The 59,580-nt window shown below is 42.9% G+C and overlaps 2 protein-coding genes across 6 annotated transcripts; one reads left to right on the top strand and one right to left on the bottom strand.

Annotated features, from left to right (window-relative positions):
* The first annotated feature begins 2,893 nt into the window (after positions 1-2,893).
* On the top strand, positions 2,894-37,404 carry EIF4ENIF1 (eukaryotic translation initiation factor 4E nuclear import factor 1). 5 transcript variants are annotated; one of them, XM_079763347.1, is made up of 19 exons: positions 2,894-2,916; positions 4,037-4,159; positions 12,240-12,313; positions 14,714-14,841; positions 17,199-17,485; positions 17,763-17,964; positions 20,018-20,193; positions 22,462-22,597; positions 22,807-22,986; positions 23,712-23,944; positions 26,038-26,109; positions 26,544-26,724; positions 27,435-27,514; positions 27,836-27,981; positions 30,572-30,656; positions 32,070-32,202; positions 33,419-33,760; positions 34,032-34,196; positions 34,996-37,404. In XM_079763347.1, the coding sequence occupies exons 2-19, from the start codon at positions 4,064-4,066 to the stop codon at positions 35,235-35,237; spliced, it is 2,958 nt and encodes a 985-aa protein (XP_079619473.1). In that variant the 5' UTR covers positions 2,894-2,916; positions 4,037-4,063; the 3' UTR covers positions 35,238-37,404. The 5 variants fall into 5 exon arrangements, with proteins under 5 accessions (XP_079619473.1, XP_079619474.1, XP_079619475.1 ...); XM_079763348.1 differs by having other exon boundaries at positions 2,895-2,916; positions 27,839-27,981; XM_079763349.1 differs by lacking the exon at positions 2,894-2,916 and adding an exon at positions 2,984-3,121.
* Positions 37,405-37,742: 338 nt separating this feature from the next.
* DRG1 (developmentally regulated GTP binding protein 1) lies at positions 37,743-47,216 on the bottom strand. Its single transcript, XM_079763352.1, has 9 exons — positions 47,076-47,216; positions 45,735-45,858; positions 44,913-45,088; positions 43,505-43,574; positions 41,862-42,031; positions 41,013-41,143; positions 39,475-39,642; positions 39,097-39,219; positions 37,743-37,989 (listed from the first exon to the last, which is right to left on the bottom strand). Exons 1-9 carry the CDS (start codon positions 47,115-47,117, stop codon positions 37,890-37,892), a joined length of 1,104 nt encoding a protein of 367 aa, XP_079619478.1. The 5' UTR covers positions 47,118-47,216; the 3' UTR covers positions 37,743-37,889.
* Between the last annotated feature and the right edge of the window lie 12,364 nt (positions 47,217-59,580).

The raw sequence follows: 59,580 nt of genomic DNA, 5'->3' as shown, positions 1-59,580 counted from the left end.
TTTTGCAAGCACAGGTACATGTGGTTTACAGATGCCCCCCTTCAGTAAATTATTACCTTTATTTCTAGGTAATAATTGTCTTCTTTCACAAGCACAAATTGAGACTCAGAGAGAGGTAAGTTGAGACCAAGGTTCCACAAGACATTCAAGAGCCTAGTAGTGGAAGAGTACATCCTAACTAGGATAAGCCAGAGGGCCTAGGAAATTAGCTCCAGGCCAAGCCAATATCACGATAAGATAATAAATTGCCTTGAGATTTAACGTGTGACTTGTGGCAATTTTAAAATAGGCTCACACCTTCTTTTAGCACTCCTCCCATATAAAGGTGGAGTCCGAGTCCCCTCCCCTGGAACAGGGGCCAGTCCTGGTGACTCCTGGCTGAAGAACACAATGTGGCACCGCAGACACTGCGTGATCTTGAGGCTAGGTTCGAAAAGAAAATTCCGCAACTCTCTGACGCTTCTGTTCTCTCTGGATACTTGCCCTCGGAATCCAGCCACCATCTTGCCACAGAGAAAGGCCATGTGTCAGTGTTTCAGCCAATTCCGATGGTCCCAGCTGACTGCCACCGTCAACCATCAAACATGTGAGCCACTAGGTCAGTGGTCGGCAAACTCCTTAGTCAACAGAGGCAAATATCAACAGGACAACGATTGAAATTTCTTTTGAGAGCCAAATTTTTTAAACTTAAACTTCTTCTAACGCCACTTCTTCAAAATAGACTCACCCAGGCCACGGTATTTTGTGGAAGAGCCACACTCAAGGGGCCAAAGAGCCGCATGTGGCTCTCGAGCCGCAGTTTGCCGACCATGGCACTAGGTGATCCTAGCCCCCAGCCTTCCACCACCACAGCTGATTCTCAATGGAGCAGAGACCAGCTGTCCCAGATAAAACCGCCCAAATTGCAGATTGGAGTGCAAAATACATGTGGAGTGAAGCCACTGATTTGGGGTAGTTCATTACACAGCAATAGATAACAGGAACAGTGTTTTTAATATGTCTAATTCCCATTACACGCTTAAAAAGGAGATACTACTCGGCAGTGTCGCTCAGTGGTTGAGCATTGACCCAAGAGGGAGGGAGGGGAAGAGAGAAAAACATCTATGTGAGACACATTGATTGGTTGCCTGGCACATGCACCCCAACAGGGGCGGGGATCTAACCTGCAACTTAGGTACCTGCTCTTGACCCCTTGACTGGAACCAACCCAGACCTTTGGTTCGCTGCCAATGCTCTAACCCAGTGGTCGGCAAACTGCGGCTCGCAAGCCACATGCGGCTCTTTGGCCCCTTGAGATTTTAGCAAAGGCCAGCTTAGGAGGACCCTAATTAAGTTAATAACAATGTACCTACCTATATAGTTTAAGTTTAAAAAATTTGGCTCTCAAAAGAAATTTCAATCATTGTACTGTTGATATTTGGCTCTGTTGACTAATGAGTTTGCAGACCACTGCTCTAACCAATGTACAACACCCGCAAGGACACAGCTTGGTTTTTAAAATAATAATTAAAACGACCACTGTTTGATCACTGTATAGGGTTAAAAAAAAAACCACACACACACACGGCAGCTTTACGGAAGTTGTATGAGGCCTTTTGCCCACCTTATCTTATTTCATCTTGACAACAGCGATGTGAGTGAGTTTTCATCATCCCAATTTTACAGATGAGAAAACCAAGGCCAAGAATAAATAAATGTCCTAATCCTCCACAGCCTGTAGGGTGTGGGTAGAGCTGGGAGGCAAATTCGGCCCATTTGCAAATGCTTCCCTCTGCCTCTTGCTTGCAGGGAAAATACAATTTGTAAGAAACGCATGGTTGTTACAGAGGGAAAGAAAAACGTTTACATCACAATTTTCTCTGTCGCCAAGATTCAGAAGAAGAAAACTTAGTCATCAGTGTCCAGTCCCTTGATTTCACAAGGAAGTTAAGCTCCAAGAAAGTAGGTCCTTAAAAAAACAAAAACCATCCACACCCATGTGTCATTTCACACAAAACCTAGGCGGTCCGACGGGACGGAAACAGGAGCTGGCGATCATCCTGCCGAGCAGGCTCCCAGGTGATCAGCCAAACCTCTTCTGACCGCTCCTCCCCGCACAACCGTTCCTCCCCAGGCTCACGCGGTAGGGAAGCGATATTTGCATTTCTGTGTCCCCTTCAGAGTGTCCGTCCGCACTCGGTACTCAGCGCTTGACGTTCATTTTCACCCAAACACACTCGCACTTCCCCTTCCTGGGCAGACTTCAGGTTATGGGCGGGACAAAACATTTCAATGAATTTGTTAGTCGCCTTTAAGCTCATTCAAAAGCAAGCGTGGCCCGCTTGCCTAGTAATACAACAACAACAACAAGTAATCTCGTGTATTCCTCCGAAATTTTTATAGAGAAACCATTTTAAAAAGAGCGGAACTCAGAGAAGGCAGCTTCGCCCCAGATCACAGCACTAGAAAGAGCCGGGGTTCGAGCCCACACCCCGAAGGCTCAAAACCCCCAGGCTCGCCGGACTCGGATTCCCACCGCCTAAGCCCCACGGTTCTCCGCGGGCGACAACAGGGCAAACGCAGCGCCCCAGGCCGCGGCCACCGCCCCCCGAGGAGAGCCACCCAGCGGGGGTCGCGGGCTCCCAACGCCGCCCGTCCCGCTGCTCCCCGCCCCGAAGCGCGCGTGGGAACCCGGCGTTCTCCCAGGGGCTGCCCACGACGGCCGCCTGCGCGCACCGGGGAGGGTTGATGCCCCCTCCGGCCCGGCCTCCTCGCCCCCGTCGCCACCTCCGCCCCGCGTCTCCACCTCCTCGCCTCCGAGCGCTCGCGGGAGCCGGCGCCCCGGCAGCGCGCCCCGCCGGCCCCCTTTTCGGCCCGGCACTGCCGCGGCCACCTCACATCCGGGCTCGCGGCGGCGGAGGCGGCGCCGGCGCTCGGGTGCGTGGAGGGAGTTATTAAGAGGGAGGGGGCCGGGGAGGAGGGCGGAGGGCTGGGCCGCGGTTACGGCGGCTGAAGGGAGACAGCCCGGACGGGTGGGGGGGCGAGAGCGAAGGCCGCGTTGAGAAGCGCTGGGACCCGCGCGGGCGGCGGAGAGGGGGAGCCGCGGCCGAGGGGAAGGGCCTCCCGGCGGCGGAGGCACCGAGTAAGAGCCGGGCGGCGGGGGGGGACGGGCGCCGCGCCCCGGGGCCCGCAGAGAAGGGGCGCGGGCGCGCTGCTCCCGGGGTCGCGTGCGTTTAGCGCGAACGCCGGGGCGCGCGCGGGGGGCGGGCGGGGACTCGGAGCCAGCGGGGGCGGCCCGCGGGCGGGCTGGTGGGGCCCGAGCCGCCGGGCCGGACGGCGGCGGGCCTGTGCCGGCTCCAGCTCGGAGCGCCCGGGCTTGGGGGTTCGGTCTCCCCGTTCCCTCCGGCCCGCCTCCTCTCGTGAGTACAGTCCCCGCCCTTCCTCCGAAGGAGGCCGCTGGCCGGGGCCTGCGCGAGAGGCCGGGGGGTTGGGGTCGCGGCCGGGGGAAGCCGAGTTTCGGAGCCGAAGCCGGCGCCCGCCTGACATGGCCACAGGTGCGGCTGGCGGGGCGAGGGGCGCTCGGGCTCCGTCCCCAGTCCCTGGCCCCCGGATAACGAGGGGCAGCTGGCGCCGTCCATTGGCAAGTGACAGGCACTTGACTACAGCCCGACTTCCCGTATCTCCGGCCCCAACCACTGTCCTACCTGCCCCCACTCCGGGAAACTTCCCCGCGACTCCGTGACCCGTCTCCATGAGCAGCAGCCACTGATCTTGGTTCCTTTTTGTAGTGAAGCAGCTGAAAGCCTGACTTGGGCACCTTCCCCTGCTGTTTTCCTTGCCCTTTTGATGTCTAGAGCACTTGATTCACTACAAGAGATAACCAAGTACCAGTGGTGCTATTTACGACGGGGCTCTGGTTTATAGCACAATTGTTGGGCGAAGGTTTGTTTTTTAATGGTAGTCATTTTAAGAGGGAAAAGTTTCAGTTTCTTAAAGAGTCAAGACTTCTGAAAATGTATTGTTCTCAGAGACAGTTTTGTGCTCGTTTATCTTCCAGGTGCAAAGAATTGTAGACCCAGGAGCCATGGATAGGAGAAGTGTGGGTGACATAGAAAATGGAGATGCTTTCCTTGACTTGAAGAAGCAACTGGCCTCCAAATCCCCCCATCGCTATACAAAAGTAGGCTTTGTTACTAATGAAATAGTGTTTCTTTGTAAAGGTGGGGAGGTTGGTAACATTGTGTAGGTATTTCATTAGTGTTATCTGAAGTGGTGGTGTCCTTCTGATTCACTATATGGACTAAATAAATGTTAACTAGAAAGCATTGCTTTGAACTTTTCTCCTGAAAGTGTGAATACCCAGAGTTTAAACTAGAATTTGCTTCTAAGGTGCTTTCAGGTGAAAGGAATGTTGGCTCAGATCCCATATGAATTTGTGGACCAGTCAGTATATGTTGTTGACTTACATGCTATAGAGTAGGAATTGCATCTCTGAGATGGCTCACAAAAGCAGTGTCCTGTGTTTTCATGTTTTCTTAAGAGGCGAACACCCCAAAGGAATGCTCTTGGATGCATTCTAGGTGCTTGGCTAGAGTAACCAGATTTTCAGTTATTTTTTAGTTCCTGTCACAAATTGAATATGGACTCACAGAAGTAAGACTTCAGTTATATTTCCCCTAGCTGAAAAATCAGGATTTTAAACTGCTCATCTAGATATCTGCTTTTGCCAGGGTTGGGAGGGGGGTGCAAAACACGTCAATGTCGTATTCTTATTGAAGCTATTGTTTCCTTCGGGATCTTGTTGGTTACTGAATGTTTCTGAAGAGGTTGACAGGACTGAGTGAGCTGCGAATTCATTTCTGGTTCCCTGCACTGTATTGGGCTGGAGTGTATAAGATGTGCTTGGGACTGCTGACAGGACGGGTTATGTCCTAGTTGGGTCCATATCTATACTTTCTTACTATGGACCCAGTCGAGGACTCTGAGGTGGTTATTGTCCCTGACTTGCTAGGGTACCGATTGGTTAATATTTTAAAGTGAGGCCTTGTTTGTGTACTTTTGTCACTACTCCTACCTACTTGATAAAGTATCGAATGCTGTCAAATAATATTCATTTTTAGCATTTAAAAAGCCTCTAGAGGGAGAAAAATGTGTTCAAGTGTAAAAGAGTTCTTGGTTAATTGCTCTTACTGCAGTCTGTTTGGCATAACAGGGAGAGTTGATAGAAAGCATTTTACTTCATCCAGGTTTGGTCTTCCCTAATGTAGTTCCTCTCAAACCTGAGGGTGCTTGTTGAGTAGTGTTCACAACTTAAATTCATTACCTAAAATGTTGACAGGTGAGTTTTGAATGGAGAAAAGCTTATTAAATGAAGGGAAACTTTTATAAGCTTCTGTGATTTCAACTCTGCCAGAACTTTTTGACTAAAGTTCTGACCGGTAGTCTACTCGTAGAGTACTGACACTTTCACTGGCTGACCTGGGGCTGGCATGTGTATTTCATCTTCATGTTTATCCATCTTGATGGTTAAGTCATTTTTAGAAAGTTGTTATTGGTTTCTCTTGGGGTAGAGCATAGCTACAGTAAAGAATAAAAAGCTCATTATAGCCCATTTTTTATAGTCCAACCTCAATATTCTGTACCTAAAATGGTTAAGAGAAGCATTTAAGTGAATGACAGTGGAGCTTAGATTTAATAGTCTTCTCTACCAAATTTAGTTGAAAATAGGCTTACTTTCCATTCCATTCAAGAGGATTTAGTTAATGTCACTTTCAGGATTGTGTTTAGGCAAAGTTAGGGTAGTGCTTTCTTATATATGTTACTCAACACTAGTAATTTTTTGTGAGACTTGAGGCAAACTAAGCCTTTCTTCTTTTGAAGAAAGCTTAAAGCAATCCTGAGTTCTGAGTACCATAATAAATGGTCTATTAGTTCCACACTGGAATAGTATTTGAGCTCGCCTATTCTTTATCAGCAGACAGAGATGAAACAATTGGAATAAGTAAAGCGTTTAGTAATACTTCTGCCACTTCATGTCCATGTGCTAAGAAGTTTAGAAGCAGTAGAAGGAAACTGTCCTCAGTGATTTTCATAAGTGATGTATTTTGTGAAAACTTTTGTAAACGTGGGAATTTTACTACAAGGTCAAAAAAAATATAAAACACATTGGCCAGATGAGAGGCTTCTTAACCTTTGACCCTTCGTAGTTTAGCATTCGATTGTTTTTATGGGATACCATTAATAGTCTGTTCAGAATTTGAGGGCTTTTTTTCCCCATGAAGGTAAGGGGTCCAAGTGTTTGGCTAAGTGCTTTTAAGGGTAACATACAAGAGTTTCCTTGTGTCCGGGGGTCACCTGTGAACCTTGTAAAGTGTGAATTCTGATGTTAGGTCAGAGGTGGGCTTGAAAAAGGAGTTTTTTAACCAGCTCCCAGGTTAAACCCTGCTGGTGCACTGACCATACTTTGAGTAGCGAGGCTCTAGTATTCCTGGAACAGCCCGAGGCTTGGTGTTGATGTTGTCAGGCAACTCAGATGCATTGTTGCGCCTCCTGGTTCAGTTGGTGTCCATTGTGCTTCCATGAATATCTCAGGAACTAAGTTAGACTCACACTGGGTACTTTCAGACCTACCCCTAAGTCTCAGGGATGATTAATGGGGACGGTTATAAGTGGATTTTTCAAATGCACCTGTTGTCCTGAGGGGTTTGAGCCCTTAATTTATAAATGATAGAGGTCCATTTTGCCAGGTCAGGTTACTAAGATCAAAAGCTGTGTTTCCGTAGTATTTAAATGTGCATTTATAAATTGATTGGGTTATGTTGAGAGACTTTTGGAGGTTATAGAGTGGGTCTCACCTCAAAGTCATGGATTAAAGTGGTTTAGACCAGCAGTCACCAACTGGTGGTCCATGAGGTCCAAAAGGTTGGCGACCGCTGGTTTAGACAGTGGTTCTCACAGCGTGGTCTTTGAACTAGCACTTAGCATCATCTGGTAACTTGTTAGAAATATAAAATCTCAAGTCCCATCCCAAAGGTATTGAGTCAAACTCTAGGGATAAGGCCTAGTCATTAGCATTTAACAAGTCTTTCAGGGAATTCTGACTCTGATGCTAGTTTGAGAACCATTGGTTTAGGACCGTGGTCGGCAAACTCATTAGTCAACAGCCAAATATCAACAGTACAACGATTGAAATTTCTTTTGAGAGCCAAATTTTTTAAACTTAAACTTCTTCTAACGCCACTTCTTCAAAATAGACTCTCCCAGGCCGTGGTATTTTGTGGAAGAGCCACACTCAAGGGGCCAAAGAGCCGCAGTTTGACAACCATGGGTTTAGGAAACAGAGGAGATAGTGATGTGTATTAGTGAAGAAACTTTGGGACCCATTCAGTTTTTCTTACCTTCATCAGAGGTCCTTATTTAACAGTCCTTGAGGTGTAGCGCTTGCTATTCTGTTAGTGATATCGTCTTCTGCTTGAAATAAATAGAAATGCTTTGGACTGTCCCATTATTCAGATCCATGTGTTTTTTCTTCAAGTGAACAGACTGATCTTAGACCACAGAGTGCATACTTAGTGCTATTCCTCCTTTGCTCTTTATCTTCCCACTGACTCCTGCCAGGGGACAGGAAATAAAAACAGAGGACACTCAGAACATTCATCTTGATAGTGACCAGTGTTAAGCATGTTAAATATAAAAAGTAGGTGTTGAATTATCTGAGCTTAATTTCACACCATTTTAGCCATCAGTGTCTGTAAGGGATCTTTAAAGGAGGCCACCCTAATATGTGGCTGATGGGTAATTGGTCACAGTGGTGCAGCCATGTTTATGTCTTTACTTTAAAATCATTAAGAAAGTGAACAACTGAAGTGGACTGATTTGAGTAATCCTTCTAGCCTTCTTGGAGAAAATTAGTTGCAAGACTTGAAGTCAGCAAGCTTCTGAGAAGAAAATAGTAACTGTGATTTAAACCCTAAGTTGAAATCAATAGTCAGATGGTTGGTTTTCTTGTACAAAGGTCTCATTTGATAACGTCAGGGTTGTTCAAGGAATACTAAAGCCTCGCTACTCAAAGTATGGCCATAGGTTTCTCCTAAACTGAAGTGAATAGTAATCTTTAACAGGTGGCGTTTCAGTGGCACACTTAGTTGCAAACTCCTTAAGCTAATGTAAAAATAGGGATGCCTGTGTATATCGGAGAAAGCAGAATTATGGTATGAAAGTCATGATAGCCCTGGCCGGGTAGCTCAGTTGATTACAGTTGTCCTGATACGCCAAGGTTGCAGATTCAATCCCTGGTCAGGACACATACAAGAATCAACCAATGACTGCATAGGTGGGTGAAACAGCAAATTGATACCTGTCTGTCTGTCTGTCTCTCTCTCTCTCTCTTCCTCTCCTATCCCCTCTCTCTCTAAAATAGTAAGAAAGAAAGGAGCCCTGGCTGGTGTGGCTTAGAGCGTCAGACTGTGCACCGAAGAGTCATGGGTTCGATTCCTGGTCATGGGCATGTACCTGGGTTGTGGATTCACTCCCTGTCCCCCACCCTCGGTCAGGGTGCTCCCAGGAGTCAACCAGTCAGTGTGTGTGTGTGTGTGTGTGTGTGTGTGTGTCTGTCTGTCTGTCTGTCTCCCCCCCCCCCTCACCTCCCTCCTACTCTCTCTAAAAAGCAATGGAAAAAATGTCCTCAGGTGAGGATTAACAAAACAAAAAAAGGAAAAATCATTATACAATTTTAATGTTTCAATTGTGCAGAAAACCTAGCTAACTGATAGTTCTTAGAAGGGGCCTGGCTGGCAACAACATAGATACTGTCTTCTAACTGCTCTTTCCTACCTGTTCCAATTCTAAGTCATTTTGAAAATTTAAGATTTGGGGCCTTTGCCCCCATGAGTATCCTCTCCTATTCATGGTGGGCACTTCTTGCTAGATAAGGAACCAGTCATTTTACAATTGGAACCTTTTCTTTTTTAATTTTTTAAAAAATTGATTTTAGAGAGAAGAAGGAAGAGAGAGGGGAAAAAATCAATCGGTTGCCTGCTGCATGTGCCCCCTCCAGGGATATGTGCCCTGACTGGGAATTGAACCCGCCACCTCTCATTGTAGGGGACAACACTCCAGCCGAGCCACTCCAGCCAGGGCCACAATTGGAACCTTTGCCATAGAATTTTAGGAGCAAAGCTTTTGCTTCAGGAAAGGGTGCTATGAGAGGAGGCCCTCTTAGGGGAAGCCTGCCCACCAAGGTGGCCGTTTCCCTTAGGGTTCTCAGTAATTGTTTTGGTTTATTTCATTGCATTGGCCACATCCAGAAAAAAAATACTTTCCCTTTTTTTCATTCCCTCCTTAGCTTCAAATAACTTCTTTCAGTAGAAGAAAGTCTTTGCATTAAGTCAGCCACCATTAGGTGCTTGGGTGAATCCGGGGACTAAATCCTGACTTGCCTATTAGAACTGTTCTGCAGGGTTCCTCTTGAGCAACAAGCCTCATGAATGAGGGATGGGGGGATGTATCCCTGTGCCCCCATGTGGTTAGTTCTCCATTGCCCTGGGTATCATCTATGGATGCCTTTACCCCATTGTGATCTATTTTTAAAAGCTTTCTAATCTTTTAGAAAAGTCATGTAACTTGGTAGAATGAAATATCAGGTCAGTCAACAGTCATCTGAGAGCCTGATGGGCCAAGCCCTGTGCTGGTGGGTGTGTGGAGGGCAGGGACTGGGAGAGGTCAAAGGCAGGCCCAACCCAAATGCTGCTCCAGGAATATTTGCCTTCTTTGGGAAGAGCCAGGCAGGCTCACAGGAGAGGTACTGGGGTCACTTCTAGAGGGTTTTGACCATTAACAAGGAAATAAAACTTTGAGTGTTTTTCTTTGTTGTTTTATAAAATATCTATGTTAATTTTTAATGAGCTTTCTATTCTTATGAGTTGAATTCAGATCACAAAGGTAAAGAATATTTTCCCCTTTTATCATCTGTGACTTGAGTGAAATTCTATGTCACAGTGTCGTCAAAATGCATAGCTGCTTCTCATGGGATTTCTGCGGAAAGAAACTGGATGAGGATTCTAACCACTGTTTTGGGTTATGCTCATATTCATTTGCTTTTACTTTAGTACTGGTCACTAAAAGTAGGTGTCCTTTTTTTTTTTTTAAGGAAGGCTGCTAAAACTAAGAAAATGTGTCTATACTCTCTAGGGTGCAGCTTATTCTTGCCTGGTCAGGTTTTAGTAACCTGTGCAGAAAGTAAGGTCTCAGATGTTAACTCTTCTCTTCTCTTCTCCCGATGATAATTTTAGTGAATTTGTTCATGATCATTAAGTTCCCGTTGGATCTCAGGACTCTACAAAAGGGTAATTTTACACTCCCTCCTGAAATATTCAGAAAAGGAACACTTCCAGTTCATGGTGGGCACTTTCTTTTTCTTTTTCTTTTTTCAAATATATTTTTATTGATTTCAGAGAGGAAGGGAGAGGTAGAGATAGATAGAAACCTCAATGATGAGAGAGAATCACTGATTGGCTGCCTCCTGCACGCGGATGGGGCCCGCAACCTGGGCATGTGCCCTGACCAGGAATCAAACCGTGACCTCCTGGTTCGTAGGTCGAAGCTCAACCACTGAGCCGTGCCGGCCAGGCCATAGTGGGCACTTTTCCAAGTATTTTTCCTTTAGCTAAAGTTGAAGGTTTTCTTTTAAAATATCCCAAAGTGGTAACTTTCCAGGAATAATTGAGGTTAAGGGCTCTTGATGAGATAGCAAGTCCTCTTGAGGAACTGGAGAGCTGTGAGGCCAGGACAAAGAGTCATCTGCCTGTGCTAGCCTACGCCTGGCACCCAGGAAATGTTCAGTGGACAGTTACGAAAAAAGCAAACTTGGTGTTGACTCCTCCCCACTTAAGTGGGGATCCTCTCAGGCTGGGATACCTATGTCTTATGCAGTTAAGACTTTGCTAACAGGTTCCAGCTCTAAGCCCACCAAGAGGGGCACTCTCATGTTTCCCTAAATGCGCAGGTGGAGCTTGGGTCACATTTTGAGAAAGGTCATTGGTTTAAAGGTTAAGCTTCTTAACCTCTTGGGATTTACTGGCAATCTTTTGAAGGTGTAAATGCTCACTGCAGAAATGCACAATTTTGTATATGATTCCTTGAGGCCCTGAAATTGGTTCAAGAAGCCCTGCTCTCAAGAACCATAAGTATAAGTTTATCTAGATGTTTAAGTTATTCCCGTCAGCTTTTACAGTCCAGGAATGGTTTTGTTTTCCCACTTCTCAGCCTATTATTGAAGAAAGTGGTTCTTCATCCTCTATAGACATTCCACTAGAGGTGTACCCTGTCACAAATGGTACTGCTAGCATAGTTAATGCTGGTATGCAACTGGCTCATTGCTCTATCTTGTGCTCCTTATAGGCTTTGTATAGTCAGTCACTTGAGTATTTGTTCACACCTGGAAAATGCCAAGCATATAAAGTCAACAAAGAAAACTGGAATAATGTGGGAGGGGAAGTTAAAACATTTTTACCAACCTGAGTGACTCTTGTGCCTGAGAGTAGTTGGCATTTATCAGTCTATGACTGAGTAATAAATCTGTAAGGAGAGAAATTAAACAAAACATTATCCTCTGGTAACTGAATCTCTCACTTGTATTTACTTAAAAGTGTTTTTATTGAGATATAATTAAAAAATATAAAATTCACCCCTTTTAAGCTACACCACTCAGTGCTTTTTAGTAAATTCACAAAGTTGTGCAGCCTTCACTACTAATTCCAGACCTCAGAAAGTGGAACTGGGAATAAGGGGAGACTACCGTATATGATTTGTAATTTTTCCTCCTATTTTGGGGGTTGTCTTTTTGCTTTCTTAATAGTAATTTGAAACACAAAATTTTCTAAATTTGAAGTCCATAAAAAATCTGTCTCCTTATAAATTGGCACCTGGTGCATTTAAGAGTGGTAACATTAGCAAGAGGTTTCAGGTTAGCCTGATGCTGCCATGCCTTGAGGAGCATTCAGTGTGCGGAATATATTATTAGACAGTGATTTGTGAGAGAATGTGTCTTAGCAAGAAACTGATCACTATTAGATTATTTGCTGGTTTTGCTTGAGCTTCTTGTAAGAACCTTGAACTGACTCCAGTCCTTTGGGGAATAAATCAGGTATAAATAAATAGGAACTGTTTAAAATGCTTAAGGTAAACACTCAATTACTGAAAACAAAAATAGGCAAAAGTGTATGAAATATTATTCAAAATCACCTTTTGATTTCTCTTTGTAGGAGGAGCTCTTGGATATAAAAGAACGCCCTCATTCCAAACAAAGGCCTTCATGCCTCTCTGAAAAATACGACAGGTATGTCGAGGGGGAGGGGAGTACTGCTTTTGGTCAACTTCTTGTTATATCAAACTTGGTACATTTAGAATTGTATTGTTTTGGAGCTTCTTGATAGAATTATGAGTGGGGAGATAGGGGTTTTGACATTGAGCTTCAACACAACATATTACAGATAAACTATGAACATGACTAGCATTTCATTACATTGTCTTCATTATTTTCATTATTAATTAGCTTTGAACCATTAATTCAAAGATTTGAGCTGCAAGGGACTCTAGGACAGTTAAACCAGTTCCCTTTTTACTAATTGGTGATGAAACTAAAACTAGAAAATAACTTGGTCAAAGGCACATGGTCAGAAAGCAGAATTCAGACTTGACTTGCACACAGGAGTCCTCATCAGGGTATTTTCTCTTCCAGTGGCTTTTGCACTGTGCTTTGAGGGGCCTTCGTAAAGGTCTGCCCCAGGTAGGCTGATCAGGAGGACTCTGAGCCTTTCATCTGTGCCCTGCCCCCCTCCCCCAACTCCGTCAAACAAGAGCCATTCAGATAAGCCCTCTCGCATCTTGGGCACCTTCCTAAGAGGCAGAGGCTTTGGTTTGACAAGACTATAGCTAAAAATGTTCTGGAAAGCTCTTACAGTAGCCTCTACATCGCACTTTTAAGGTCACTTCTTAAATGTCAAGGGAGATGGTTCACATTGGTCTACATTTTTTTTTTTAATATATATTTTTTATTGATTTCAGAGAGCAAGGGAGATAGAGAGAAACATCAATGATGAGAGAGAATCACTAATTGGCTACCTCCTGCACGCCCCCCACGGGGCGGGAGGGGGCGGATCGAGCCTGCAACCCAGGCATGTACCCTTGGCCGAAATCGAACCTGGGACCCTTTAGTCCGAAGGCCGACGCTCTATCCACTGAGCCATACCAGCTAGGGCTGGTCTACATTTTTAACATACAAAGCACCCATCTTGGTTGAATAATTAATACATACTCATTTTATTTTTGTATATGGACTGTTCAGAAGGTTGCTAAATCTGGACTCCTCATCTGCTTTACCCTGATGAAGGGGATACTTGAATAATTGCTACTCCACATGGACTTAGGACTTTTTAACCTTTTGCACTCGGATGTCGAGTGTGACTCGACACGGTTAGCATTAGAATAAAGGAATCGAGAAAAAAGCAAGCGAGTGCAAAGGGTTAATAAGTCTCAGATAATCTGTTGTTGTTTTTCATTAAAGCTGTAAAGCTTTTTTTATGCCTCAAATTCAATTTTCTCATTACAGCTGTTTCTTCTTGGCATAAAATAAAGTTATTGTGAGTACACATATTCACTTTTATTCTGAAGTGGAGACATTGTGCCTAGTAATGCTAATGAAAATAAGAGGAAAAAGGTTCTCATTCTGCTGTTTCTCATCTCTGAGAATTAATATTTGTTGGGTTCCTAAACTCTAAGCAATCCTTAAAACCTCACTAAAAGACAGGTCATATTCCCTTTATGGTAAAGAGTTTGATACAGAGAGCTTGACTCACTTATTCAAGAAATGTTCAATTGGTACCTGCCATGTGGTAAATAAACACTGTGTCAGGTGCTGTCGAGTACTTCCTTCGTGGAACATTGGTCTGTGGAAGGGCACAGTCAGATACTCATAAGAGGTTAACATTACCACCAGTACAGGCTGTGAGGACAAGTGCAGAGAGCAGAGCTAGTGTGTAGTGCAGCTGGTCTGATCTGGGGTTGGGGAAGTCCTTTATGCAGAAGATTGAAGGGCATAGCTCAGGCACTTGTCTAAGGTGTCCCTGGTGGTGATGGCAGAGCTAGAATTCGGTCCCAGATCATTGAGCTCCAAAGCTGCTCTGCACACTGTACCACCTGTCACCCCATCATTAGAGGGGGAACAAAATAAAAACCAAACCACACGTTTTAGGCTCTTACTAGGAAGAGCTTATGGGGAAAACTGAGACTATGAATAGAAATTCTGGGAAAATACCCACTCAGCATTCTAGGTACTACTTCTAGTGAGAGGATTTGGGGTTTTTCCTCCCTTGGACTAATCTTTTATAAACTGAGTAATCATATTTATGGAGCCATATTCTTTGTGTCGAACAGGCGTAGTTACTATAGTTCATATGCACCCCAAGGTTTGTGATCTGAATATTTCATTTATGCACAGACCACTAGTTTTCAAGTGACTACTGGTGTTACATGAACAACAACAAAGTATTACTGAATTAATAGTTGCTTTTGTTTTCATCTTAAAATAGATAACCATTTTAAACCATTTTTATGGCAACCATGACGTTTTATATTGGAAAGGGATTTCCACAACTTATTACTTGAGGAAATTCGTAAATGAGACGACATATGTAGTTCATGGTGTGAGTGCTAACTGTCGGTGCCCTTTGACTTGTAGTGATGGTGTCTGGGACCCTGAGAAGTGGCATGCCTCTCTGTACCCAGCTTCAGGGAGGAGCTCCCCAGTGGAAAGTGTGAAAAAAGAGTTGGATACAGACCGGCCTTCCCTGGTGCGCAGGATAGTAGGTGAGCACACCGTCACTCGGAAGTGGGGGGCAGCAATTTTGGAGACAGTGCTGTTTGCTGCTGGCTTCATTCTTAGCTGTGAGAGCTTTGTGCAATGAGGTAATGAAAGTGTCATTATCAGGAAACTGATTTCTAATTGAATTTTTCCTGATTAGCAGAGTAAAATCATAGCCTTCCTGTGTAGCAGCAGTGGCAAGTAGACATAGTAGGCTATGTGCTTTTGAATGAAAAATACTAATGTCATTCATTGACGTAGATAACTGAGTTAGGTATGGCAGGGAGCATAAAGCTGTGCTGAATCTGGTTATGCTTAGTCTCATATATGAGACTAGTCCTCAGGTATAAATCATTTCTGGCAGTTCTTAATTCAAAATGGATTATGATATGAATACAGAGTTTAGATATGGTTTGAGACTGGAGTAAAGTTTGATCTACCCCTTTAAACTAGAAAAGATAATGAAGAGTGAAATGGAAACCTGGCAATATAAAAACTAGTCAAGAAACTTGTTGCAAGAGGAACTCCTTTTGAGAAGAGAAGAAGACCTGTCATAAAACAAATTTGGAACTGAGCAAAGAAAATAGGGATGACGTTAGTTTGAGCTGTGAGACCCTTCTACAAGAATATACCAGTGCAGTAGTGCAGCAATGTCCCCCAAACAAAGAATTCATTCTAACAGAATCATTAAAGCTGTGCCACAGACTTTATTCCAATGATGAAAACTTAGAAGCACCCTAAATGTCCATAGTAGCAATGGGTTGAGTATGTGTGAATATTGCATTGGTTAGTTGTTAAAAACATGTTGGAGATGTGTTTTGCCACAGTTCATTTATCTATTGGTGGATGTTCGGATTGTTTCCAGTTATTAACTATTAAAACTATGAACATTCATGTACAAGTCTCTATGGAAACATATGCTTTCTTGTCTCTTGGGTAAATAGCTTAAAGTAGTATGGCTGGGTCATATGGTAGATGAGGTTAACGCTTTGAGAAACTGCCAGGCTGTTTTTAAAAGTGGTTATACCATTTTACAGCACTGGATGCGAATTTGCTCCACATCCTTGTCAGCACTTGGAATGGTCAGTCTTTTTTTCTTTTTCTTCAAATTATAAGAGAAAGTTTATTTAGAAAGTTACAGAGATAATAGAAGTGAGGCAGCTGGGCTGCAAAAGGTCAGGAAACAAGTTAGAGAGGCCGAAGAAGGGCCCCGGAGCTCAGGAGAGGCAGAGGTGATGTGCCTGGCGGAAGAAGAGCGGAAGGGAAAGGCCTGCGTGCTCTCAGGAGGAGAGCGCCAGTCGTTCTTTTTGAGTGTGCCGTTCTAATAGATGTGAAGTGGCATCATATTATGGTTTAATTTGCACTTCCCTAGTGGCTAATGATGTTGAATATCTTTTCATATTGATGTTTGCCAACCATATATCATCTTTGGAAGTGTCTCTTTAAGCCATTTGTCCATTTTTTAATTGGATTGTTTTTTGAGGGTTTTTTTTAGAATTTTCATATGTACTGGGTACAGACCTTTATGAGCTATATGGTTTGAAATATTTTCTTCCAGTCTGTGCTTGTTTTTCCATTCTTTGACTACTATGCCAGGTTCTCATTTGTTCAGTGTCATTTCATTTTAACATTGAGGAAATGTCATAGCAATTTAACTCTCGTTTATATCAATTAGCCTATGGTAAATTGGTTTTGTTAAACATTGTTTCACTTAAAGTTAAGGAACCTATCAACTATCTTAAGAGAGGAATTATTGTATCTGTCAAAGAGTAGAGGTTTTAAATTATGATCAAGCACACTATCATTTTTTAAAAGGGATTATGCTCTTGGTGTCATGCCTAAGAAAACTTTGCTTAACCCAATGTCACAAAGGTTTTCTCCTGTTTTTTCTTCCAGAAGTTTTATAATTTAAGGTTTTACATTTAGATCTATTACCCATTTTGAATTAATTTTTGTATATGAGACCAGGTGTGGATTCAAGTTCTCTTGTTTGTGTGTGGATATTCAACTGTTCAATACTATTTGTTGAAGAGACACTAACTTTTTAAGTAATTTTTTCAAATGCTGACACCTATAGCTTATTAGTTGACAAAACATTTGCTGATAATTACATTGATAAGGACATAGTCAAAAGGGATTATGGAAACTAATCTGGGAAAATCATTTATGATGAAATACATTTATTGCTACTAGAGATAAAAAAGCAAAAGGCTGCCTTACGTAAATATGTAATGTACAAGTTCCTGGGTAACTGTTAGTGGTGACTTCTCCAGGAGCCCACCACCACCAGTCATGGGCATACCATGGAGGAGGGAACGGCCTTGCTGGTTTGCTTACCTCTTTGTTTCTGGCATCTTTCCAGATCCACGAGAGCGCCTGAAAGAAGATGACTTAGATGTTGTTCTCAGCCCCCAGAGACGAAGCTTTGGAGGGGGTTGCCACGTCACGGCTGCTGTTAGCTCCCGGCGCTCAGGAAGTCCATTGGAGAAAGACAGTGACGGCCTTCGCCTGATTGGAGGACGAAGAATTGGCAGTGGGAGGATAATCTCTGCCAGGAACTTTGAGAAGGACCACCGTCTTAGCGATAAGGACCTGCGGGACTTGAGAGACAGAGACCGAGAGAGGGACTACAAGGACAAGCGTTTCCGGGTTTGTCTTCTAGGTTACTTGGCACCTTGTGTACTGAGGGACTCAGTCGTCACCTCATTTGTACCAGGTTACTTTGAGATCCTGGGTGAACACGGCTCATTCTTAAACCAGATAGGGAGGAATAGAGAGAGCTGGATGGGGCAAAGAGGGGCTTCAAGTCTACATCATAGTGTCTTCATTGCACTGTTGAGTGTTACTTAATTCATCAAGGCCTTGAGTGAGGTAGAAATGCCTTAACTAGAATTGTCTTTTTTATCTGCATTATGTACTTTTCCAGAGGGAGTTTGGGGATAGTAAGCGTGTCTTTGGTGAGCGTAGAAGAAACGATTCCTACACAGAAGAAGAACCAGAATGGTTCTCAGCTGGACCCACAAGTCAGTCTGAAACCATTGAGCTGATTGGCTTTGATGATAAGATACTGGAAGAAGATCACAAGGGGAGAAAAAGAACAAGAAGACGGACAGCCTCTGTGAAGGAAGGTCAGCAAAAACGGGAGGGGAGCTCACTGTTCTCAAACGCGATGTGCTTATAATTGGCTTAATTATGCACTTAGGAATGGGCACCATTTATTAGGAAGTAGCAAGTTCCTAAAGTTGCAGTCTGATTTTGAAACTGCTTCCATACTATCTCCTCAACTTGCTCTGCCTGCAGTGCTGAACAGAAAGTCCTCACCTTATCCTGCTAAGAGCACTGCACACAAAAGGATTCCCAGAGATAAGAAACGTGGTAGATATAATGGGGGTCTCATTTATTGAGCACACTATGTATATTACACAGAGTGGTAACATTTTGTCTATATAATCCTACTTCCAACCATCCTGTGAGGCAGGTGCCTTTATGCCCATCTTGTAAGTGAGCAATTGAAGGCAAAGAGGGTCTTAGTGACTTGTCTGAGGACCCTGAGGAAGAAAGTAGTGAAGCTGGGAGTTGAACAGTTGTATGCTGTTACACTTTTTCCCCTAGGGTGACACAGGAAACTGATAGGTAACTTGGGAGACTTTGTTCTTAGTTACTTTTCCTAGGTCCCTGTAGGCCCCTGACTTTTGAGTTGATCATAAATGGCCAGTTGTGTTTGTCTGCTAGTGCATATTCCTACTCATACAGACTCCCAGTTGTCAGGCCCAGTCTGCTTTCCAGAGAGCTTAAAGCTGTACACAGCCCTGGCTGGTGTGGCTCAGTGGTTAAAAGCATCAGCCCACATACTAAGGTGCCATGGGTTCAATTCCTGGTCAAGGGCATGCACCTGATTTGCAGGATTGACTCCCCCACCCTACTGGAGCACATAAGAGAGGCAACTAATCGATGTGTCTCTCTCACATCCATTTCTCTCTCTGTGTGTGTGTCTCTCTCTCCCTCCCTCCCTGCCACTCTCCCTTAAAAAAAAAACCAATGGAAGAAATATCCTAGGGTGAGGATTAACAACAACAGAAACTTGCATATGGGGCACTCGTGCTGCTTGCAAAAGTTGTTCATCTGTTACGAGATGTCCCCAGCACAACACAGAATTAGAGTTAACAGGATAAAAATTAAAGTTTCTTTTGTAAATGTATGAGTCTTAGTTGGGACAGAACTGCAACAATATCTTAGCTTCCTGAACCCTGACTTAAGTGGTGGTGCAGATGCATGTATAAAGACAGAACCAAATTAATTTGGTTCCATTTTTAAGCAGTAAGAGACATGCAAAGGCCACTGCTTTAAAAAAAAAAAAATCCTGTTAGAAAAATAATCCAGTACACCAGCAATTTTCAAGCTTTTCCATCTCATGGCACAGGAAAAGTAATTACTAAAATTCTGTGGCACATCAAAAAATGTATTTTTTGCTGATCTGACAAAAAATAGGTATGATTTTGATTTACAAAAAAATTAATAATAATGGTAGTAATTGCCTAGCCTTTTTGCTCCAAAGTAACTTTTTAAAAATATCAGGTGCCTACACTTGTGTAGAAGAATTTCTGGGACCAACAATTACCTGATCATATGCTACCTTATTCTGTGACCTGACCAGTAAGATGCAACTCTATTATATGACCTATATATAGGGTGTCCCAAAGAAATGTGTACACACACTTTGAATAATTATAAAGGGAGTATTTTTTAATATACATTTCATTTTCAAAATTGAGCTATCGGCTGTTAAAGTGTGTCTACATTTTTTGGGGACACCCTGTATTTATAGTTCAAGACAGGGCATTCATACTGGAGGGCTATTGTGTTGGCTGTTGTCATTTTTTTACATTTGGCAGTCTAAGGGAGAGGTCAGTGCCCCTGACTAAATAGTCAGGTATTAACAATTCTTGTGGCACACTAGCGGGAAATCACTGTGGGAAACTTGAAGCATGGGCAGAGGAGGAACCACAATTCTCCTTCCATAAGAAGAGAACTGTTTTTCTGCTGAAAATGCTGTGCTGTAACAGGAAGTCTGCTCTTAAAGTCACCTATGGCTCTTCTGCATGTGTGATGATGGCTGAGGCACAGACTAGGTCTATAGCAATTAGCCTGATCAGACTGCTTTTGTCCTGGTTTTGCTTTTAGGCATAGTCGAATGCAACGGAGGAGTGGCCGAAGAGGATGAGGTGGAGGTCATCCTTGCACAGGAGCCTGCTGCAGATCAGGAAGTGCCGAGGGATGCCGTCTTGCCTGAGCAGTCCCCAGGAGAATTTGACTTTAACGAGTTCTTTAACCTTGATAAGGTGCCATGCTTAGCTTCGGTGAGTGTAGCAGCACACTTATGAAATGGAGGGAGCAACTATATGGTTAAATTTGACCTATGTCTTTAACATATGTCCTTTTGAGGTATTGTTTTTGTTAGAGGCCCTGGGGGGTTTTAGGCTTTTATTTATTTTTTGTTTACTTAAATCTTTACCCAAGGGTATGTTTCTGATGAAAAATCAGGTGTCAGCCTTATGGGAGCTCCTTTGTAGGTAACAGTATGCTTTTCTCTTGCTGCCTTTAAGATTCTCTCTGTTGTTAATTTTTGCCGTTTTAATTATGATGTGTCTGGGCGTGGGCCTGTTTGGATTCTTCTTGCTTAGGGTTCTCTGTGCCTCCTGAACTTGTGTGACTTTTTCCTTTACCAGGTTAGGGAAGTTTTCTGCCATTTCTTCAAACACGTTCTCTATCCCTTTCTCCCTTTTTGCCTCTTCTGGCACACTTAGGGGGAGGCACTACCGTTAGAGCATCCCAGCTTGCTCTGTGGTAAAAATGACAGACCAGATAAACTCTCAAGGATTCTTCTCAGGTTTAAAATGCTTTTAGTTTCTTGTAATTGGCATTTCCAGTAAATGTGTATAAAAGTAACTTTGTTTTATGTTTTAGCTATAATAAAATTTAGCTTCTCTAAGTGAAACAAAGTTGGTAGATGGTCAAAATATACAAATGACTTTCTCAACACTTACTGTCATATCTTTAGAAAATGTCCAGATGCTTTATATTCAGGTCCTTTGCTTTTCATGTTCCTTCTGTATATCTTCTGACTTTTTTCCTATACAGTATGATCAGAGGAAATAAAAGGATTAAAATGAAAAGCCATTTTTGCTATTTATAATATAGCAAAACTCTTTTCAACATTAAACTGTTTTTAATAGCTGTAGCTTTTAGTTACTTTTAAAATAATTCCTATTTATCACTAAGGTGATTATATCTTGGATACGATTCCCTATTTTTTACAGTGCCACATCACTCACAATGCTTCTCTTATGCTGTAATTATTGTAAGTGCACGTAAAAATCAGCATTATTTAAATGAGTCTACAAGTGGAATGTGATTGAAACTATGAGTAATACCTCAGAAAATAGAAGTACCACAGATAATGATCAAATTAGTGTCTTGAATTAAAATCCCTTTTCTTAGGTGAAAGGAGTGTTTTGTGGCTTAGTTTGGGTATGTGTTATGAGAAAATTCTTCCAGATAAGAATAAAAGAATAAATCTTAACTTCCACTGCTGAACTTTGGAAACGGGGGGTTCTAGACTTCAGATAAAAGAGTCACTAACTCTGTCATCCATGTACCAGTTTTGGGGGAAATGTGTTTTTTTGTTTATTATTGGTGTAGAAGTAAAAGTTTATGCCTACTTTCAAGGATGTGCCTCGTTTTTGGATTGACATTTGCTTTATCTTTTCTAAATGTTGATGAGAATACTATACTGCATAAAGATCAATTTTGGTATTTAACTGGATTTATTATGGGGTACAGTTGAAAAATTTATTTTTAAAAAATGTTTGTTTTAAGAAGGGTTGGTAATAGAAATTACTATTATGAAATAGTGTTGAAAAAAATATTTCTGATCATAGTGCATCATTTAGTTGGCCTTATTATTAAGCCAGAAACCATGGAAGTTGGATTTAAAACAAAACAAACACCTGAAAACTCCTTGTTAGGTTCAAACAGATATTAGAGATGCGTTAAAAGTTCATCTTTCACATTCTGATATTTCCTAAACTTTGACTTGGAATTGTGATCTATGAGCTCCACTTTTTAGCTTTTGGCTTCTGAAATTACCAGCATTGAACTTTATGATGTTCATTACAACCATGAGACTGTTTGCAGCGAGGATTTTCTGTCATCGGCTGTCCATACATGATATTTAGCTGAAGGCCACTCCTCAGCTTGGCAATGGAATGCTTTACTCTTGGTGCTGATTTTGATTTTGAAACTATGTCCTCCAAGAACACTGAGTAGTTCATGGATTTGTCTAATGAGGCAGAGGATAAAAACGCCATTTCTGTGGCACAGTGGCTTTGCTTTATATGCTTAGAAAATACATGGTTGGTTATGCTCCAGTTTGGGTTACTCAGAAATGACCCAGGAGGGAAAGAAAAATGAAAGATGTTCAGAATCCTAAGTTCTGAAAGTGTTTACCTTCAGGTCAGCCGCTTCAAAGGAAGTATCAAAGTAAGTGACCCTTTCTTAAAATTTGAAACTTCTTGTCCCTTTGACCTAGAAACTATTACCTTAACTCCTTTTGTCTTTCCTTTTAGATGATAGAAGATGTTTTGGGAGAAGGGTCAGTCTCTGCCAGTCGATTCAGTAGGTGGTTCTCTAACCCAAGCCGATCAGGAAGCAGATCCAGCAGTCTTGGTTCAACACCACATGAAGAACTGGAGAGACTTGCAGGTAAAATGGCTTCAGGTTCTGGCCATGGACATAAACTTGAGCTTTCTCTGATACTGTTCATTGTCTTCATTAGTCAGGGGTCCATTAGGGTTAAAGGGTCTCTGGATACTGAAAAAGCCTTCAATTTGTGTCCTTTTAATACTATTTGAAGCTGTTTCTGTGCTTTATTGGGGTTAATTAATTATGAATACATTTACTTGCATTATTAGGTCTGGAGCAAGCCATCCTCTCTCCTGGACAGAATTCGGGGAATTATTTTGCTCCTATACCATTGGAAGATCATGCTGAAAATAAAGTGGATATTTTAGAAATGCTACAGAAAGCCAAAGTGGATTTAAAACCTCTTCTTTCCAGCCTTTCTGCAAATAAAGAAAAACTTAGAGAGAGCTGTAAGTGTTTATTAGAGTCTGCTTTAGGTATCTGAAAAAGCTTGAATGCTCAGTCTTAAGGCAGTTAACGCTATTTCATCAAAAGTCAAATATATGGTGGGTTTTGTTGAACATTCTTAAAAAAAAAAAAATTTTTTTTTTTTTAATCCAACGATACCACCTCTTTGAGAACCTGGTAGTCGGTGGGTCCTGGGACCTCTGTTAACTCTTCCCCCCCAGTCCTCCTCACCTGGAGCCCATTTGTAACACTAGCGAATGCTGTCCTCCTGAGCAGCATTTGGCAGCTCCTCACATCTTTGCCCCAAACTGCCATATTCTTGTGAGGTTATAAGCCTTCAACAGGAAACCTCAGTGATACAATAACCATAGTGCTGGCCGCAATCGTACTGGTGTTGGGCTAGCAGGGATTCCTGCCCCTGGTGACAAGTCTCCAGAAGACCATTACAGAGGTCCTCCGACAGGATGCACAGCAGGGTCTTGTCAAGTCTTACAGCTTATGGCCCCCCGTTTCTAGCACCGAAGCATTTTAGGGTTAGTTTATGCCACCTTTTACTCTGTACACAATTATGGCCTTATTTCACCTGAGCAATAATGACTTTAAGTGTCTTCAACCTATTTTTGGTGTCATTCTTTTTTACTTTCACCTTAACCATGATGGTAGCCAAAGAGAATTCCTACCACATATTCCTTTGCTTGACTTAACCTGGACTTTCTCAACTTTTCAGCACATTCAGGGGTTGTACTTTCCGTGGAAGAAGTAGAAGCAGGGCTCAAGGGCTTGAAGGTGGACCAGCAACTGAAGAATTCCACTCCTTTCATGGCAGAACACTTAGAGGAGACCCTGAGTGCTGTTACCAGCAATCGACAGCTCAAAAAAGATGGAGATATGACTGCATTCAACAAGCTAGTGAACACCATGAAGGCAAGTGGGACTTTGCCTTCTCAGCCCAAAGTCAGCGTAAGTATTTGACACAAACTCCAGCCTTTTCTCCTTTTCCCTCTTTCTGTTCCACTTCCCACAATAAATGGATTTTTAAAAAGGTATTCTGAGTAAGTTGGAAATTTTTTTAGTAGTCATTTGGTCCTTCATGCTTTTGTGTGTGCTTTAATTATCGCTGTGCTATTTGTTACTAGAAAAAGCAGGTTTGTGGTTAATCTACATGCATTGTGGGTGACAGTATAAAGATTGAAAGAGTCATACATAACTTTCTTAAGTCATTGCTAAAAAAAAATGGTGATGCATATCTTTTTGAACTCCAAAGCAAGTTTTTTGTTTATTCAGCTACTTGTTAAAGTAACTTACTGTATATTTATAGTCAGATCTTTTCCACACCTTCTAGTTACTTCCAAATACCCGGGCTTACCTGCTTTCTTGATTAGGCCGTTGGCAGTTATATGAAACATTTTGTCAAACAGGACGGATTTTTTTCAAGACAATTGTGTTTTGTTAATTTACTAATAGAAAAAGTTGTGACTCTAAACTTGTAAAACACCTTTAGGCATGAAGTTGGGTTACAAGGTGACTGAATATCAGTAAATGCAGGTGTGTAGTACATACTGGAAGCTTAGAGGGTGGCTCTCAGCCATGTTCTATGTGTCAGTATTGCTCTCCTTGATGAAAGTGATAAAGGAAGCAGGATAAATCTGAAGAATAAAAACAGAGACATTCCATTTGCTGTGTTAGCAAATTTACCAAATTGAGTGTTGCCTCTTGTTTTCTCCTTGTACATTCTTATCTGGGAACTACAAGTTAGCCTGGCAGCAGTAACTGATTCATTGTACCTTGACCATGTGAAGGGAACTGATTTTTGGTGTTTCTCATATGACCAGCAGTTAGCAATAGAGATTCCCACAGAAATGCCATTGTTCTGGCCTTACTGCTAGGACTGTCCGCCTCGGAAAGGTGGCATCTCAGGGAGGTAGACTTCTTCCTGAGTATCTGACCACACCATGCCAGTTTAGGGGAATACTTCTTGTAAACTGCTTTAGAATTATTTCTGCTCAAAGAATTATTAGACACAAGGGCCAGATGAAAAGATTGCAAACTCTTCTGTTCTCCTTCCTGTTACCTTTGTGTCTTGGTGAGTAAGGAAATGGGAACAGGAAAATTCAACAGTTCACCTGATGCTTTTGAGCATTTTGTTTCAGATATGGATACGATTCTAGGGTTTGATAGTAGCACAGTTGACCCTGAGTTGTTAGAAGAACTATTTCAATGTTCTGAAATATATCTGGTTTCACCCAAGGGAAGGAAACTCAAACACCTATTTAAAGGGATGGATGATATAATTCAAGTTGCTAGGCAAAGAGTAACAGAAATTCAACATAACCTAGAAAGAAAGCAACAAGAAAAATAATGTAATAAGCACACCAGGCATTATCCCACAATATTGCTTAATTTGCATGTTGTTGAGTCATGGTCTACATCTAAAAATCAAGTTTTTAATTACTGTGGCTATATGTGATATATACTATTTCTGATCTGCCTATGTCTGTTTAGCTTCAATCATGTTGTTTCCTTCTCCAAACATGTTGGTTCAATCTAAACTCCATTTCAAATTCAATTGTAGGCTCTGTAGAGTAAACCATATAGTATAAAGTTACCTATTTGTTTTTTGTTAGAAGGGATTAAATGACTTTTTAGGATATCTCTTATTAAAATCATCTGCAGTGAGTCCCAATTCCAAAAACAGACAATAAAACATCTGGATACCTTTGGGCTGTATGTCCTGCCCAAGGACACTGCTGTGGGCCTTGGCGTCTCCACCTAGCGGATGCACTAGAGTTACTACAGGGAGGAAAAGACCTTGTCTGAGGAGGGTCTCTGAGTAGACTCTACATGTACATGGGAAGATTCTTTCTGGTCCCAGATATTTGGGACCTATATGATGAGAGAGTGGAACAGGTTGATTTAAGTTCTTTTCTGTGACTTTGACATTATTCTGCTGTTACATGTTGACTCCTGAAGAGTTTTTAAAGCTTTCTTGTGGTCCCCAATTAATCTTTAAGTGTGTCTGAAGGTTAAAACCAGTTTTCCTTTGACTTTTTTAGCGAAACCTTGACAGCCATTTGATGTCCCCTGCTGAGATTCCAGGCCAGCCTCTCCCTAAGAACATCCTGCAGGTACTTACACAAACTTAATCCGAGGCCTCGGAGTCCTGAACAGTAGTCCTCTGAACTGGTTTTTGTAGTGGTCCAGCTTCGGGCCTTAGAGGATGATCCATGTTGCCTGGCAATTGAGGATATGTCACTGCCCTAACATAGTTGTCACTGTTAGTCTCAATGTGGGATGGGGAGGTAGCTAAAAAAAAATGACAAAGCAAGCCCTTGATTTCCAGTTTGCAGGTTTTATCTAACCTGTATTGATAGCACTAACTTACAGCAATGTTGCTAAATGAACTTTCAGAGAAATGTGTCGCATGTACATGTGACAAGTCCTTCAGTGGAGTATGAGGGAGATTCATCATTGGCTTCTGAAAATCAACCCCTAATCCACAGCCTCTGACTAGGAGGGAGAACTAGTTGTGTTCATGAGGATTTGACTTTCTGCCTTCTAGGAACTTCTGGGTCCGCCAGTTCAGAGACCTGCTTCTTCCAACCTTCTGAGCGGCCTTATGGGGAGCTTGGAGCCTACATCTCTACTAGGCCAAAGAGCACCATCTCCTCCCTTGTCACAGGTGTTTCAAACACGAGCAGCCTCAGCAGACTACCTTCGTCCTCGAATACCATCACCAATTGGTAAATACTCGTGTGTAGATGTCCATCCATATGTCCATGTTATAGTTTGTTTTTTTCTTTTGAGATTGATCTAAATTGGATCCAGCTCTTTGGTCTTTTTCCTTATTTCGGGAATTCAATCCAAAAAAGTTAATTTGACTTCCTGGGTTTTTGTTCTTGATAGAGTATGTCAGAGTACTGGCTCTTTACCAGCCTAATGAAGTTGGTACACAATCATTTGTGAGGTCTATGGCTAATTCAGAATATGAAGGGAAGTGCTTCCAGAAGCTATCTTAGCAAAGTGTTGTGCATAATCTCCAGGTGTTCCTACCACCCTGGACTACTTTAGGCCTCCTGCCAGTCATGTCTTGTGAGGGAGTTTTTTGTAATCTTCCCTCCACAATTAGGGAGCTAGAATGAAGAGCTCCCCATGAGGCCACTCAGTGCACTGGTCTCTGCTTTGGTATCAGCTGACTTGGTAATAATGGGCCAAATCACTGGCTAGTGAAGCTCGGAAAGGACAAAGCTGACAGCTTCGTGGGGAAGGTGGGTACAGCAGCAATTCAGGTCATTACGTGCTGATGTCCACAAAGCCCCTGGGGGGGACACAGAAGAGGGACCGCAGCCCAAGAAGTCAGTACTTCTCAAAAGAGCTGGTGTTCAGGAGCAGCATGTCTTGGTGATAATGCCTCTTTGATGGACACTCACTGATACTATAACTTTTCCAACAGGTTTCACACCAGGATCACAGCAGCTACTCGGAGATCCATTCCAAGGCATGCGCAAGCCCATGAGCCCTGTCACGGCCCAGGTCCAGCGGAGCTCTTTCTCAAATGCAATCTATTGCTTGCTTTTTACCTTTATTATTATTTATGGGGAATTAGATTGCTACAATTCTTGGAGGTGCTTTTTAACTCTAATTCAGGCTCAACTATATAATTCAAGTAAAGGCTAAAAAATTGGCGAACAGCTGAAGTCATATTTAAATAGTTAAAATCCTCTTTGGTGGATAGCACGATTTAGGTTGCAGCATTTAATTTCTTTCAGCTGCTGCTTACAGAGGGTGAAGAGAGACCTTTGTATAAAGTTCAGTGACTCCTCATTCTTCTGATCCTCTGCCACTTCTCTTCAGCAGATGAGCCAGCTAGAACTGCAGCAGGCAGCAGCTTTGGAGGGGCTGGCCCTGCCACATGACCTTGCACTGCAGGCAGCAAACTTCTATCAGCCTGGTTTTGGCAAACCACAGGTGGACAGAACCAGAGATGGATTCAGAAACAGGTAAGTTACTAATCCTACCCTTGTGGGGATTTGCAATTTAATTTTCCTCAGATTAGCAAATTAGTTGCCCACAGTGTAGTTGTAAACACTGATACATTGTACAACACATGGTGAGAATGCCATCTCATCCAGATATGCAGTAAAGGGAGTAATGATTGAAATCTACTGCTGGGCATAGGCTTTTCGTATAATTTTTTTTTATATTCTTGATTTAAAGGATTCATCTTTACGAATGTAGCTTCTTACTTGCAGTTATGCTATAAGATGATGGGAAGTAAAACTACCTAGCTTCCTCCCCCATGGCTTCCTTGTTGAGTTTATCAAACCATCTCTTGATGTAGGTTTGTTGATCAGAGCAGTTAAATGATTACTGACTTCACTCTCCTCCTGTCCTTTCTACTAGTTGCAACAAGTAGTAAAATGGAAGGAATCATAAGTTGGGGAGTGGGGAAGTAGCAATCTTGTTTTTATTAGAAAACAAAAAACTGCATTAAGCAAATGTGTAAGGCAAACTCCTTTTAGCCACTCAGAAGCTCTCTGTGTGCCCCGTCCCTTTTATGCTCCCTTAAGTGTCTGGCCTTTAAGGACGGTTTAGTCCTGCCCATACAGTGCTTGGAAATTAACAAGTATTTATGTTTTGATGTGATTCTTAAAATTTGCCATATCTGTGTCTCAGTGTCTTGCTTCAGCTAGTTTTATATGCTGACACTTTCAGAAAACATTGAGACCAATAAGTACCCTGTACCTTTGCCTGAATGCATTCTATCTTTAGTAGCCCTCAGCCTAAACAGAGCTCAGGGCTAGTCTGCTAAGGCTCCGTCATTGGCTCTCTCTCTACAATATCATGTAGTTATCTAATATTCATTGACTTAACTTTCACACACCTTTGCTATAAAACAACTGCGTTTTAAAGCTACAGAAGCTTAGGTTGTTTAAGTATAACTTGCTTGAAACTAGTGTCAGTGGAGCCTTCATGTTTTAGATCAAATGTCACCCTCCCAGGCCTTCCCTGAACACCCTATGTTACGTTGTGCCTCCCAACAGACACGACTTTCTCCTCTTGCTTTATTTATTGTACTTACCACCTTCTAGCATACTATTTTTTAAAATATATCTTTATTGATTTCAGAGAAGAAGGGAGAGATGGAAACATCAGTGATGAGAATCACTGATTGGCTGCCTCCTACACGCCCCCACATGCCCTGACATGGAATTCAACCGTGACCTCCTGGTTCATAGGTCAACACTCAACCACTGAGCCACACCAGCCAGGCTCTAGCATGCTATTTAATTTTTTTTCTGTGTCCCTGCCCAGAGTAACCCCTCTCTACTCTGCAATAAGAATGTAAGGAGGCCAAAGTTTGTTTTGTTTACTACTGTATCCCTAGCACTTACAGTAGTGTCTAGCATATAGTAGGTGCTCAAGTACATTTATCAGAAGGAATCAATCAATTATACCTTATGCAGAATCACCTGATTTCGGGTTTACATCTTAATCACTCAGAATACTATTAATCTGTCTGTCCCCTCATTGTCATGATCAGAGTCTCAGTATGGCAGCAGTAGGGCTTACCTGGAAAGAGGTAAAGCAGTAGAGACTGGAAAGAGGAAAGAAGTCATGGCTTAGGATTCCCATTTGCTTAGGATTCAGAAAACTTCAGAAGCAGGCTGTACGTGGGCTTGTGGTACTGGGTCTGACCAGGCTGAACTGCAGTGGAGCTTCCATTAGCCAGTGAGCTCACATTCATTCTTCTCTCAGCCTATTTATATCTTCAACTGTTTCCATTTTTCTTCCACATTAAGGCAGAATGAGTAGAATGTCTCTAGATAGAATGCAAGTCTGTTCTTTTAAACTTCACTTGGGAGGCCTGGGATCAGCCTTGTGTGTAGACCAGGAGTGGTGGGGAATACTGCATGGAATTAGGTCTTAAAATAGCTGAAACTGTTGGCGCTGCATCTGATTTGAGCCAGTGTCTCACAGAGCATCAGTTCTATGCCAAGCACTGTGCTAGTCAGTGTTGCTCCCTCCCCTCTAGAGCACAGCCTAGACCACAAAATGAAACTGCTCGCTAGCCTACCTTACTGGTATACTCCGAAAATAAACTATACATGAGCTGTGGATAACTCTACATTCTCAAGGCCTTACCATGTCCCTGTACCTGTTCCTTCTACCTAAATCCTTGTTCTCATCTTAGAGCTTCTCATTGGTCACACCCAAGTCAGTGCAGCTCACCAGTGAAGCTTATCTAGTCCCTGCAATAGACGTATCTTATCATTCCTTCTACCCCTCATTTTGCCATGACACCTTGTTGGCACCTACTATCTGAATGCCTTGGTGCATCCTAGCTTAGTAAGCATCTCCCCCACTAGACGAGAGTTCTTGCAAGGCCCGGGACCATGTTTCAGTGAGCTTTTGTCTTCCTTCAGAACTTAGCATGTGGTTTTGCATATTTAGACTTAGCAAATGCTTGGGAAGTTGAATTGGATAAGGGAAATGTTGAAGTCCTAGGCTGATCTTTAGTATTTTGTGGTTTTAGGACTCAGAGTTTAAGCAGCTTGGGGCTTACACTGAAACTTGGTTTGTTCACAGGCAACAGCGAGTGACCAAGTCACCAGCACCCGTGCACAGAGGGAATTCCTCTTCCCCTGCCCCTGCTGCCTCCATCACAAGCATGGTCAGTGACCTTTGCCTTTGTGAATGACTTCTAGGGTTCTAGGTTTCTCCTTGTTTGGTTGTGACTGTGTTGTATCACTGTAACCCGTATGTCCTTGAGTGCCTTCCACAGGAATCATTGGTTTAATAGTCTTTCATACCTGTCTGTCTATTGGGTTTTCCCCTTTCAGTCTGTTGGGGTTTTAGTTTAAACCCTTACATTGGGGAAAGTGTGTTTCAGCAAATAGACAAGTACGGACTGGAGCACACAGATATGTAGTATGTTCAAACAAGTGAACAATTGGAGTGGGGAGGACAGCGCGAAAGGCAGGGGGTGAGGTGGATGGGCTGGTGACCAGGGTCAGGTCATGGGGAGTCCAGTGGTGAGTTCACAAATTCAGATCCAGATCTCTGATACGAATTCAGACTGGGACCGAGGGGTTTGCTTATTTGTGAAGTCAAGTTTAGTTTCACAGCTGACTCATGTGCCAGCATTTTTATATATTTTTTAAGTTTCCTTCCCCACAAATTTTTATCACCTAAAGCTGACAGATGTGGTGAAAACTATTACTCTATGTTCAGGATCCCAAGTAGGTCTTTGTACTAAGCACCTTGAAGGCAGGGTCCAGAAGGAGTTTTTCTGTTCATAATTCATTCCCTGTCTCCTGCCATCACGGATTTGGGTTGGTTAATAAGAAAAGTTGCCTACATGATAAAGTCATCAAAGTAGAAATATGCAGTGAAGAGATAGGAACAAATGACCCCAAATGGTGAGTTCTAGTAGCTGAGGAGAATAGGAAGATAATTTTGAATGTTCTAGTAGTATAGCAAGTCCTTGAATTAGTTTTGTTCAAGGTCATTTGGTTATAATGTTGATGAGATGCTGTAGATATAACTCTTTTTATCAACTAGCCTATAGTAAAATTGGTTTCATTATATGTCATTTAGCTCAAAGTCACAGAGCCTGTCAATAATGTTAAGTGAGAAAAAACAAATAATAATGTTAAGTGAGGACTTGCTGTATAGAGAAATTTAGGCTCTGAGGTTGTCTCTGAAATGTCCTTTCCTGGTTGGAAGCGTTATTGCTGCTGGGTATACTTCTGGCCATGTTCTCCCCCTCTTCCAAGCTAATGCCCTGGCAGGGGAAGTAGCTGCATAGGCAGGTCCCCATCATCAAGTTAAAGCTTTTTGCTTTAACTTCCTTTATGTACAACGAAGTCTAGGTTTTGATGAAAGTGAGTTGTGAGGGAAGATGCACTGGGCCACCATCTATTTGCCCCATCCTGTGTCTTTACCTCTAGTAGCTAGAGACCACAACATTGGCTTTCACATGTCGCCAATAAGGGGTCTTCAACTTGCTTAGTTTGTCCAGTTAATCTTGGCTTGAGTAGCAAAAGGTATTTAGAGAAGTGCTAATACTAATTGTTCTCTGCAGCTTTCTCCTTCCTTCACCCCTACCTCAGTGATTCGTAAGATGTACGAGAGCAAAGAGAAAAGCAAGGAGGAGCCAGCATCTGGAAAAGCAGTTCTTGGTGACAATAAAGAAGACACTCAGAAGGCCAGTGAAGGTACTGCAGAGCTGTTGAGGGTGTACTGCCCAAGATAGTATGTGAGAGGGAGCATGAATTTGAGTGCTCACCAGCATGGTCTGGTTCCTGCAAAGCGCTAAACAAGATCCCTGACTGCTCTAGACCACATTTCTGTGTTTGACATTGAGAAGGTTGGACCAGCTCATAGTCACTTAGCCGCTTGAAAACTCTGACCAATCTAAGTATTAGACAGGAAGGGACGAGCTTTAGGTTTGGACTCTTATTTAGGTTCAAAGTTGAATTATTAGTACATCTATTTGGCAAATTGATATAGTTCAGCCAGTTTTACTTCTGAAAGGTTCTCTCCAGTCTATAGAGACAGTGCCCAACAAACTGCAATGAGTGAAGCATATAGGACGTGCACAAAGCCTTTGTTGAGAGGCTTCTTTTAGGAATTGCACAGTTGAGATTGTTAAAGACATGGTGAAACAGTCTGATGTGAGGTTTACACAGGCCTCAAATATTAGTATGAGCTTTTTGCCTGTGAGGAAGTTTGGGGTGGGGGGGAGGAAATCCTGTCGGTCTTGCTTAAAAAGGCAGTTAAGATTCCTTCACCGGGTTCTCATTGCTTTTTGAACTTTCTGTTATGATAGATTTGCATAATTTTATTTGATTTTTTCCTTAGGCTTTCAAAAAGCATGTTAATCCCAAGCAGCTGACTAGGATAGGACGAGCTCCCTCACAGATACAGACCACAGCCATATGGGCGAGCAAGGTGCCCAGCTGAGTTACATCACCAGACATGATATGCCAGGCTCACTTGCCCAATAGCTACTCCTGGGTTGAGAGGGTTTTAAGAATAAAAACAGGGGCTTAAGAGTTATGTTGTTTTTAACTTTAGAGCCTTTGGGTTTTTAAAGTGCAGCAAAGATAAACTCTGTTCCAACAAAGTGTTGAAGACTGGAAAACTTGGTGTCTACTCCCAGCTCTGTCCCTAACTATACTATGGCCTTTACTACTATGGCCTTGACTGGGCCTGTTCATAAGGCAAATTGATGTTCCCTAATTATGCAATCCTCTAAATTTGTTGAGGGGAGTCAAATAAGGATTGTGAGTTTTCTAAGAAATGAGATTCTCCCACCCCACCCCCACCCCCCAAAAAAAAGAGAGAGAAAAGATATTTACTGGATCATTGGGAGGATAAAGTGTTTGGGAGTTTGCCAACACCAAAAATATTCTGTCTGGATCCCTACAGAGAATCTCTTGTCATCCAACTCTGTGCCCAATGCTGATCGAGACTATTCTACCACAAATCCCAAACTGTCAACATTGCAGCGGTCTTCATGTTCCACCCCACTGTCCCAGACCAACCGTTACACCAAAGAACAAGATTATCGACCTAAAGCAACCGGGAGAAAAACACCCACCTTGGCACCCCCAGTTCCAGGAACACCTTTTCTCCGTCCTGTCCACCAAGTTCCCCTTGTCCCCCATGTCCCAATTGTTCGACCTGCTCACCAGCTTCACCCAGGGTTGGTCCAAAGGATGCTGGCCCAGGGAATACATCCACAACATCTTCCAAGTTTGCTACAAGCTGGTGAGTTTCTGACCTGGCATGACAATAGTTGCTAGAACTAATAAAGTGCTGTGCTGTGGGAGGTTTTCATCCCTAGAAAGATGTTACTAGATTTTTCCATCTAACTGGTGGGCAGTGTGTCCAATCCAGTCCACCCATTACCCCATTAAACGATTAGGAACCTAGCTTAAGCATTTTTCACTCAATAAACTTTCAGATCAATAACACTGTACAGTCAAGCTTGAAAACTTCCAGGTAGATTAACTTCTCACCAATTTCTTCTATCTAACAGGTGTGCTTCCTCCTGGGATGGATCTGGCTCATTTACAGGGAATATCTAGCCCAATCCTGGGTCAACCCTTTTACCCTTTACCTGCTGCTAATCACCCTCTCCTAAACCCTCGTCCTGGGACACCTCTGCATCTTGCAATGATGCAACAGCAGCTACAGCGTTCAGGTAGGTTCAGGAATGGGCTAGGTGAGCTGGGTGTGGCTAAATAGGCTTTAAACTTTTGGACCAGTTCCCAGTGAGGGGGATGAATTGACATAGACAATTCATTCTTTAACTTATCCTTCAAGACTGGGATAAGGGTATAACCAGAGACTAGGATGATGTAAACCAACCTCTACAGGAGTTGGAATTCCTGTTCCTGTAAAACAAGAGAGCCAACTGGGCTCTGGCGTTTTTTTGTCCTTTGCCTCTTAGAAGAGGAGGCTGAAAATCCTTCCAACAGAGGTTCAGCATAGGGACTGCCCAGAGCAGATGCCCTCTCACCAGCTAATGTTAGTGCTTCTGTGATGTGGCTGCTTGCTGTGGGACATAGTAGTCAGGTCATCTACTAGAGTGTCTTCTGAATAGCTCAGCTTTCCAAGGTCTATCTTCTGGCATTTTGCAAAGGAATTTCCTAGAATAAATCATCAGGTAAAGAATTCTGTTTGGAGTTTTATGGATAAAGTTGAGTGAGGCAAGACCTGATACAGTACTTTACCCATCATGTTCTAACTCTTCCTTTTTTTTTTTCTTCTTTTAATGTATTTCTTTATTGATTTCAGAGAGGGAGGAAAGAGAAACATCAATGATGAGAGAGAATCATTGATCAGCTGCCTCCTGTATGCCTCCTACTGGGGATCGAGCCCGCAACCCAGGCATGTGCCCTTGGCCAGAATCAAACCTGGGACCCTTCAGTCCGCAGGCTGATGCTCTCTCCACTGAGCCAAGCCGGCTAGGGCATAACTCTTCCTTCTTATTCCCACAGTTCTTCATCCTCCAGGCTCTGGTTCCCAGGCAGCAGCTGTCAGTGTTCAGGCGACCCCACAGAATGTGCCCAGCCGGTCAGGCCTGCCCCACATGCACTCCCCACTGGAGCACCGCCCCAGCCAGAGGAGCAGCTCCCCAGTGGGCCTTGCCAAATGGTTTGGCTCTGATGTGCTACAGCAGCCCCTGCCCTCCATGCCCGCCAAAGTCATCAGTGTGGATGAATTAGAATATCGACAGTGAGCAAGGCAGGCAGGCTCACCTAACCCTGGACCTATGGTGGCACCCTGGTCAGGACTCTGCTTGGTTTACAGGCTTTTACTTTGGAGCACACTGTGCAAAGCTGTTTAGGAGGCCTAGGCATCTGGTGTGGTCTGCATGATGGAAGCCTACGTGGTCCGAATACAGGATGCACAGTGTTGTCAATGCCGGAAATAGTCTTTCTTTTTTTGTAAGATATGTGAATGAAGTGTTGGTGTCTTCACCAAGAGGTGGCACCTAAGGGTTCTGAGGAAATAAATGTATAGACCCTTATGTACAGACCTGTGTATAAATAATTTTTGTATATACATATAGGATAGCTTTTTTGAACTTATACAGCTGTACATAAAAGTAGCTGATATTAGTTAAGCCTGTGTCTAGTTTGTATTTCTTTCACTTGTACATTTGGGACTTTCTCTTTTGGTTGATTAAAGTTGCATATGCTGTGAATGAAGTGAATGGCATTATTGTGTTTATTTTCTCCGGAACCCCTTCCTCCTTGTTTCCAACCAGCTGACCTATCAGGATCAATAGGTTCCTCATGGGAAATTAATCTGGTTTTAAGTTTTCTTTAAAACCTATGGCACTGTCCTAGCTGGTTTGTCTCTGGATAGAGTGTCGGATGATTCCAATCAAGGGCAAGTACCTTGGTTGCAGGTTCAATCCCCGTGCAGGAGACAGCAGACCAATGATTCTCTCATCATTGATGTTTCTATCTCTCCTTCTCCCTTCCTCTCTGAAATCAATAAAAATACATATATTTTTTAAAATGGACCAGTGATATCAAGGCTTATATCCTACAAAGTGACTGGGATACCAGGCCTGAGGGGCTTATCTTCTGAGTCGAAAGACAGTGCTCACACAAACTCCAGAAAGACTTGGAGGGAAACAACTGTCACCAAGAAAACAAAAGAAACAAGCACTAAAGAAGCCTGAGTATGTGTATAATCCCACGTCTCCGTCCCTCACAAACTGCTTCTAAAAATTCTTGCCAATTTCCCATTTATCCAAGCAATCCCTTCAAAGTTCCTATTCCCAGCCCAAAACCTCTGATGATACCCTTAGTAGACTCTCAAGTAGTCCTGACCACACGCACTCCTCCTAATGTAATCTCCCACTGCCATACGTAACACATGATGTATACACACAGCCTGCTCTGATCACACTGGCTGCCTCGCTTGCAATGTTCTGCCTCCATGCCTTCAACCAGGTTATGTGGTTGAGGCCCGGACTGCCATGGGGGTTCAAGCAGAAAGGCTGGGCTATAGGGAAGGGGACACTTAGTGGCCAACCTGGCAGCAGGGTTCAGCTAAACATTCAGCCCAACACTGACAGCCATGCTGTGACTAGGGCAGGCAGGGAGCCCAGGAAAAGCACAGGAACCAGTGACAAGAGCCAACATTCGGCAGACACTGTGCTAAGCATTTTACAAGCACCACATCCCTTAATACTAACCATCTCCTCTTTAGTAAGTGCTATTACTATCCCCATGTTATATGAGGAAACTAAGGCTTATTGAGATTAAGTAATTTGAGCAAGGTTCCACAGCTAATTAGAAGTTAACCTGCAATTCAAACTCCGATGTGCCTGATCAGAGTATTACTCAATGACCACACATCATCTCCCAAATGGGCTAGCCTTGCGAAGAATAAGCTATTCACTTACATCAAATACATCAAGTCTTTCGGCACATCTAGGAAAGACCACTTGAAAGGACTAAAGGCCACAGCCAGTTGGAAGGGTTTCCCATGATTAAACATCAAATTAAGATGTTGCAGCCCAGCTGGTGTGGCTCAGTGGTTGAGTGTCAACCTATGAACCAGGCGGTAACAGTTCAGTTCCCAGTCAGGGCACATGCCAAGGTTGCAGGCTCAATCCCTGGTGTGGGGCATGCAGGAGGCAACCAATTAATGTGTTTCTCTCACATCAATATCTGTGTCTTTCCCTCTCTAAAAATCAATGGAAAAATATCTTCGGGTGAGGATTAAAAAAAAAAAGTTGCAGTCAGCTCTGACTGGTTGTTCAGTGGTTAGAGCATTGGCCCTGTCGACCAAAAGGCCATGATTCAATTCCCAGTCAAGGGTACATACCTCAGTTGCAGGTTCGATCCCTGGTCCCAGTCAGGGCTTGTCCCAGTCAGGGATCATGCAGGAGGCAACCAGTCAAAGTGTCTCTCTCACATCAATGTTGCTCTCACTCTTGCTCCCTCTCTCTGTCCCTCCCAGCTCCCTACCACTCTCTAAAGATCAATGGAGAAAATGTCCTCAGGTGAGGATTAAAAAAAAAAAAGTTGCAGTCACATTTTTATACAGTTCACACTCAAGACCAAGTTCCCAAGTAACCCCTTATCCAGCTGCCTCCCTGTACGTACCCATCCATATTTAGTCCATCGCAAAACAAATTCTGACAATGACACATGACCTGCACATAGCCAGCTGGCCGTCAGGTCCTTTATGCAGTTCAACACACAAGGTGACACCAAGTTAAGACAAGTGAAGTTCCAATTTGGGTACCTCCATCTCCCTCCCCTGAATCCTGATCCAGTGGTTGCCAAAGCCAGAAGGGCTTGAGGTGGGGTGCTTGGTCGTGGGGAAAGCTGCAGTGGTTGGCCAGCAGATGGGGAAAGGGGAAGCTTCACTTCTTCACAATCTGAATGACATCCTCGTCCTCCAATGTATGGTCTTTACCCACTTTTTGAGGATTGTGTTTCACAGAGAGACCCCAGACCAGAGCACTATATGGAAGGGAAAAAAGAACAGTATAAATAATCACTTAGTTTAACCACCTGCCAGCCACCTTTCTGCTCAGGTTGAGCATTCAGGCTCTTAAGAGCTCCAGTCCTGCAACAGTCAAGGATCCCTCTGCCTAGCCAAGAATCACACTCAAAATTCATCCCAAGGCTTTAGCTTCCCCAGCAGTGTGACACACTGGAACCTTCACATACCAAGTAGCATAGACTTTGGAAGTTGTGTAATTCCTTATGTTCCAAAGCCAATTTAAAAAAGTCAGAGAGAAAAAACACAAACGAGAAGTGTGACAAGATGAGCTTAAAATTAAGAAAGCATGGGTTTATTATAGATATAATACCCTGAAATAATTCAGATTGGAAATTAATTCTCAGAAATACAGTGTCAGTTACTGACTGTTAAAGAATACCAGTTTATATTGATTCTACTGAAACTATCAGTGGGTAACCGATAAAAAATGTAGGACCTCCCTTCCTCAGCCATGCTTGGAAAATTCTCCCTATCAAGAAACTATAACTGGTTCCTGACCAGTTAGCTCAGTTGGTTAGAGCATCGTCCCAATATGCCAACGCTGTGGGTTCAATCCCTGGTCAGGGCACATACAAAAATCAACCAATGAAAGGGGAGAGATCAACCAAAGGACTTGTGTGCAAGCATATGAGCCTAACCAGCGGTTAAGGACAACAGGGGGGTGGGGGCATGTGTGGGGAGGGGTGTGGGATGGGAATGGGGGGATGAGGACAAATATGTGATACCTTAATCAATAAAGAAATTTAAAAAAAAAATTAACCAATGAACACACAAATAAGTACAACAATAAATCAATGTTTCTCTGTCAAATCAATAAATTAAAAAGAATATGTATTTGAATATAATTTTTTCCACGGATCTCAAGTACTAAAAATATGTAGCACTACTGATGGAATCTGGTAAACAAGACACTGAGACCTGCCTCACAGAAACTAAGAACTATGTACCAAAGGACAGAAAATGGTGGCCATATTGCTATTAATGCTATGCTAAGAATTTCTAGTTAGTGAAATCAGTAGCTCACCGGGAAAAGAAGGCACCACATACATGCCCATGATACTTACTATTTAAATTCTTTAATAAGATTTTTGTGAATCTTCATGCAGAAATCCTCCACTGTGGTCCTGGAGTAAGGCAGCACCACTGGGGATGTGTAATCTGGCAACTGGCCTTTGGGTTTGGTGTAACTAGAACAGAGAAGAAGCAGAGGTTGCCTACTTCTTGGAATGTTTCATGTGCTGAATGCAAAGCATCCCTCCATCACCTCTGAGAACAGATGCACATAACCCCAACTTGAGAAAAAAAGTGCCCTCAATATGGCCTAGCAGATGATAGGAATTAATTTGTGTCTCCAAAAAGACTTAATGAGCTCCAGAAGACATCATTGAGAGACGGTCTGGTTTAATTCCCACAGCAATATTACCCAATCCACTAAGACTTACATCCTCACAAGTTTCAGATAGTCCCAGATCTTTTCCAACAGGTCATCAAAATTCCAGCGGTGATGAGCAGAGATGGGTACACAGTGAGGTACCTTGTAGATGATATCCAATTCCTCAATGGAGATCTGATCAATCTTATTTAACACATAGATACAGGGGATATAAACTCTATAAAAGAAAAACAGGACATTAGTCTGGAGCTGCTGACAAGACTGTCAGTTTGATTGTCAGTACCCCCTCATCCAGAATCCTAAATCAGAGACTCTCCAAAGAGATCATATGATGCAGATCAACACCACCACCCCGCCTAGCCCCACAAAAATAAACTTCCTACCAAAATAAAGTAGAACATCCAAAAGGTGAACTATAGGTAACAAAACCCACTTCCAGCCATGCAGCTAACCGAGAGAACATGCTACAGTGGAAAGAACACAAACTTTAGAGTCACACAGACTGAATCTACTCATAGCTCTTTCATTTCCACATATGTGCCCCTGGACAAGTCTCAGAGTTGATTTCCTACAAAGTTGTTTTCAGAAATGTAAGAATGTAAATGTATTTCTAATAACATATTTCATGATAATTTTTAAAGAATAAAAAAAATTTGCCCAGCTGGCATGGCTCAGTGATTGGAGCGTCAACCTATGAACCAGGAGGTCACGGTTCGAGTGTCAGTCAGGGCACATGCCCAAGTGTGGGCTTGATCCCCTATGGGGGGCATGCAGGAGGCAGCCAATCCATGATTCTCTCTTATCATTGATGTTTCTATCTCTCTCCCCCTCTCCCTTCCTCTCGGAAATCAATAAAAATACATTTTTTAAAAACACTTTAAACATAAATCTGGCAATGTCACAATCCCAATGTCCAATCAATGTGTCAGCTAAGGCTAGTATTAAATAGGCAGGCCACAAATTCTAGGCTTCAATTGCCTCACTTATTAAATGCCTAAATCAAAGCACTGGCTTTATTTTCAAATGAGGATCAAATAAATTCATCCAACCAATCATAACAAATGAACAGGAAGACAACTAGAAAATATTATATCCAAATGCCAGGAATAATATTAACAGTGGTTTCAATTATTATTTAATTTCAAATATTAATAATAGTAATGTTTCATGGATTAGGGTTTTAGCTAATGTACCCTTAGGTTAGAGAGAACAGACACAGCCCGGCCTACTCTGAGTTCTGTAGGACAGCCTCTAGGATTTCTCACATGGATTAATTCTAGGAGTGAAGACTGAGAACTTACCCTCTTCAACCATCATATGACACAGAGCTGAGGGGGCAGCTTAGCTCACAGCAAGTAACTGAAATGGGGAATCGGACCATCATAATGAAATTTCAAAGCAAAGAAGGAAGTTAGAAAGCAAGATCAACCCTTCACTTGACAGCCAAAGAAACCAAGGCCCACTAATATTTCAGATAGTAGCACAGCTAGAGTTAGCATCAAGGTCTACCATATTCATGATCCAATGTTGTTTCCATTAAGAGGCTTCAAATTCAAACTCAGGCACCAGACTGAAGTCGGTCTGTACCTGTTTCCTTCCACCACATCAATGAGGTCATCCGCTGTGGCATCGCTACGCAGAGTCACATCGGCATTATGAATTTTGTATTCAGCCAGAATGCTCTTCACAGTTTCAGCATCCAGCTCACTCTGAGGGCACTGAATGGACATAGAAGACAAGGACTGGTCAGAGAGCAAAAAAAACTCCCAAGAGTATCCACTGATGAATCTGGGTAATCTTAGCTAAGGTGCAGCAAACTCATTTCTAAAGACTGCTATCCTGGATGAGAGTAACAGACTTATAGTAGGAAATACTAAAAACTAAAAATCTTTCCAAACTCTTAAGGAAGGTGTTATGGCCTGAATTGTGTCCCCACAGCCCCCACCCAAATTCATATGTTGAAGTCCTAGTATCTCAGAATATAACTTTTTGGTGATAGGGTCTTAAAGAGGTAATTAAGTTAAAGTCATGTGAGTAGGTTCATATAAGAGCAAGAATTTTTGTGTATTTTGCTCCCTCTTCCATCCACTCCCCAGAGCATAAAGCAATACTTAGCTCATGGTAAGCACTCTATTAATCTGTGTTGAATGAATAAAAACATGGCATTGGCAGCCATCTATTTCACAGTATAAGATTGGTCTAGACTCCCACACCACCTCAAACAGATAACCCAAAAGAGGAAACAAAATGGAGTTGCAAAAGTAAGTCTGAGACCGACTCTTATCCTACTCTTGATTCTTGTCTATCATTACAAGGTAACTGTGTTACTTCAATTTGCTAGAAGTCAGGTAATTTCCAAATGACACTGTCCCTTAGCTCAATCCATTCCACCCCAGTGTCTTTAACAGCCTGCCCCACACCACCTTATCCACTTACCGTGGCTGTGAGATTAATGCCTCCCTTATCCTTCTTCTTAAAGCCAATGTTGGGAGGTTTGCTGTTCAAGCGAAGGCCAAAGCCTTCCAATTCATTTTCAATGATCTTCTTATGTCCCAAGGGTTTGAGGACATCCAGAACAATCAGGATCAAGTTACACGTTCGAGCCACTGAAGAATTAAAAAATAAAAATTATACCCAGGCAAAGTTCATTAAAGATTTAACTAATACAAATACTCAAAAGTATGGGGGTAGGGGTAGGGAAGAGTTCCTGCACTTAATAGACAAAGGATGTTTTTGTAAATACATGGACACACATGAAGTTCTTAAGATTAGCAAAGATTTATGCCACGAAGATAACGGGGACAGAAGGGTAATATCAGGGATAGGGGGGGGAAGAAAATGAAATCAATAAGACTTCTTTTTTGTTATTGATTGGAGAGAGAGGGGGGAAGGGAAACAGAGAGACAGACAAAGAGAAACATTGATTTGTTGTTCCACTTATTTATGCATTCACTGGCTGCTCCTTGTATGTGCCCTAAGCAGGGATGGAACCTGCAACCTTGGCATACTGGGATGATGCTTTAACTAACTGAGCTACCCGGCCAGGGCAAATCAGATTATTTTGGAACTGTAAATATCTAGAAAAATGTTGACTGATAGGCATTTGATCTATTGGACCATTTGGAAGATATTAGCAAACACAGAAAAGTAAACAAAACCAAACAACAGCTAATTATTTACTCCATGGAAAACAGCATTGAATAAAAGTTACTTAGACATTACATAATCATGTAAACCATGACTGATGACTTAACTAAAAATTGTGATAAAACTTCTTTGAAAAAATGGGAAAAGAGGTATGGAGTAAAGGAGAGTTTATCTTCTACCATAAAAAAATAATAGATATCTAAAATTAATTAACCATGAAATAGCAATTAAAGCATAATTTTTAAAAGTATGAAGGTAGCCTGGCCAGTGTGGCTCCGTAGTTGAATATCGGCCTATAAACCAGGAGGTCACGGTTTGATTAGTGGTCAGGGCACATGCCCAGATTGCAGGCTGGATCCCCAATCTATATATATATATATATATATATATATATATATATATATATGTATGTATATATATACACACACACACACACATATATATATATACATATATATTTTTTTAAATGAGGTGATGGTGTGCAGACACTTTAAAAAAAAAGCATGAAGATAAGTAGCAGAAGAAACAGTTGAAGAGTTGACAGTATAGTTGTCAAAGGGGAGTGACAGTGAAGGTGAGGAAAGGTGGGGTAGCAGATTGTTGCAATTGATGATTAGCATTTTATAAGATTTTACTTTAACTAAAAAGAAAAGAAGGAAAAGCATGGGTGGGAATAAGGAAACCTCAGTTCTAATTCTAAATCTTCCAAGAACACTGCAACACTGGACCAAAGCACTTCACCTCTCCTGTCCTTAGTGTTTCTCCTCAAATGGGGATCTGAGATCCCTTCAAGTTCTGACATTCTATTCTGGTAAGAATCGGGTAAAGCTATGCCCTTCACTATAGTGTCATCTCAAAGTCCACAGTCCCATCTAAAGAACAGTGTCTGGTGAAGGGATGACATTCCAGGATGGTGGCCCTGGACCACTCACCTGCAATGACTTGACGGCCTCTACCTTTCCCGTCCTTGGCACCCTCAATGATACCCGGGAGATCCAGGAGCTGCAAGATTGGGGGGAGAAATGGAAAAACTGATAATAAATCTGAGCAGATCAAATAGAATGATTTATTTCTCAAGTATACAAATATAGGAGATACAAATCAAATGTTCCTTATGAGTATGTGAATATTATTGTAACTAAGCATCTTCTAAATGTCAGCTACAGGCTTTTTATATACTTTACCTAGTTTAAAATGCCTAACAACCCTGTAAGATAAGGATATTAGCTGAGTTTCATAAAAGTGGTGATTTACTCAAAGTCACAATCCTAATAACTCAAGTAAAATTATAACCCACATTTTTGGGGCCAAATGCATTCATCTCTATTAATATCTTTCAATATCACCACACTTTTTTTAGAGAGAGGGGAAGGGGGAGACAGAGAGAGAAAAACATCCATGTGAGAGAAAAACATGGATTGGTTGCTTTCCGCCCATGCCCAGACTAGGGCCAGGGATCAAGCCTGCAACCAAGGTACATGCCCTTGACTGGAATCGAACCCAGGACCTTCAGTCCAAGGGCCCACACTCTATCCACTGAACCAAACCGGCTAGGGCTGATCATATTATTTATTAAAAGTTTCTAATGGCTCCTACTTAGGTACAAGATAAAATTCAACTTCCTTAGTAGGCACACAGGTTCTTCATAATTCTGCTCCAACCTACCTTTCCAGATTCAGTTACTAACACTCCCTGTCCCACACCTAGGCTCACACCACAGTAGGCTGTTCACCACTATGGCTCCCTGAAGTAGCCCTTTACCTTTACTGGCTGGTGAAATGCCTTTTGAACTTTAAGACCCACCTCCAGCCCTAGCAGGTTTGGCTCAGGGGATACAGCGTCCAGCTGCGGACTGAAGGGTCATGGGTTCCATTCCGGTCGATGCCAGGGAGCATGCAGGAGGCAACCAATTAATGTCTCTCTCACACTGATGTTTCTCTCTGTGTGTCTCTCCTCCTCCCTTCCACGCTCTCTAAAAATCAATGGAAAAATATCCTTGGATGAGGATTAACAACAACAAAAAGGCCCACCTCCAATGTCACTTTTAACATGAATTGTGTGGGGTTTTTGGTGGTTTGGGTTTGTTTTTGGGGGTTTTTTTGGTCTTACCAGACTTCCCCCATGCCCAATCCTCAGATGAAAAAGTAGTCCCTTCTTTCTCTGTGTTTTCACCCATCTATCCCATTGTGCTACTGACTGACTTTACTGCTCTATCTCCCTGCTAGACAATGATCAGAAAGCACAGATCAGGTCTGGCATATGGAGCGCTCCCAACAAGTGCTTTTTAAATGAATGCAAGGATGGATTTCCTCCCTTCCCTGTCCTGCAGGACTGACTCACCTGGATCTTGGCACCTTTGTATCTGATGACACCAGGCACAGTGGTCAGAGTAGTGAACTCGTAGGCTGCCACCTCAGAATATACCCCGGCCAGGTTACTGAGCAGTGTTGACTTCCCCACAGATGGAAAACCCACAAACCCAATTCGAGCATCACCTGTCTTGGCCACATCAAAACCTACAACATCAACAAATATCAAAAAGAGGAAGAAAGTTATCCCTGAGTGTTGAGACTCATGTAATTCCTTTTCCATGCTGGTTACCTATCTGACTAGGACCCATTTCTGCAATTTTGTACAGTTTACATCTAGAGTAGAACTTAAGCATACAAAATCCCCCTATAGCAATTTGTGATGTTTAATGGACTGTTTAGGTTTTCTTTCTTTCTTTTTTTGTTTTACAATGGCTGCAAGCAGGTTCAAAGCCACGTTTGTGGCCCTTCTCTAGAAAGTGTACAGAACATTGGCATTACTTTTGGTCCTAACCTTCTCTCTCTATTTCTCTGGCTTAAGCTTATTCTTCCTGCCTTCGTGTCCCTTGGCATCCATTTCCTTAATTTTTATCTTGACTGTCTGTATGTACATATTTCTACAAGCCGATGTAAATCTATCAGTACAACATACACATCAATAAAAACCCTAATTTATTTAGATAATATCCCCTTGCCTTTGAAATCAGCAGAATGAACTCAAATCAAGAATTTAGGCTTAGAAAGCATAAACCTTCTTTGATAGAAATTTAAAAATTATTTTTTGAGCCATATGCCTGTATTATTTTGATAAAAATTACGCCAGAGGAAAACAATGTTGAAGGAAAACACAAACCTTCTCCTGGCCCACCACCGCCGCCACCCTTCGGAGTAATGAGTTCCCTGCGAAGCTTGGCCAGGCGAGCCTTGAGCAGCCCCAGGTGGTGCGCGGTGGCCTTGTTCTTCTGAGTCCGAGCCATCTACAAGGGGAGAATCGCAGCCCTAAGTCAGAAGCAGTTCCTACAGGCTCAAAGATCCAGAATAAATGCTCCCCCAGCTCCGAGAGAATGATGGTGTGTTTTTTTCCCTAGGTCCCTCTTAGGTCAGTATACCCGTTCCCATTTTAGTCAAATGTTAAAAAGAGTAAAAAAAAAACATTCTCTCCATCACCCAGCCCATTCCCCTCATGACAGAGCAGACAAACCACGTGTACAGAGAAGAGACGTGACATTACAAGCAGCGTCCACAGATGAGACTAAAATCTACTGATTCCCTTTCTACTGCTTGTACCTGGCGTGCCCCCCAAACACAAGGTCACCACTTTCCCGTTTCAAGAGCTCTGAGCGCTTCGAGCGAAAGAATCACACAACCATCAGGTGGAACCACAGCTACCACCGAGGTCGATCTACACCCCGATCCACGGAGTCATCAAAGCAGAGACTGGGGAAGGTGGGGTTTCGAGAGGTGATAAGGAAAGATAGTGAAGTACGTGAGCAGTCAGGGCTGGAGTAAGGAAACGGGATTCGGTGCACACGCACGTACACACACACACACACAATCAGAGATGGAGAAACAAACAGAACAAGAAGATACCAACCAAGGTGCAGGGGTGTGGAACGCGGGCCCGTGAGGAAGGGTTCGGGGAACGCGGGCCCGGTCTGAAGGGAGTCGGAGAACCCGGACCTGGGCATAGGGGAGTCGGGGGACGCGGGACCAGATTGAGGGGAGTCGGGGGACGCGGGACCAGATTGAGGGGAGTCGGGGGACGCGGGACCAGATTGAGGGGAGTCGGGGGACGCGGGACCAGATTGAGGGGAGTCGGGGACGCGGGACCAGATTGAGGGGAGTCGGGAGACGCGGGACCAGATTGAGGGGAGTCGGGGGACGCGGGACCAGACTGAGGGGAGTCGGGAGACGCGGGACCAGATTGAGGGGAGTCAGGGGCCGCGGGCCCGGGCATAGGGGCGTCGGGAGACACCGGTCCGGGCTGAGGGGAGTCGAGAAACGCTGGCCCGGTCTGAAGGGAGTCAGAGGACCTGGACCTGGGCATGGGGGAGTCGGGGACGCGGGGCCAGGCTGAGGGAAGTCGGAGAACGCCGGCCCGGTTCTGGCGCGGCTGAAGGGAGTTAGGCAGGAGCGACAACCGCCGAAGCAAGCAAGCTCGGACGGACAGTGCAGCGCCAGTGGCGCCCATTACCTCGGCTTCGATCTCCGCAATCTTGGCCAAGGTGCTGCTCATCGTGGCGAGTCGCGGGGGGGCGCAGCCACCTCCACACTAGACTGTCTCCGTTCACACACCCGCCGGCGGACCTGCCACAGCCACCAGGCACGACCGTGCGCAGGCGCGGGACTTCCTAGTTCTCGCGAGAGAGCCCCGCGCGAGGTTTCCCCGCGAGATCTACCGCGTCCCGTAGTCTCCTCCCCCTCGGCCAACCCCGCCCCGTCCCGCCAGCCAGCGCGGTGTCATAGAGCCCGCGGGAGATGGGGCCAGAGAGGCCGCCCCAGTCCGTGCCTCCCGGAGCGCGCGGAGGGTCGCGCGCCGCTCGGCCCCGCCCCGCCCCGCCCCGCCGGACCTGCGCCCAGGCCCAGCGCGTGGTGTGTGGGAGCTGCTCCTCGCTGCGGCCCCCAGCCCCGCAGCCCCCAGACCCTGGGCGCCGGTGAAGCGTGCACTCAAGCCTTCCACCTCGCCCGCGCTTTACGGGTCCTGGAGCCCCTTTTCATGCCGGGGAGACACCCGGGCGGACTTATCGGACCCCTAGGTTGATGTAGAGACCGGTCTTCAACCTATCTCGCCCTCTTGGAAAAAAGAAAATGCTCTTTTTTTCATCACTCACAACTATATTTAGGTGTCTGTTTTGTTTAACCCCCGCAACCCCGAGTAGAATGCATGGCATATGGGGAGCCCACAATACAGGCAAGATTAAATGGACAATCCCCAGAGAACCGATACTGAAAATTTTGAAACTATGTTAACGCCCATCAATGGGAAAACCCGATAAATAATGGTCCTTCTATGCTGTGAAATACTACTTCAGCCATTAAAATGTACATTCGTGTGGTCTGACAATATAGATATATATATAGTTTTTAAAAGAACACCTATGTTACCCCATTTGTTTTTTTAATTAGATATTTATGTAGGTGTTCATGTATGAAAGTGCAGTTTAAAGGCCTGAATAAAAGGATACACTCCCAACTTCTTACACTGGGATGGGACGCAAGGGAAGCGAAGCCTTTCACTTGTTATTCCGCACAGTATGTCGTTGGAATTGTTTGAAAGCTGACTGTATCCATGTGATATTTGTGTAATAATAAAATTAAAAATTTCACAACACTCCTCTTTCCCAAGGGTCTTGTGAAGAGGAAGCCAAGACGTCCAGGAGCTGTGTGCTGGTTTTGAAATCTGCTTCCTGTGGGATCAATGAATTCTTGTTGATAGATTGATTGATCCATTGGGAGTGGCAGGCCAGGCTTAACCCACATGGCTGGCCTCCACTCCGCCCCGGGGAGGGAAGTTTATTTATTTAAATTTGTAAGTAAGAACATTTCCAACTTGCCGGAGACAGAAACGGAGGTTTTATTGGGCATAAAGGAGGGAATAGAGAAAGGAAAGCTTTTACACAAGGCCCCCAAAAGGGTCCAGGAGTTTTGTTCTTCTTTCCTTTAACCTCAGCCCTCTCATAAATAAATTAAGGGGTGATGAGGTAATTAGATCCCGCACGATCAGTAATGGAGGAGGGAAGAAGAGGAGAGGAAGTCCAGCTGGAATGGGATATGATCAAAGATCGGCCTTAAAAGACCGATAACATCAAATCAGCAGGCCTTCCCTAACTTGGAGTACTTAAGGAATTAATTGGCTGACAAGATCGAGGGCATCACTGCTCTGTGAGTAGGTTCTCCTTAGCAAATCTGTCGTAGGAGACCTGCAGCTGAGTTAACTACTTCATTGCTCAGAGACATCCCGGGACCCACCTTGCCAGCCCCAAGCCGCCAAGAATGTGCCCGAGGATAATAATCATCTCCACCAGGCTCCTGGGTGGCCATCTTATTCATCCAACCAATACTTACTGAGCTCCGACTGCTGCCTGGCACTGTACCAGGGCTGGGGACAGAGCAGAGAGTGAATCAGACACTGTCCTTGAACTGAAGAAATGTCTGGGTTAGGAGGCCAAGGCCAGACCTTCAAGCTTTAGACTCCTAAGAGCCTTAGGTAGCCCAGGTCTGCTTGGTACCAACCACAACAGAGGGCCAGTTTTGCATGATGGCTAAACCACTAATGCCTTGGCACTGTGTTTCTAACAAAACAAAACCAAAAAAAAAGTAAGTAAAAATAAAATGGAGGAAAGACAAAAGCTTCATCGCTTGCCGGGACACTCCAACCACTCGGAAGTAATTATACTTCTCCAGATGTGGGAGGGTTCTCTGGAAGTTTTTTTGTTTTGTTTTGTTTTTTGCTCAGTATACTATTGTGCCACCCTTTCTCTCCACCACCTATATGTGGCCTAAGTCTTCCTCATCTTCATCATTTTCTGACCTGTATAATCTGAGAAGCATTCCTAGGATGAGGAGGGGCCGTCTTTGGCTTCCCCACTCACAGGTTCTCGGCCCAACCAGGGTGCAATCACTCTGCTTCTTGACTTGTCTGACTCACCATCAACCCTGACGGAGCCCACGAGGGAGGAGCAGGAGGTATTTCCAGCAAAAGTGCAGCTACAGCAAACTCTTGAAACATATTTATTAAACAAATTGAAATAAAAACTAGAAGACAGAAAAAAATTTTTTATAGAAGCAGAAGAGGTTTTAGTATTTTCCCCCCCTAAATGAGCATTTATACCTTGTTTTAGACACGATAGAAATGAGAGCTAAAACACCTGGGTCTGGTTGATAGCATGAGAAGTAAAAGGGTAATTTATACATGAAAAAAATCCATGTCCTCACTTTTTTTAAGTTTATCTTCTAAACAGGTCAAAATTCCCCGGATACTGCAGCAGTCAAGACTGGGAAGCCCTAGATGAAGGGAAGTTATTAATATCATCAGTGAGTGGTAAATGCTTTGCTTTTAGAAAGGAAATTCTCAAGAATGTGCACATGGGGTATAATGAAGGCAGTTCTTCTCTATAAAAACCTTATCTCATAGATGCAAAAAATAAAAGTGCACAAAAGCCTTCACTAAGTCAAAGTCTGATTTTTATTTTTATTTTTTTTTCATTCAACTGGGCAATTCCTTGACCCATATAGTAAGTACTTCTAGCCCTTTCATCTCAGTATGCATTGTGTCAGGGACTGGGCTAGGCATTGGGAATACAAAGACAAGATACCTGCCCCCACCCCAAGAAAAGAGGAGAGGGGTAAAGATATGCAAATACCCAAACCTCAGTAATGCAAAGCCCAATGAGGTGTCAGGAGAGGGAGAAACAAGGTAGGGTTCAAAGGAAGAAGCGCTCACATCTGTTTTGGGAAGAGATGGGAGAGAGAAACCAGTTCAGGCAGGTACGCAAACGCAGAGCAGAGGGAAGCCCAGCAGCACACGTCGGGGGCTCAACAAGTGACGGTGAAATGGAGTGAGAGTGTACACATTAAGAACATCCCAAAACAGAACATTGTTCTTGATTATCACCACACATCCTGCTCACTGAGATTGTGAGTATGGTCAACATGGCCAGTCTTTTTTTTTTTGGTTAAAAGGCAAAATAGTACTTTACTAAAAGTTAATTCACTTGCCTTCATTGGCCTTCTTCTGAAAAAGTTGTAAAAATGTCCAAGTACTTGCCCTAACCGGTTTGGCTCAGTGGATAGAATGTCGGCCTGCGGACTGAAAGGTCCCAGGTTTGATTCTGGTCAAGGGCATGTACCTTGGTTGCGGGCACAACCCCAATAGGGAGTGTGCAGGAAGCAGCTGATCGATGTTTCTCTCTCATCGATGTTTCTAACTCTCTATCCCTCTCTCTTCCTCTCTGTAAAAAATCAATAAAATATATATATTTTTAAAAATGTCCAAGAACTTGTATGGTTTGTTCTAAGTACGCTCAAAACAGAAGAAATAAGCCAAAAAGAAGTCTTAATGAAAACCCTGGACTAGAAATATCAATCTAGGCTAGTAAAAGGGAGGTATTGAGAGTTGGAGAGACGAGAGAAATAATTGTGCTCTAAAGGCTTAGTCATAATTTTGCCCTGGCTGATTTGGCTCAGTGGATAGAGCATCAGCCTTGGGACTGAAGGGTCCCGGGTTCGATTCTGGTCAAGGGCACATGCCCGAGTTGCGGGCTCAATACCCAGTGGGAGGCTTGCAGGAGGCAGCCAATCAATGATTCTCTCTCATCATTGATGTTTCTATCTCTCTCTCCCTCTCCCTTCCTCTCTGGAATCAATAAAAAAAATTTTTTAAATAAAGGCTTAGTCATAATTTAATTGTGTTATGCTAATAAAAAAATATACCTTTGATTATCATGTTAGCAAGGGGAAGGGAGGTAACCATAGTAGAATTGAAAAGCACAGTCGAGGTTCTGAAATAACAGGGGAATAAGGAAATGTGATTAAGGCAGCAAAAGTAGGGAAAAGGAGAAACAGGAAATAATTAAATAAAACAGGATGAAAGGAATAATATCCAATACATCTGTTATTATACAATAAATGCTAAATTCCACTCTAAGAAACAGAGATTGTCAAATTGGATATTTTTATAAATCTAGCTGGATCTTAAATATGAAAAAAAACACAACACACCACCCTGATAATGTGACAAAGAAAAGTTAAAAATAAAAGAATGAAAATAGATTGATAAATGGTCAAAGATATGCTAGGTAAATGAAAACAAAACAGCATTATTCATAATAAGTAAAATAAAACAAAACTGGAAATAACCCAAATATCCATCAACTAATGAATGGATAAATAAAAAGTGCTATATCCATAAAATGGAATGTTACTCAGCAATAAATAAAAAGGAATGTGCTAATACAAGCTGCAATAGGCATGAATCCTAAAAAAATCTTAAGTGAAAGAACCCAGTCACAAAGGACCACATATTATGTGATTGCATTTATATGAATGCAATCACATAATATGTCCAGGTTAGGCCAATTTATAGAGACAGAAAGTAGATTAGTGACTGCCTAGGACAGTGGTCGGCAAACCTCGGCTCGCGAGCCACATGCGGCTCTTTGGCCCCTTGAGTTTTTAGCAAAGGCCAGCTTAGGAGTGCCCTAATTAAGTTAATAACAATGTACCTACCTATATAGTTTAAGTTTAAAAAATTTGGCTCTCAAAAGAAATTTCAATGGTTGTACTGTTGATATTTGGCTCTGTTGACTAATGAGTTTGCCGACCACTGGCCTAGGACTTGGTGGGCAGGGGGAAGGATTGCCAAAAGGTACAGTTTCTTTTTGAGGTAAGAAAAGTGTTATAAAAGTGATTCGTGGTGGTAGCTGCACAACCTTGTGAATATACTAAAACCACTGACTGGTACTAAAACAGTTCAAGAATATGCTTTTAAATCTTCCAAATACGCCAAGTAGTAGAGATTACACAAGCTGCATTTTCTAAACATAATCCAATAAAATTAAATGCCAGGCCCTAACCGGTTTGGCTCAGTGGATAGAGCGTCGGCCTGCAGACTGAAGGGTCCCAGGTTCAATTCCGATCAAGGGCATGTACCTTGGTTGCAGGCACATCCCCAGTACACGGTGTGCAGAAGGCAGCTGATAAATGTTTCTCTCTCATCGATGTTTCTAACTCTATCCCTCTCCCTTCCTCTCTGTAAAAAAAAACAAAACACAATAAAATATATTTTAAAATTGTTTTAAAAAATTAAATATCAGCAGCAAATATATGAGAAAATGTAACCATTTGGAAATTAAGAAACAATCTCCTAAATAAATAAAAACAAAAAGTAAAATTTCAAATCATCTATAATCTTATGAGTAAAACACTGCATACCAAAACCATAGGACTGTTGCTAAAACTGTACTCAGAGGAAATTGTGTAGTCTTAAATATTTTTATTTAATAAAAAGGATGATTCCAAAAAAAGATGGATTAATTAAATATTCAAATTTTAAAAGTTGTGCAAGAAAACCAAAATAAATAGTACAAGTAAGTCAAAATAAAGTAGAAAGTAAAAAAATAAAATCTAAAATTTAAAAAAAATAACAGTTTGTCAAAAGTAGGTGAAGGGATTGGAACGGACCAATAAAATAGAAAGGAAAAATAGCCTGGCATGCCTGAATAAGGGGTAAAGGATAGAAAAATAATAATAATAATAAACAGTAATTGTGAAGAAGAAATTACTGTTGGTTGGCCTGAGAGCTGAAAGGTGACAGTTAGATTCCTGGTCAGTGAACAGGCCTTGGATGCGGGGTTATTGTTTTTTATTTTATTGTTTGTTTGTTTTTAATATATTTTTATTGATTTCAGAGCAGAAGGGAGAGGGAGAGAGAGAGAGAAAAATCAATGATGAGAGAGAATCATCGATCGGCTGCCTCCTGCATGCCACCTACTTGAGATCAAGCCCGAAACCTGGGCCTATGACCCGACAGGGAATCGAACCGTGACCTCCTGGTCCACAGGTTGATGCTCAACCACTGAGTCACACCGGCCTGGCAGTATCAATCAGTTTAGAAGGCACAAGGTTCAGAGGGTTTACAGCTGAGATGTCTTCAATTTTAAAGAATAAGCGCTTTTGTTGGGGGTGATCGATATGTTCATCATCTTCATTTCTTCGTTGTTGTGATGTTCCATGGGTATGTGCACAAACCAAAACTCATCAAGTGTACACTTCAAATACGTACAATGTATTATATGTCAATTACACCTCTAAAAGGATGTTTACAAAACGACAGAGAAAGTAGGACTTCCAATAATGACAAACTAACCCTCTAATTCTAAATAGCTAAAATAAACAAAACTGAACAAAATCAGAAGTCATTGTTTTCAGGCATTGGAAAAATAGGCAACATAGGCTCTGATCCTTGAGAAAAGGGAAATAGACAAGATGAGCTCCGTGTTTGTCCTGGCTTTCTGCCTGCGTGCAACCTCCCAGCTGCAGTGGAGAGAGGTGGATCCCAAGCAATGAGTAGTCTTCCTGCGCTGAAGAGGCAGAAATGCGTGTTTGAGGCTGCTGAAGCAGCAGGAATTTGCAGGTCAGGGTTCAGAAGCGGGGGGAGTAGCACAATGGGAGATGGGAGGAGGCAGAAGTCCCTACAGAGGAATTTCTCTGAGTCTTTGGTCAAAGAAGGCTGGGCTGTGGGCTCTCTGTGTCCAGAGTGAGACTCTGTGAGGCTTAGCACAGAACAACGGCTCGAGGCGGAGAGCTGAACAGAAGTAGCAGAGTTTGCTCAGGGTTGGAACATGTTGGAGCTCAAGCCCAGCCATGGTGGACATGCGAAACATTCTAGGCATTCAGTTGAGACTCCCAAAGGATTAAGGACTAAGTCCTAGCATAAGGGCCATCCCCTAGGACTAAAAGACAAAACCAAAAGAGATTCTCCTAAACAAAACTTAAAACCAAACCTGATAGGAACAGGCTTTACCAGTAATTTAACCACCTTCCAGGAAGAAACACACACACACACACACACACACACACACACACACACACACAAAACACACAAAAAAACAGCCACCTCAAAACCCTTGAAAAGAATGCCATAAAAATCTAGACTCACTACTACGTATCATTCAAGTCTACATACCATAAGAAATTATTAATGTGCAAAGATGAAGGAAAATGAGATACATGGTCTAGAGAAAAAGTTAAGAGGATCAAGATGTTGGTATTAGCAGAAACCACCACATTAACCCAACCACCACAAACTTGTTAAAGGATTTAAAGGAAAAAATGGACACAATGAGGAAACATCTCAGCAGATAAATGAAAACTATTTTAAAATGGGATTCATAGAACAGATAAGCACAGTATCTGAAATGAAAAATTCACCATGTAAAGTTAACAAAAGATTTCAAAGTGCAGCATAAAGTTTAAATAAACTTGAAGAATCAATACAAATGATCTAAATTGAAAAACAAAGAGAAAAGAATGGAGGGGTGGGGGTGAGGGGGAATGAACAGAGCCTTCATGTCCCTTGGGACAGTATCAAACTGTAACATACCTGTAACGGGAGCCCAGAAGTAGAGAAAAGATAATGGGGCAGTTCCGGGGTCCGGGCGAGGCCGCGGGCCCCTGGATCCGGGTGGGCCTGGGTCCCGGGTCCGGGCGAGGCCGCGGGCCCCTGGATCCGGGTGGGCCTGGGTCCCGGGTCCGGGCGAGGCCGCGGGCCCCTGGATCCGGGTGGGCCTGGGTCCCGGGTCCGGGCGAGGCCGCGGGCCCCTGGATCCGGGTGAGCCTTGCCCCGGGTCCGGGTGAGGCCGTGGGCCCCTGGATCCGGGTGAAGCAGTGCCCCTGGGTCCGGCCGAGACCAAACCAGAGGGAGTCGGACCTGCATTACCACCATTTGTCCACCATCCAGAGCTGAGGGGTCAGTGCCGACATGTACTCATAGGGAACTGGTGGACATTGATATTGGGTCTCAAAAGAACTGTTGGTCCAGAAAGAAACTCACTACAGACTGATTCATTTGCCTGTCAGCATAACTATTATTGCTCGTCGCACATTCAATTCTTATAAGTATATCTCTAGTGACACATGATCTCGCTCATCTAGGGGAAATGATGAACAACATAGACTGATGAACAAGAACAGAACCAGAAACAAGGAGGCATCGATCGGACTATCGGGCCTCAGAGGGAGGATAGGGGAGGGTGGGGGGAGGGGGGAGAGATCAACCAAAGGTCTTGTGTGCATGCATATGAGCCTAACCAATGCTTAAGTTCAACAGAGGGTTGGGGCATCCAAGGGGAGGGGTGTGGGATGGGAATGGGGGGATGAGGACAAATATGTGACACCTTAATCAATAAAGAAATTTAAAAAAAAAAAAAAAAGATAATGGGGCAGAAAAGCTATGTGAAGAAAAAAGGGCCAAATTTTCCCAGATTTCTGTCATTTTGCAGAAAACATCATCCTACAGATCCAAGAAGCTCAGCAAATCTCTAGGAGGATGAATACAAACAAACACACATACCCAGGAACATCATATTCAAAGTGCTAAAAACCATGAATAAAGACACCATCTAAACAGCAGCCAGAGAAAAATAAGACATTTACATAGGAGGAGGGGAGAGAGAGAAATACAAGGACAACTCACTTCTCATCAGACGCAGATTCCATAAGAAACTAGAGCAAGATCCTGAAAGTGCCGTAGGGGGAAAAAATAAAGTGCTGAAAGAAAGTGTCCATCCAGAATTCTCTCCAGCAAAAACATCCTTAGAAAATGAGAGTGAGAGAAAGACATGTTCAGAAAAACAAAAGTTAAAGAGAATTCATTGCCAGCCATAAGAAATGCTAAGAGGAAACTCACCAGCTGAAGGGAAGTAATACCAGGTGGAACTCAGATCTGCCGTAAGGAATGAAGAGCGCTGGAGGTGATAAATATGTAGATAAATATTTTTAAATCATTCATTTGTTGGTTTGTTTGTTTTTATCCTCACCGGAAGGTATTTTTTCCATTGCTTTCCGGAGAGATAAAAGGGAGGTAGGGGGAGAGAGAGAGAGAGAGAGAGAGAGAGAGAGAGAGAGAGAGAGAGAGAGAGAGAGAGAGAAACATCGATGTGAGAGAGACACATCCATTGGTTGCTTCCTGCGTGCATCCCGACAGGGGGTGAGGCGCGAAGCCACAACACAGGTCCTTGCCCTTGACCAGGAATTGAACCCAAGACCCTTTGATGTGCAGTCTGATGCTCTAATCACTGAGAAACACTGGCCAGGGCTTTTAAATTATCTTTTAAAATACAATGTTATATGTCAATTATATTGTCTTTTAGATTTTCTTATTTTCTTTAAAAGACGACTGTTTAAAGCAAAAACTTTAGTATTGTATTATGAGGCTTACATAAACACATGAAATATAAGATCATAATAGCACAAGGGAGGATATAGGGGGTGTAAATGGAACTATGTTGTTTTGTTTTGTTTTTAAGTGTCTTACATTTACATAAAATGGTACAATAATTAATCCTTTTGAAATGGCCACAATTAAAAATATTAGAAGAAAAAAAAGTATTAGAAGAAATTTTAGAAAAACATTTGTAATGCCTTGGGTGAGAGAAGCATTCCAAAACAAGGCAAACCCAGGCCTTAAAGGAAATGACTGGCAATTTTAACCTACAAAAACAAAACAAAATAAAAAAAACAACACACATATTTTTGGACTGAAGTAGACACCAAAAACAAAGTAAGAAAAAATGGGCAACTGGTAGCTTCCAGTTGGCTCGGTTTGGCTCAGTGGATAGAGCGTCGGCCTGCGGACTGAGGGGGTCCCAGGTTCGATTCCGGTGAAGGGCATGTACCTTGGTTGCGGGCACATCCCCAGTGAGGGGTGTGCAGGAGGCAGCTGACCGATGTTTCTCTCTCATCGATGTTTCTAACTATCTATCCCTCTCCCTTCCTCTCTGTAAAAAATCAATAAAATATATATATTTTTAAAAATGAGCAACTGGTAAAAATATTTACAACACCTATGAAAGACAAAGGTTTACAAAAAAGCCTGTACAAATTGCCGTAACAAAAAGATAAACAATCTAACCGAGAAGGGAGCAATGGATGTGAACAGGCAGTTCCAAGAAGAGGAAACCCAGCAGGTCAGTAAACATCTGAAAAACCGCTTACCAAGTCCGCTGACCAGGGAAATGACACCGAGAGACACAATGCGGTAGCATTCGTCCCTGTCACATTGATTAAAATAGAGAAGTGACATCGAGTGCTCATAAGGATGGGGAAAAAGAGGCACTCTCGTTCCTTGCTCCTGGGAAGGGGAATTGTGGGGATCCTTTTGGGGAATAAGGTGGTAGTATTTACTAAAATTGAAGACATACATGCCCTTTGACCCTGCATTCCCACTTTGGGGAATCCATGCCATAATTTCTATATCAGTACAAGAATGTTTATGGCAATATTGTCTGTAGTTTAAAAAATAAAGCCTGAAACAACCCAATGTTTATCAGTAGGGGGACAGAATTCATAATGTACATGAAATACTATTAATGAAACAATATGGAATATTACATAGCTATTAAAAAGCAATGCATAGCCTTAGCTGGTTTGGCTCAGTGGATAGAGCGTCGGCCTGCTGACTGAAGGGTCCCAGGTTCAATTCCAGTCAAGGGCATATGCCTGGGTTGTGGGCTCAATTCCCAGTGGGGGGCATGGAGGAGGCAGCCAATCAATGATTCTCTGTCATCATTGATGTTTCTATCTCGCTCTCCCTCTCCCTTCCTCTCTGAAATCAATATATATATATATATATATATATATATATATATATATATATATATTTAAAAAGAAATAAATAAAAGGAGGAGGAGGACCTAGCCTTCTCTTCAGAAAAACAAAACTAATAATAATAATAATAAAAAAATGCATAAGATCATTTTTTTTCTAGGAAGGATAAATATAATACTTTATTTTTAGGTGAAAATAATTAATAGAATAATATGTACCATTTACCTAATTTTTGTAAACAAACCAAAAAAACAAACCCTCAAATAAAATCCTATAGATACAAGCATTGGCCAAAGCTGAAATGATTTGAGCAACAACATTGAGTAGAGAAGTAATGAATTATAACCCAAAGTATACATGATAAGTATCCATGAATCCAAACTGATAAAATGATTGAATAAATAAGTAAGTGGGGGAGCCCTGGCAGGGTGGCTCAGTTGTTTGGAGCATCATACCATACCCCAAAAGATTGCAGGTACCATTCCTGGTCAGGGCACATACTTAGGTTGCAGGTTCAATCCCCAGTTGGGGCGCATACGGGAGGCAACTAATCGAGGTTCCTCTCTCTCTCTTCCTCTCTCTAAAAATCAATAAACATATCCTTGGGTAAGCGTTACAAACAAAACAAAACTGGCATTGCACAATATAAACACAAATAGCAAAATTCATGCTAATAATTTAAAATTTCATTTTTTCTTTCCCTTAGAACGACATTAAATAGCAAATAAAAAACACCATGACAAGTCGAGAGGAAGAGACCACAGGACAAAGCCAATATGTCTACTTTCAACAGCATTTCCCCCCTGCTTTTTGCACAAGGGGCCCCACATATTCATTTTGCACGGGACCCCACAAATTGTACCGCTGGCCCTGGGGGCAGCCAAGAGACAAATGCTAGGGTCTCTGCTTCTGAATGAGGGGCTCGAGGCAAAAGAAGAGGGGGAAAACCCAGGTGAGGCAGCAGCACCTTTATTTAGCTGTGGTACAAGGTGACATTAGCAGCAACACACGCCTGGACATGCTAAAAGCTGATACCCAACGTTTTTCTTAATTTGCCTTTGTCCATTCTACTCTGCATTTCTTTTTTTAAAAATTTTTAAATATATTTTATTGATTTTAGAGAGAAAGGGAGAGGGAGAGAGAGATATACTCTGCATTTCTTATTGATTTTAGAGAGCGAGAGGAAGGGGAGAGAGACAGAGAGACAGAGAGAGAGGGAGAGAGAGAGAAACATGGATTTGTTGCTCCACTTATTCATGCATTCATTGGCTGACTCTTGTATGTGCCCTGACCGGAGATCAAACCCAAAAACTGGCCCCTTGGCCTGTGGGGAAAACGCTCCAACCAACTGAGCTACCAGGTTAGGGCTGCTC

The sequence above is a fragment of the Cnephaeus nilssonii genome, assembly GCF_951640355.1.
Source record: "Cnephaeus nilssonii genome assembly, chromosome: 22".
Taxonomy (NCBI): Eukaryota; Metazoa; Chordata; class Mammalia; order Chiroptera; family Vespertilionidae; genus Cnephaeus; species Cnephaeus nilssonii.
The sequence above is the reverse complement of the archived record's forward strand: the minus strand, read 5'-3'. Positions and strand labels throughout refer to the sequence as shown.

What these genes read in the sequence shown, in the direction of transcription:
- EIF4ENIF1 (XM_079763347.1), top strand. Translation starts at nt 4,064, where the DNA reads ATGGATAGGAGAAGTGTGGGTGACATAGAAAATGGAGATGCTTTCCTT. An exon ending in CCCCCCATCGCTATACAAAA is followed by an intron (nt 4,160 to 12,239) that starts GTAGGCTTTGTT and finishes TTCTCTTTGTAG; the next exon opens with GAGGAGCTCTTGGATATAAA. An exon ending in ACAAGGACAAGCGTTTCCGG is followed by an intron (nt 17,486 to 17,762) that starts GTTTGTCTTCTA and finishes GTACTTTTCCAG; the next exon opens with AGGGAGTTTGGGGATAGTAA.
- DRG1 (XM_079763352.1), bottom strand. Translation starts at nt 47,117, where the DNA reads ATGAGCAGCACCTTGGCCAAGATTGCGGAGATCGAAGCCGAG. An exon ending in AGGCCGTCAAGTCATTGCAG is followed by an intron (nt 42,032 to 43,504) that starts GTGAGTGGTCCA and finishes TTAATTCTTCAG; the next exon opens with TGGCTCGAACGTGTAACTTG. An exon ending in TATCTGAAACTTGTGAGGAT is followed by an intron (nt 39,220 to 39,474) that starts GTAAGTCTTAGT and finishes TCTCTGTTCTAG; the next exon opens with TTACACCAAACCCAAAGGCC.